This window comes from Artemia franciscana, unplaced genomic scaffold (genome assembly GCF_032884065.1).
Source record: "Artemia franciscana unplaced genomic scaffold, ASM3288406v1 Scaffold_1417, whole genome shotgun sequence".
In the NCBI taxonomy this organism is placed as follows: Eukaryota; Metazoa; Arthropoda; class Branchiopoda; order Anostraca; family Artemiidae; genus Artemia; species Artemia franciscana.
The window spans coordinates 2600-74688 of record NW_027062821.1 but is presented as its reverse complement, the minus strand read 5'-3'; the positions used below and the strand labels follow the sequence as shown (position 1 = coordinate 74688).

Here is a 72089-nt window from a genome sequence, read left to right as displayed (position 1 = left end):
GTACCCTACTACTGAAGTTGTCAACCCCTTGAAACTTTCAAACTGGTAAATCTCATGATGGAATTTTTGTACCAAAAAATGGATGAAATTTACTTGGATCAGCTCATCAAGAGCTATTGATTGTCGTCAAAAAAAAGTTCTATCTGTCTTAGTTCAAAAGTTGATTTTTTTTGCCGTAGGCTAACTTTCTAACGTCACCACTTATAAAGGAGCAAAGGATAAGCTCCAATTTCCTTAGCAATGACAGAACTTTCAAAGCTTAAGAGGTACAGTTGATAACATTTTTCTACCTCAATCCCAAGTCCGAAAAAAAAAATGATAAACCCACCCAAAATCATGGCAGTACTTTCGAACGCGTGGGGAAATGCCGCTGTTTTGCTTCTGTAAATTATTCTATTTATCACTCAAAGAAGATATATTGGCTCTGGGTCCGGGTAACTGCCGCATATATTTAACACTTATAGATTTTAATCCATCTTCAATTTGAAAGTGGTGCCTGCCTGCTTGCTTGCTAGAAGGGAGCTTTCCACTCGAAAGCAGAAACATGGTTTGATGAAGCGAAAGCTTGGCTGCACAACTTCAGGAACTCCTCTCTGACATAGGCTACAAAACTCCACTTCACTTTGCACCCCATAGGCTCTGGCTTGCGGACAAGCAAAAACCATCCTTTTTGGCCCCAGACAAGAGTTTTGCGAAGCTTTCCATAATGTAATGCCATATTCATCAATCCGGCCTGAGGTCCACACTTTCCGTAAAAACCGCTCAGGTTAGACCCTTACCAGTTACCAGGAATAAGCCGACATAAGCGGCATAGGAAAAAAAAGGGACAGAAACCAAAGTGTTGCTCTCGCAACGCAATTATTTGAAAAATTGTACAACTCTCACAATTTCAAAGAGGTTTGTAGCCCCTCCCCTCTGAAGTTGGTCCTTTTGGAATAAGCGAAACTACACCTTCATTTTTACTGATATAATTTTTTTTGGCGCTTTTGATATTGTCAACGGATTTTTATTTTATATTTGATATTGCCAGACTTTAATTACTAAGAAAATCATGAATTCGAAACTTAATCAAATTTAAAAGAGAATTATGATATTAATGTTCATTTTGGGTCTACAAAAAAAGATGCACAATCTTGTTTTGAATTTAGGGCAAAGAAAGAGAGTCGTATCTCTGCTTTTGTCTTTTTTTTTTTTTGAATGCATGTTAAAACCATAATGTAAAGCTACAGGGTCTATACTTTTCTCCAGTTTTGTCACTTTGTTTTTCTCCTGTTAAAAATCACCTCAGAGAAATTTTTTCAATTTCTAAACCATTTGTTTAAAGTGGTGGTACTAGCTTAAAAAGCTAACCTCCCTTTTTAATTGCCCTTTCATATTTCTATTTTATTGGTTCTTTTGAAAATGAGCAGATAATGGTCCCTGATAACTGTTAAAGTTGGAAAACATTATGCTGAGTCCAAACTGCTCAATGGTAATAAAAGAGTAAATATTTTTCTGTTTATAATTTTTCCCGTCTTGAGAGACGTTCAAACTCTAAGCCCATGATTCTCAATGTGAGGCACTTACCCTACTAGGGAAGCACGATAGTATTTTGGTGGGCTATGGGCGGGACATGTACCTTTCGACTGACTATACAAATGAATATATGTATGACGTGTACCTAAATTTCAGATCCTTAATTCTGATCAAATAAAATAAACTAGTTTTTTTAGTGTTGCTCTCGCAACACAATTAAGACCAATAATTCGCTATATCCAAGAACCCTAATTTAGACCTTTCAAATTCTTACAAAAACACAAGATTTTGCTCTTTTTTTTCCAAAAAGGCTGGTCACTGGTGTTTGTTTATGTGTTTGCCTTTTTTTCCCCTTGAGTGATTGTATTGCGGAAAATCAAGGCGGAATGGCCAATTCAAAACGAAATTCTTCGCCGAAATTGGCACGAAAGGCTAAAAATCATGGAAAAAATGATAATATATTGTTTAAATAAGCATATAAATAAAAAAAAATAAAAATACGACATACTTCCCTTCAGAACTTCAATTGTTGCAGACATGAAAAGCTCAGGTAGTAAGTAGGCCGTTCTATGTAGCAGACTTGTGCCATTTTATCTGACCAAACGAAAATTTTGGCTTAACTGGGACTATAGAATGTTGGTGTTAGAGTATCAGACGAAGGCAAATTCTTGTGGAAATTAAAAGTTAAAGTGTCATTTTTCAGTAACAAAATAGATCGACCAGGAACATGGGTCTCACATATTCTTCTACAGTAATGTATTGTTGTGCATCAAACAGTTCGTGGTAACGAACTGTAGTAAGGAGCGACCCGGCTCAATAGAAACCAAAACTCTAAAAAATTAAATTTCGCTACCAATAGCTACATCAAAAGAATTGAATTTTAATGCTGATTTTAAATATATAAGTTTTATCAAGTTTAGTCTTAGGCATCAAAAGTTACAAGCCTGAGAAAATTTTTTTTATTTTAGAAAATAGGGGAAAACACCCCTTAAAAGTCATAGAATCTTAACGAAAATTATACCATCATATTCAGCGTATCAGAGAACCCTACTGTAGAAGTTTCAAGCTCCTATCTACAAAAATGTGGAATTTTGTATTTTTTGAGAGAAGGCAGATAACGGATGCGTGTTTATTTGTTATTTTTTTTGTTTTTTTTTTGTTTTTTTTTTGATTTTTTTCTTTTCCCCAGGGGTGATCGTATCGACCCAGTTGTCCTAGAATGTTGCGAGAGGGGTCATTCTAACGGAAATGAAAAGTTCTAGTGCCCTTTTCAAGTGACCAAAAAAATTGGAGGGCACCTAGGCCCTCTCCTACGCTAATTATTTTCCAAAAGTCAACGGATCAAAATTCTGAGATAGCCATTTTATTCAGCGTAGTCGAAAACCTTATAACTATGTCTCTGGAGATGACTTACTCTTCTACAGTCCCAGTGGGAGGGCCTACAAGTTACAAACTTTGACCAGTGCTTATATATATAGTAATGGTTATTGAGAAGTGTACAGGCGTTTTCGGGAGGATTTTTTGGTTGAGGGAGGGGTTGAGAAGAGGGGTATATACTGGGGGAACTTTCCATTGAGGAATTTGTATTGGGGGAAGAAAATTTCCATGAAGGGAGCGCAGGATTTACTAGCATTATTAAAAAAAAAAAAACAATGAAAAAATAAATATGAAAAAGTTTTTTCAGCTGGAAGTAAGGAGCAGCATTAAAACTTAAAACGAACAGAAATTATTACCCATATGAGGGGTTCATCTCCTCCTAATACCTCGCTCTTTACGCTAAAGTATTTTTACTAATGTCAACTATTTATTCTGCGGCTTTTGTGATTTAGGGGTCATTCTTAATAAATTGGGACAAAATTTTAGATTTGGTGTAAAGAGAGAGGTACTGACGAGGGGGCGAACCCTCTCATATGTGTAATAAAAACATGAGAATAAAAAATTCTTTACGTAAGCTAATTTATAAGTTACGTATGTCTTTTACTGCTAAGAGATTCGTAAAAAATTAAAAGTTCTAGTTGCCTTTTTAATTAACCGAAAAATTGGAGGGCAACTAGGCTTCCTCCCCGCTCTTTTTTTGTCAAAATCATTCGATCAAAATTATGAGAAAGCCATTTAGCCAAAAAAAATAAATAAATATGCAAATTCCTCTACGGAGAGCCAAAATCAAAATATGTATTGATTCAAAAACGTTCAGAAATTAAATAAAAAAAACAAGTTTTTTCAACTTAAAGTAAGGAGCGACATTAAAACTTAAAACGAACAGAAATTACTTCGTATACATAAGGGGCTGCATCCTCATTAACGCCCCACTCTTTACGCTAATGTTTTTTTACTGTTTTAAAAAGAAGAGTTGAGAGAAAGAGTCAAACTTTAGCGTAAAGAGCGGGGCGTTAATGAGGAAGCAGCCCCTTTCGTATACGAAGTAATTTCTGTTCGTTTTAAGTTTTAATGTCGCTCCTTACTTTCAGTTGAAAAAACTTGTTTTTTTTATTTAATTAGCTATCAGAGGAGAGGTAAGTGGATCTCTCCTTGGGTGGAGGTTAGCCTAATGCCTAGATATTTTGATTTTAGACCGATATGCGAACTGTAAAGGAGAGGTCTTTCTGATGGTTATGAAAAAAGAAGAATTCATCCGCTTCTATGGAGAATATTCACTCTATAGCCTCATTTTACTATGATGAACATATTAGAAATGAAGTTGCAATATAGACGCGATGGTTTGGTTGGTTCCAACCTATTGCAAAGCATTGCAAGGAAAATGTAAATGATTTTATTTGCAGCCTATTAATAAAAAACACAAGTCTCATTAACTAAAAGTAAGGAGCAATATTAAAACTAAAAAGAGCAGAAATTATAACGCATTAAGGGGAGCTGCCCCCTCCTCAATACCTTGCTCCTTACGCTAAAGGTTTGTATTACTATTATATAAGCTTTTTATTGTTTCAATTAAACGACCCTTATGTTTCAGGAGTTTTTTTTTATGGAATTGGGACCCAAAGGCAAACTTTTGCTAAAAGAGTAGGGTTTAAGGCGGGGGCGAAACCCCCTTGATACGTGGTAATCTCTGTTCGGCTTACATTTTAAAGTTAATCCCTACTTTCAGTTGATAAAGTTTGTTTTTTATTTAATTTTTGAGTGTTTTTAAAATATTGCCTGGCAATCCAGCTCCCTCTGCATGGAAAGATCCTCTAGACAGTTTTATCCCGGTGAAAATTTACTTATGGAGTGTTTTGTGCACCCGGGTGACTGACCGTATCTCTAACAGTAAGCTGTACAAAAAATCTGATTCAATCCCATTTTCTAAGGCTATAATGAGAGAAAGGTTTGGATGGTTTGGGCATGTTCTGCGGATGAAGGATGACAGAATGACAAACCTCGTCTTTTAAAGCAGTTTTAGCTAGAAACATCTGAGCATGACTTGAGTTCTTACCTTGCAAACATACTAAATTTCAAATCTGCCTGGAAGTTGTCTCACTTTAAGGCCCAGCAGGACTAGAATCAATTCTAGGCAAAGTAACTTAAATAGATGAGAAGACACTAGATTTGTCCATGTCAACAAAATAGGATATACGCAATTTCACACTGTCGGCTTGGGAGACCAAAGATATTGCAGAGTCAAGTGGACCTCAAATTTTACCTTGGGGGAGGGGCAAAGATAAACGAAAAGAAACAATACATCCAAGGTATCAAAATGGAATATCTTTAACATTATCAAACGACAGGTGGGGATTGAACTAAAGCTTTCTGGGTACTGTGGGCGGGGGTTGGGGTGTGGAAGAGAATTGGACAAAGGGGTGTATTGTTTTTTTTTTATTAAGAGTGGTAACATGTGAGGGCCAAACAATGTATGTCTTCAATCCACATAGAGGTCTTTGAATTATTAGGACGATTGTTCAAAGTTAAGTAGTAAGGAAAAAACAATAGACAGTAGTCACCCAGGCTATCATATTAGCTGACCCTTAAAAATTTCTGCAACAAATAAGAGGATCGAGTTCAAACTTTCAGAGGGTATTTTGGGTCGGTAAGGCAGCTCAATATATATTACTTTGGGAGAGGGATAATTATGGAAATAAAAACTGAAGAATTGGGAGTTATTTTTTTGCCTAAAACGATCAGATTCCAGTTATATGGGCCTCTCTTCCCTAAAAGAATCGATCCCTTTAAATTGATTTAATCAGGATAATAAGCTGATTCTTTTCATATATCTCTTGATATCAAATTTTCTGCTTTTTAAACTTTTGGTTATTATTGAGCCACGACACTCCTTGGGCTACTTGTAAAATTTTAGGTTCGGAGTTTAAATTATATTTAAACTTTTAACTATCTCGACACTTATTTAAATATTAATTTTTTCAATTATATCGACAGTTATATTTAAATGAAACTCTTTTTCACCTTAATTTAGTGCTCAGCTAAAAAGTCATCGTACTCAACTAAAAAGTCCTTCATTTTTTTCCATCACATAATGGACACATAATGGATGGCTGTTTTCATGATAGCTGGAGGTTGTCCAAACATTGGGAAACCAAGGACATAGATATTTCAAACTTATCAACCTCGCCCGCCTTCCTGTTTTTAAATAAGCCCATTGGTTCACAGACAGTTCACAGGGGAGAGAGACACAAATACTATTTGCAAAAAAATATATCTGACTTAAAAGGAAAGTTTAACATGTAACTCCTCTATTTTCTTCTTGGCGTATTCCATCTCTTCAAGCAATTGCTTATATTTGACCCTAATTTCCATTACATCACTCCAACAATCACCATAAACTTCCTCGGGGCTCTGAATTGAATCGACTTGAATTAAAAGGCTTTGAATTAATATGGAATAGTTGTAGGCATTCAGTCATGACTAATTGTAGAGAAATCCATGTAATCAATGGCTAGAAATCCCGATGAAAATTTACCCCGAACAATTACTCTTAGCCACTTCGTGCGTAAAATTGAGACGAAAAAGAGAAAGCAAGACATATAAAAAGAGTGTTGCATAATAACTCTGGCAAATTCCTGCAGTATATAATTTCCCCCAACAAGTTCACTCCCTGTAACTTCACTCCCCACAGAAAATTCCCCCGTGGAAAAACCCAAAGAAGAAAATCCCCCCCAGCCGAAAATGTATGCATGCATCCCAATAGCAGTTACTGTGCGTAAACAGTGGGCATATTTTATAAGTTAAAGACCATTCCTCTGGGGCTGTGGGTGGGGGGTCATCTTATACCCAAACGCATAATTATTGGGCCCTTCAACTATGATAAACAAAAGGGCTATCTCGAAAGTTTCGTCGGACAAGTTTGGGAGAAAAGTGTCGGGAATAATTGCCCTCCAATTTTTTCGTCACTTAAAAAGGGCACTAGAACGTTTGATTTCCGTTCGAATAAGCCTTCTTCTAATATTCTATGACCAATGACTTGATTCGATCACCCCTGAAAAAAAAATAATTGGAGGAATTTTTCATGGGGAAGAGAATTTTCATGAAGGGAGTCCCAGATTTAACGGTATTATTAAAAAAAAATCAGAAATTAAAATATAAAAAAAACAAGTTTTTTCAACTGACAGTAAGAAAAAACGTTAAAACGTTAAAACAAACATAATTTGCTACTTATATGAAGGTGTTTGCCCCCTCATCAATAATTCACTCTTTATGCCAAAGTATTGTTAGTAATTTCAAAAGAGCTATTTATTCTATTTAAACGGCTTTTGGGCTTCAGGCGCATTCTTTAAGAATTGGAACAAAATTCAAACTTTACCCTAAAGAGCGAGGTATTGACGAGGGGTTAAACTCCCCTCGTATGATGCATGTGAGGGAAACTACCCTAACATATACGATTCTACTTTTTAAAATAATAAAACTTTAGAAAAAAGAGCGGGGTGCCGCGGATGAGACAAAAAAGGCTATGAAAACTTTTTGTTTCATTTAATGTCTGAAGGTATTGAATTAACGTAGGTTTCGATTTTGGCTCACTGTGCATGAATGATTAAAACGAAATTTGCATATTAATTTATTTATTTTAAACTAATTATAGCCTTATAATAACCTAAGTTTATTTATTTTTTTGACAAGATTGATTTTTGTATCCTGCTCTTGTGTTCATATATGATAATGTGTATGCAAATGATAAGTTTGCAGCGATCAAAATTTTTTTCAGTCTGTCTGTCGGTCAGTCTGTCCCGGTTTTGCTACTTTAGGCATTTTCCGGTAAGCTAGGACGATGAAATTTAGCAAATGTATCAGGTTAAATCGGAAAAATCACAGAAAAATGAGGTATTTTTAACTTACAAACGGGTTATCAGATCTTAATGAAATTTGATGTTTGGAAAGATATCATTTCTCAAAACTCTTATTTAAAATCCCAACCGGATCTGGTGACATTAGGGGGGAGTTGGGGGGACCTAAAATCTTCAAAAACACTTAGAGTGGAGGGATCGGGATGAAACTCGGTGGGACAAATAAGCACATGTCCTAGATACGTGATTGACATAACCGGAACAGATCTGCTCTCTTTGGGGTAGTTCGGGGGGAAGGTTAATTCGGAAAAATAAAAAAATGAGGTATTTTAAACTTACGAATGGGTGATCGGATCTCAATGAAATTTGATATTTAGAAGTATATTGTGTCTCAAAGATCTTATTTATATCTTGACCGGATCTGGTGACATTGGGGAGGGAACCTAAAATCTTGGAAATGGCTTAGAGTTGAGGCATTGGGATGAAACTTGGTAGGGAAAATAAGCAGAAGTCCTAGATACGTAACTGACATAATTGGAACGGATCCGCTCTATTTTGGGGAGTTGGAGGGAGGGGTATGGGTAATTCTGAAAAATTAGAAAAAATGATGTATTTTTAACTTACGAAGAAATGATCGGATCTTCATGAAACTTCATATTTAGAAGAACCGCGTAACTTTAATCTGCTATGTTTGGTCCCCGACCGGATCCAGCATCATTGGAAGGGGGGTAGTTGGGAGGAAGGGGAAGATCTTAGAAAATACTTAAAGGGGAGAGATCAGGATGAAACTGGGTGGGAAGAATAAAAACAAGTCCAAGATACGTGACTGTCATAACCGGACCAGATCCGCTCTCTTTGGTGGAGTTAGGAAGAGGAGGGATAATTCGGAAAAACTAGAAAAAATGAGGCCTTTGTAACAAACGAACGGGTGATCAGATCTTAACGAAATTTGATATTTAGAAGGATCTTGTGCCTTAGAGCTCTTATTTGAAATTCTGACCAGATCTTGTGAGATTGAGGGGAGTTGGAGGGAGAACCAGAATTCTTGGAAAATGTTATCTTTATCTTAAGAATGGGTGATTGGATCTTAATGAAACTTCATATATAGAAGGATATTATGTCTCAGATGCTCCATTTTCGACTCAAATTGGATCCAGGGATATAGGGGGTTGGAGGGGGTAAACAGAAATCTTGGAAAACGCTTAGAGTGGAAAGTTCGGGATGAAACTTGATGGGACGAATAAGCACAAGTTCTAGATATGTGATTGACATCCCTCTACTCTAAGCGTTTACCAAGATTTTAGGTCCCCCCAACTTGCCCCAATGTCACCGGATCCAGTTGGAATTTAGAATAAGAGCTCTGAGACACGATATCCTTCAAAACATCAAATTTTATTAAGAATTTGCACTAATGAAAAGTTAATTCAATGTTTGTTGAACAATAAGTTGACTGAAATTGCAAGGGGAATAAGCGTCCAAAGCCTAAAAAGGCCTGTCTGCCTCGAGTGTTAGGCAAGTGAACCCATTTATAAGGTAAGACAGTTTGGCTAACAAAAAATGCATGAAATATTGGTTGACAAATATTTATTTGCCTGTCTGTGTTTGTGTCTTGCGTTTGACTGTCTAGGCTTGTCACAAGCTCAGGGAGTTTTTCCAACAAAATGCCCAGATAGTCAGTAAAATGGTATTAACCCAGAATAGGTGGCTGAGGGAAAAAAATATATTTAATTAACCAATATATATATATATATATATATATATATATATATAACGTTAGACCCGATATTTTTTTTATTTCAGGGCTAATTAAAATGTAATTTGAAAAATAAGGAACAGAAATACCAGAGGAGGGTCTTTTCACCGGCTCTTTTACAAGAGGCCTTCTCAGATTTAATTTGGAAATGTCCTCTTCAATTTCTACATCTTCAAACTCAGAAACAGAATATATATCTTCATCATCCCACTGTAATTAATGAAAATTTTAACCATAGTAACTTATTGAATAAGTGGGATGCTACCACTAACTACCAAGACTGGTAAATATGAGTACAACACTTGAACATATATTAGGAACTCGCCTAAAACTCTGTTGCCTTATTGGGCAAAACATTGTTAGCCATTGATTGCTGACCAGCCATAAAAGATAGCCACTATTATGGCATTTTCCATCTTCTTGAGAAATATCTCAAGACAAATCTGACATCTTCTCTTTTCATAAGCTTCCTTCAGCCTAAATAGGTTATAATCAATGGCAGTATGTAGAAAACAAAGTCATTTTTAATTACCAGCTAGTAGGACAAAACTCAGCTTGAACAGACAATGAACTCATGAACTAAACTCAAAACACCAAAAATGAAAAAATGAAAGTCTCTTTTCCTGGAACACGAGGTGATGAACAATGAGGAGAAGGGTTAATTGAATGACCTAACTTTAACCACAGCAACAATTCACTGGTCATTAATAAACCATTATGGCCTTGTGAACTTATCGAAGCCGAGCCAATATATTTTCAATCAGCTTTTAAACCATTAAAAAAACAATACTTTCAAAAATTCAAGGAAAGCCAAGTTGTATAAGAGAGAAAAGGACTTCAAAAAGGAAATGAATTAATGTAAATACAAAAACGGAAATTTACCTGGTAACAAAATGGATAACATACTGTGTCTCAAAGATAATAATTATAATCTTTTTAAAAGTAATAATTCGGCGAGGGAAAAAACTGTTTTGATAAATTGATAATCTAGGTAGATAAGAAATAGAACAAGGTTTTGACCTTAAACACAAATCTAAACACGAAAGAAAAACAGTGAACCAAATAGAAGATTCAAAGGACATGATACATTTTAGTAAGAAACTGTAAGGCATCGTAAATTCAACCAGAAATAGCATCTCGTATCAGTTTACTTATTCCAAAGTTCTCACCATCACATCAGAGAAATGCCACTAAACCTTATGGGCTTCGGTGCTTTCTAGTGGGACACCTACCACATGAAGGTAAATATTCTATCCCTAAAGTAAACAGTAAACCTTGCGGATTAAATACGAATTAGTTTTAATATCAGAATTTACATAAAGCATCCATACAAAAGTAAATCAAATATGTCATCAGTAACTACAAACCAGTGAATGAAATATATATATATATATATATATATATATATATATATATATATATATATATATATATATATATATATATATATATATATATATATATATATAAACTGGGTCTATGTTTCAGATGCGAGTTGTAACGGAGAATATATTTATTCAGTCTTAGCAGCCTTATGTTTACTGGTATATTAGCAAATTTATGGAAGGTGAAAAAAAACAAGAGCTAAGAACTCATATGGCACTTGTGACGAGGCAAGAAGAGATACGATCCAAGAGCTCATATGGTAAGATCTATAACAAAATTCTAAGAATCAATAGATTGTTTTATAAGGAAAATCAGAGGCTTAATGCCGGTCAGGATTTAAAATAACAGCTCTGAGTCACGATGTCCTTCTAAATATCAAATTTCATTAATTTCCGATCACCCACTCGTAAGTTATAAATACCTAATTTTTTCTAATTTTTCCTCTCCCTTTAGCCCCCCAGATGGTCGAGTCTGGGAAAACGACTTTATCGAATCAATTTGTACAGCTCCCTGACACACCTACCAATTTTCATCGTCCAAGCACGTCCAGAAAAACCAAACTCGCCAAATCACTGAACCCCTCCTCCCAACTCCCCCAAAGAGAGCAAATCCAGTACGGTTACGTCAATCACGTATCCAGGACATTTAATTATTATATCCAGCAAGCTTCATCCCGATTCCTCCACTCCAAGTGTTTTCCAAGATTCCTCCCCCTCCAACTCCCCCCAATGCCAAAAGATCTGGTCGGGATTTGAAAAAAGAGGTCTGAGACATGAATTCCTTCTAAATATCAAATTTCATTAAGATCCGACCACCTATTCGTAAGATAAAAATACCCCAATTTTCACGTTTTCCAAGAATTCCGGTTTCCCCCTCCAACTCCCCTCAATGTCATAGAATCTGGTCGGAATTTAAGATTAGAGCTTTAAAGCACAAGATCCTTCTAAATATCAAATTTCATTAAGATCTGGTCACCCTTTCGTAAGTTGCAAATACCTTAATTTTCAAAATTACCCCCCCCCCTCCCTAACTCCACCAAAGAGATCAGATCCAGTCCGGTTATGTCAGTTACATATCTTACACAGGTTTTTCTTCTTCCCATCCAGTTTCATCCTGATCTCTCCGCCTTAAGTATTTTCTTAGATTTTTGGTCCCCCTAACTGCTACCCCCCCCCAATGACGCTGGATCCGAGTAAGATTTAAAATAAGAGATCTGACTTATGAGATCCTTCTAAATATGAAATTTTATGAAGATCCGATCACTCCTTCGTAAGTTAAAAATACGTCATTTTTTCTAATTTTTCATAATTAACCCCCCCCCCCAATAGAGAGGATCCCTTCCAATTATGTAAATCACGTATCCAAGACTTCTGCTTATTTTCCCCGCCAATTTTCATCCTTATCCCTCCAATCTAAGCGTTTTCCTTGATTTTAGGTTCCCCCACCCCAAACTCCCCCCAATGTAACCATATCCAGTCGGGATTTAAAATAAGAGCTTTGATGCATGCTATCCTTCTAAATATCAAATTTCATTGAGATCTGATTACCCATTCGTAAGTTAAAAGTACCTCATTTTTTCATTTTTTTCAGGATTAGCCCCCCCCCAACCACCCCAAAGAGAGTGGATCCATTCCAGTTATGTCAATCATGTATTTAGGACTTATGCTTCTTTTTTTCACCAAGTTTTGTCCCGATCCCTCCGCTCTAAGGGTTTTCCAAGATTTTAAGTTTCTCCCTCCCACCTCCCCCCAATGTCACCAGATCTAGTTGGGATTTGAAATATAAATTCTGAGACATGATATCCTTCCAAACATCAAATTTCATTAAGATCTGATCAACCGTTCGTAAGCTAAAAATACTTCAATTTTTCTATTTTTTTCGAATTAACGGCCCCCCCACCCCCCTCCCCCAGATGATCAAATCGGGAAAACGACTATTTCTAATTTAATTCTGTCCGGTCCTTGATAAGTCTTTCAAAAGCGGGATTGAATCGCACTTTTCGTACATTTGAAATACAGGCAATCAGTAGGGTACCCAAAACAATCCGTCGACAGTTTCTGTAGAAAACATCCAGCAATTCTTAGGAGCAATTCTTGAGAACGATACTTTATTACTGTCATTACTTTAGCTTCCAATATTCTAATCTTCTTTCGCAGATTCACCTTCACATTCTCCAAAACTTTTTTCAATTATGAAAAAAAAACACCCTGAGCGTTGGTTATTTTACTGTTAACATCTTCATTGCACCCACCATCTTTACTAATAATACTACCTAGGTAAGTGAAGCTGTCCACTTAATTGATATTTTTGTTACCTAACGTCTCCTTTTTTCTTCACTTATGCCTAGGCATAGCGACGTAGTCTTCTTAACATTAACTTTCAAACCTATTCTAGTACCGTGAACTAGCTAAACCTCTATATGTTCATTCATTTTGCTCACTGTTTCATCTCGGATGCAGATGCTTAAATCACCAGCATAATCTAAGTCCAGGAAATTTATGACCAGCAATACTTGAACTTGAACCATTGTCTTTACGGACATAAGATTTCAAATATAGCGTGGTAACTACTCGGCTTGGACGATTAAAAAAAAAGAAGAAAAAAAAAGAATATGTTTTATTTACGCTAATTTTTTTTTCCATTATTAAAGGCTTCTGGATACGAAGCTGAAATGTTAAAACTATTATTACTTGACTATGATAAAGTTGTATATTTTTTAAACTTTTACCCGATTTAACATATTTTCACTTCAGTCATATCTTAAGCCTTGTTTCTTTCAAAAAACATAGTACACCGGACGCAAAAATTAGAAGTGAAACTTTTGCACGATGGGAATGCAAATTACATGCCGATTGAGCGGCTTTCTGACACCATGAACGTCCGTGCAAAAAGATTGATAAAATTGGCGAAAACAATCACATAATAAAGGTTAATAGTGAAAAAGACAATGTTATTGCTTAATTCAACCAGACTCACAAAAGGGAGAGAACCTGCTTCTTTGTTAATAGCGCCACAAATATACTAATGAAAAATGGCTTACCGTTACATGTTTGTTTATTTAGCATCAAAGGGAAAAGAGAAGAATCCGTGAAAGAGAAGACATAAGAGAGACAGAAAAAGAAAAAGAAACACCTTTAAGGAAACATTTTAAGGACATTTTAAAATTGTTTAAGCGTTTAACAGGACATTGTTTATTTGAAATGGGAGGGGGGCTTCTTATAAGGTCTTTGAAATAAATACTTACTGTAACTATTAGTGTTGGTCCTGAGCTACTTGCAAGAGGTCGGTTTGCTGGACACTCAATATCATAAAAGTCACTACACAAGTCAACCACTGATAAGGCCCATGTCCTGACTGTTTGAACTGAACAATACTTAGGGTTGTCTCTGTTCTCATGAAACTAAAAAAAATTACATTATATATATATACTATCTTATTTATATATATGAACAACTCCCTGCAGCAACAAGCCACCTGAGGCCAACAGTGCTATGATTGCTCCTCCTCCATCACAAACTTTTCAAAGCCTCCCTCTTCACACTTTCCCACGAAGTTACAATTTTCCTAAAATATTTCCTTACAACATCCAAGAACGAGATTGTATAAAATTTTTCGTACACCATACTAATTGTGAAATTGTCAGTTAGTCGGGTACCTAAAACAATCTACAAATCAGACAAGGTATATCTAAATTTTACAAGGTAGTCTACTTCAATCTTCAGAATACAATTTTTCTTCGAACGGTTAATAATACTTTGGATTCAATTCAGAGCAGCCCCTTTTCCTTTTTTGGTCTTCGTCAATCAAAATTAGAGACATTCTGTAGCTATCGTACAAAAAAAAGTTTTTGAATAATCTACTAAGTTTGAAAATAGACGAAACAGGTCTGACGCTTAATAGTGGGGTGAAAACCCTTTTCTAAATCAGAAAATAATTTAATTTTAGGACCCTATTTTTTTCAATTTTCCAGGGCTGGAAATCCGTATGCAACTTCTCTGGAAAACATTTAGCAAATAGTCCTCCGTTTATCAGAGTGCCCACGCTTCAGAAGCATAGTTGACCACAGCAATCGCTTAAGCTTCCAATAATCTAATCTTGGCCCGCAGATTCCCAAGCTTTTTCAACAGTGAAAAACACCCTTGGCCTTTGCTACTCTACTTTTAATATTTTCACTGCACCAATAATATTATCTTGGTAAGTAAAGTTGTCCACTTGATCGATTTTCTCGTTACCCAACATCACCTCTTCACCTTCACTTATTCCTAGTCTTAACGACATTAAATAAAAAAAACAAGTTTTTTCAACTGAAAGTAAGGAGTGACATCAAAACTTAAAACGCACAGAAATTACTTCGTATATGAAAGAGGCTGCTTCCTCATCAACGCCCCGCTCTTTACGCTAAAGTGTTTTACTGTTTTAGAAAGAAGAATTGAGAGAAAGAGTCAAACTTTAGCGTAAAGAGCGGGGCGTTGATGAGGAAGCAGCCTCTTTCATATACGAAGTAATTTCTGTGCGTTTTAAGTTTTGATGTCACTCCTTACTTTCAGTTGAAAAAACTTATTTTTTTTATTTAATTTCTGAACGTTTTCGAATCAATGCATGTTTTGATTTTGGCTCTCCGCAGAGGAATAATCAAAACGAAATTTGCATTTTTTTTTTTTTTTTTTTTTGGCTCAATGGCTTTCTCATAACTTTGATCGAATGATTTTGAGAAAAAAAGAGCGGGGGACGAAGCCTAGTTGCCCCCCGATTTTTTGGTTAATTAAAAAGGCAACTAGAACTTTTAATTTTTTACGAATCTTTTTATTGGTAAAAGATTTACGTAACTTATAAATTAGCTTACGCAAAGAACTTTTGTATTCTCATGTTTTTATTACATATATGAGGGGATTCGCCCCATCGTCAGTACCTCGCTCTTTACACTAAAGCTTAAATTTTATCCCAATTCATTAAGAATGACCCCCTGAATCACAAAAGCCGTAGAATAAGTAGTAGAAATTACCGAAAATACTTTAGCGTAAAGAGCGAGGTATTAGAAGGAGGTGAGCCCCTCATATGGGTAATAATTTCTGTTTGTTTTAAGTTTTATTGCCGTTCCTTACTTCCAGCTGAAAAAGCTTTTTCACTTTTATTTTTTAATTGTTTTTTTTTTAAATAATGCTAGTAAATCCTGCTCTCCCTTCATGGAAATTTTCTTCTCCCTTTACAAATTCTCGAAGGAAAGTTCCCCCAGCATATCCCCCTCTTCTCAACCCCTCCCCCAAACCAAAAAAAATCCTCCTGAAAACGCCTGTATACTTCCCAATAACCATTACTATATGTAAGCACAGGTCAAAGTTTGTAACTTGTTGCCCCTCCCACGGGGACTGTGGGGGAGTAAGTCGTCCCCAAAGACATAGTTATAAGGTTTTTAGACTACGCTGAATAAAATGGCTATCTCAGAATTTTGATCCGTTGACTTTGGGAAAATAATTAGCGTGGGAGGGGGCCTAGGTGCCCTCCAATTTTTTTGGTCACTTAAAAAGGGCACTAGAACTTTTCATTTCCGTTAGAATGAGCCCTCTTGCAACATTCTAGGACAACTGGGTCGATACGATCACCCCTGGGAAAAAAAACAAAAAAACAAATAAACACGCATCCGTGATCTGCCTTCTGGCAAAAAATGCAAAATTCCACATTTTTGTAGATAGGAGCTCGAAACTTCTACAGTAGGGTTCTCTGATACGCTGAATCTGATGGTGTGATTTTCGTTAAGATTCTATGACTTTTAGGGGGCGTTTCCCCCTATTTTCGAAAATAACGCAAATTTTCTCAGGCTCGTAACTTTTGATGGGTAAGACTAAACTTGATGAAGCTTATATATTTAAAACCAGCATTAAAATGCGATTCTTTTGATGTAGCTATAATATCATACATTTTAAAATGATTATTTATTTTGCAAGTCCAAATAACATAGCAGTGAGACAGTTAATTAATAGAAAAACTGCTCAATTGCAAGCAGTAGCATCTTTTCATTTAAAATTCAGTTAATTTAGGTTCATTATTAGTCCTCCACTGAATAGGTACATGGCACGTGCAAAAAGATCACGGCTTCATCTCCTTGCTGACAAATAGCCATCCCGAATATTACAGCTTGTTACTATGTTGCAAATTTTTCCCCTGTCATTATTAGTATCTCCCCAGACATTTCGAATCAAATTTTGCAAGTGCAGCCAAAGAATTTGGGGAACTCTTGAGCCTGGAAACTGGTACTAGTGACGAAAAGAAAAATCACACAACGTCATCTAGAGCTTGGAGATTTTCTCTTACCCTAAACTCGTGTGTACTTGTCAAGTTAGGTATTTAAAATGCAGGGACGAGTCTTAGAAAGCACCATTATATTACAAGTAGTCCTAAATACATCTTCTACCCACTTGAAGATGCCACATATTGCCCCAGTAATGTAATTCTTCGTTACATCAATGCTGTCATACGAATTAGCTCCTATATAATAAGGGTAATGTCTTCAGTTTACAATTAATTAATTAGATGCAATTTATTTATAATATGCTTGAACAAACCCCTCCCTCCTCTTCCTCACCAGTCTTCGACTGATTAGATACGATAAAGATACAAAAGATTGCAGCTTTCTCTCCTTGCGATAGGATAATGTTCCTAACCTACAACTAGCCATTGCTTAAATGCTAAGATGATTCAAATGCATCCATGTTGGGGTACTTACTACCACTAGGGACCGTCATCAGGAACTAGTTAAATAAATCTGAAAGAATATACGAATTAATAGCCATTGTTAGATTTTTTTTATTTGTTGCGAATTTTTGGTGTCGGTATTTACAGCCTTGAGAATTGGAAAAATCAGCATGACGAATCAAGATAAAAAGGAATAATAATGAAAAACGGAAAAATAAATAGGTTTGAGAGAATGAAAAGGAAAACAAAGGTTTTGTTTATAAGAAAAAATGATTAATTACAGCTTGTTAAGTAGTTTATTACTATAATGCAACCATTTCTCCTGCGATCTCGTAAATATGAAGGGGTTTAGAATGTTTGTTTTTCTTTTTTTGATACTTATCACCAGTTAATCTAATTGCTGATGGAAATACAATATTGCTAACAAAGATTTTTTTCGAGTCGCAAGAGTCAAAAAGAGTTATTTATTTCAAGGAAAACGATTGATACTTTTAATACAGCCACGAGAATTCTACAAATTTAGATGGGTTATTTTAGAGCGCCTCCAGGAACATTTTCTTTGGGGGGGGGGGGGGGTAAGAGTATTTATAATTTTTTTAAACTGCCTCTGCCTCTTTATTACGTTTGTAAACTGCCTCCTTGTTCTTAACATCGCCTCTTGACCTTTTGGAACAGATGTGTGATTTGTTTTCTTTTTTGTCGTAACTTGTTGAGCTGATATTCCTCGACCTAATATGGCTGTTAACTTTCTGGCTGACGGAGTCCAGCCTAATATATTTACGAACGAACCAGGATTAAATAAGTATAAAAATAGGTATAAAATTCGCCAGCAGTATATAAGTGTGTATAATTTCATGTACTATCCATTTTTTAGAGTTTTGGTTACTGTTGAGCCGGGTCGCTCCTTACTATAGTTCGTTACCACGAACTGTTTGATAGGCTTCTTAACATTAATTTTTAAACCCTTTCTTGCACCCTCAACTTGCAAAACCTTTAAAAATTTATTTATTTGGATTTTTTTCCCCTAGGATGCTTAGATCATCAACACAACCGAAGTCTAGGAAAGTCTTGCTTCCCCAGAGCACACTTCAATCTCCCTTTGAGAACTGTTTTTAATTCCCAAAAAGTCATCCCTTAACTTTAAGGTAAGTTTACACAGTTGTATTTAAATTGTTCAACATTTTTTGTTTTTGCATTTCCAAATGCCAAAAATAGCAGCATATCAGCTTTCGCTGGATCACGAATCCCATATCCCTGGTATTCAGGGAAATCTTATATACCTGTTTCTAAGCCCAGGTACTAGGGTTTGAGTCTCAACAAAAGTAATATACTTCAATCAAAAAGAGCATTTGATTTCCTAATCAATTAGTTTCAATCAAATGCACAAATACACATGAACATACGTAAAAATTAAAAATTAAAACCTTAGACTGATGTTTATTCACAGAAAATTCCCTCAGCACTCAAAATTCAAGCCAAATTACAGTGAATTTAAAAAGAGAGAATGAGGAGAAAAGGGAAAGAGAGGGGGAAAAGACAGGAAGAGAGAGAGGAGGAACAGGGAGAGGAAAGATAGAAAGGGAGAGGTATAGGGATGGATCTGGAAGGGAAGAGTATTGGTATTTCTCAATAAATTGGCTGCAAATTAGAGAAGAATAACTCTGTGGACTTCTAATATGTTTTTCTACAGTGGAAAGAGAAAACAAAAAAAGAAAAGAAAAACGGTGTCAACTAGTATTGATTTTTTCGGCCTTTTTTTCTCAATATAAAGGCATTGTTTTGTCTTAATTTTGACCTGCAAAGACGAAACGGAACAAGAATCATTCAGCCAAAAACGTGTTCATGGTCTTTGGCCAAGAGCATATCTGGGAGAGGTTTTGCAAAAAAAAACGCATCAAAATATTATTTGGGGCTCTGCATTTGCTCATTATCTCTTCAGAAGAAGTATGAATAATACGCCTAAATACCAATGCGCCTAAATACCAATTCGCCTGGGCTAACAGAGCTGCGTAAACCTCTTTCATCCCAATCTATTCCAGAGCTTTACACTTTGATACTTCCCACGAAGTTCAAGAATCCTTTCTTATATTCTCTTCTCATTCCATTCATGGACGACCTGCTTTTCGTTTGCACCAAATGGATAGCCACAATGCATGATTTTTGGCAATCTATCATCCCCCATTTAAAAACGTGGTCAAGCCATCGTAACTTTTTTTATCACAGCCCTAAAGATTGGGTTGTACTATATTTTTTGTAGAGCCATTCCTATAATATACATTCAGTCAAACGTGTACCTAAAACTGTCTTTAGACAACTCTTTTTGAAATCATCAAACATATCTTCCTCTTATCCAACTTGACAACTGCGTCAAACGTAGCCTTTCAGTATTCAAATCATAGTTCAAAGACTTTTCAAAGACGAATGTTTTTTTTTTTAACAGCGAAAAACACCATGCTCCTTGACTATACTACCTTTTACATTTTAATTAATGTAAAATCTTAACTAATACTGTCACCCAGGTAAGCAATTCTATCCACTTAATCGCTTCCTAACATCACCTCTTCATTCTCATTTATACCAAGTCCAGCCAACTTAGTCTTCTAAACAATAACTTTCAAACTTATTCCCACACTTTAAACTCTCAGAACCTCAGAAAATCTTTCATTTCACTAACAAATCACTCTAAAATACTCAAATTATCTGCATAACCTAATACTGAGAGTTTTAACTTCTCATTTGATACTATACTCTTCCATAGTCTTTAATGTGTTCCTTAGAAAAAAAAATTCTTTTTTTGACAACCAAACAAGACAACCAAACAAAAGCCACAACACAATTGAAAAATTCTTAAATCTATGGAGAATGTGAAACAAAATAAAGAAATAATAAGAAGGAGAAGTCGAAAGAATACAGTTCCCGAGCTGAAAAGGACAACCAAACAAAAGCCACAACACAATTCAAAAATTCGTAAATCTAAAAGGAGTAAAATTGAAATGTAAATGAAACTTAAAATCGAAACGAAAAATAAGACATTGAATTCGGACCTTTTCTAAAAGAAAAAAGAACTCTAATGAATTGTATCCTAATTCGGAAACACAAAAAAAGATAAGAAGTATTTGGTTTTACCTGTCTAAGAATAAATACGGCCAAATCATAGCTCTCCCAATAGAAAGCATGGAATAAATGTGGCAATACTTCTGAAGGAAAGCTTCCCAGACCATCTGGGTAGTAAAGGGTATAATCAAGTCTCTTCACTCCCCGCGATCTTCTTGTCAAAAAAACTAACAATTTGGAGATCAAACTTGCCATTATGAGATATATCCCCATTCTTTTCACCCAATTGGTCCGCGTGACTTTGAAGAGATTCCAGTAAATGATAAGGCTTTCCATCTCCAAGCAGAAATTTTTGGTATCACGGCAAAACAAAGGGGGTGGTGCTTGTAAAACGTGCAGATATAATTGGCTCGACTCTAAAAGCCAAAGGGTCAGTGGTAGGAAGCAAATTAAAAACTTGAGAGGAAGTTGGCTTTGATGTATCATTTGGCTTGCTACCACAAAGCTTCCTCGATGCAAAAACAAATCTTAAGGGAGAGCTTAGAAGAAACAGGTTATTCACCATAAATTCAAGTCTTTCTTCTGTTTTTAAGCCAGATATAGCATCATAAGCCAGAATAGAGCCCATACAATCAGCCACAATTTCAACACTACCATCGAAATTAACTGAAGTTTGTCTAAGCTCCCTGTATACATTAGTTGCAGCGATCGCAGTGTTTTGGAAAAACTCAATATCATTATGACGGTGTTTGAAGAGCCAAAACTGGCAAAGCTCCAACCGGTATTTTCTGTTGTACAGATCCAGGATCTCCAGGAACAGTAGATAGTGATGAAATAACTGCCAGGTCTGATGCAGCAGGCTGTGGACAAGGAATTCAGCTAAGCGTCATCATGCTGAAGAATAATGTTGCCTCGCGACAGTGTCAAGAGAAGCACGAAAAGTTGCAAAATCTGATTGACGAGAAGGGGCGTCTACATATCCATCCAGGACTGTACCTGTAAGATTTAAATAAAAAAAACTAGTTTTTTTAACTGTAAGTAAGGAGCGACATTAAATCTTAAAACGAACAGAAATTACTCCGTAAATGAAATGGGTTGTCCCCTCCTCAACGCCTCGCTCTTTACGCTAAAGTTTGACTCTTTGTCACAATTCTACTTTTTAAAACAATTAAAAGCTTTAGCGTAAAGAGCGAGGCGTTGAGGAGGGGACAACCCATTTCATTTACGGAGTAATTTCTGTTCATTTCAAGTTATAATGTCGCTCCTTACTTACAGTGAAAAAAACTAGTTTTTTTCATTTAATTTCTGAACGTTTTTGAATTAATGCATGTTTGATTTTGGCTCTCCACACATAATTTATTAAAATAAAATTTGCATATTATTTCCTTTTTTGGCTAAATGGCTTTCACTTAGTTTTGATCAGACGATTTTGAGAAATAAGGGGTGGGGAAGGAGGCCTAGTTGCCCTCCAATTTTTCGGTTACATAAAAAGGCAACTATAACTTTAAATTTTTAACGAACGTATGTATTAGTAAAAAATATATGTAACTTAAGAATTAACTTACGTAATAAACTTCTATATTCTTATATTTTTATTATGTATATAAGGGGGTTAGTACCCTCGTTAATGTCTCGCTCTTTACACTAAATCGTAAGTTTTGTCTCAATTCTTTAAGAATGACCACCTGAATCAAAAAGGCCGTAGAGTAGATGTTAAAATTACTAAAAATACTTTAGCATCGAAAGCGAGGTATTTATATCCTCCTAAATACCTCTCTCTTTATGCTAAAGTATTTTTATTACCCTTCATACGCGTAATAATCTCTGTTCGTTTTAAGTTTCAATGCTACTCCTTACATTCAATTGAAAAAAAATGTTCATGTTTTTTTTCATTGTTTTTTTTCTAGTAGTTTTAGAAAATCCTGCGCCCTTTTGATTGAATGTGTCTTCCTCCATGACATATTATTCCAAGTAAAGATCCTCCCACATAGCCCCCTCCCCTCGGCCCCATCCCCAAAACCCAAAAAAAATCCCCCTGAAAACGTGTGTACACTTCCTAATAACCATTATTATATGTAAACACTGGTCAAAGTTTGTAACTTGCAACCCCTCCCCCAGGGACTGTGGGGGAGTAAGTCATTCCCAAAGACATAATTATTATGATTTTTTACTATGCGGAACAAAATGGCTGTCTCAAAATTTTGATCCGTTGTCTTTGGAGAAAAAATGAGCGTGGGAGGGGGCCAAGGTGCCCTCCAATTTTTTTGGTCATTTAAAAAGGGCACTAAAACTTTTCATTTCCGTTAGAATGGGCCCTATTGCGACATTCTAGGACCACTTGGTCGATATGATGACCCGTGAAAAAAAAAAAAAAATAAATAAATAAACACGCACCCGTGATTTGTCTTCTGGCAAAAAAAATGCGAAATTCCACATTTTTGTAGATAGGAGCTTGAAATTTTTTCTACGGGGTTCTATGATACGCCGAATGCGATGGTGTGAGTTAAGATTCTATGACTTTTATGGGGTGTTTCCCCCTATTTTCAAAATAAGGCAAATTTTCTCAGGCTTGTTATTTTTGATGACAAAGACTAAATTTGATGAAACTTATATATATAAAATTAGCATGAACATCTAATTCCTTTGATCTATATTTAAGCATCAAAATTCCGTTTTTAGAGTTTCGTTTACTATTGAGCCGGGTCGCTCCTTATTTTAATTAAATAAAAAAAAACTAATTTTTTAGCTGAAAGTAAGGAGCGACATTAGAACTAAAAACGAAAAAAAATTACTCCGTATATGAAATGGGTTGTTCCCTCTGCAATCCCTCTCTCTTTACGCGAAAGCTTTTAATTGTTTTAAAAAACAGAATTGTGGCAGAGTCAAACTTTAGCGTAAATAGCGAGGGATTGCGGAGGGGACAACTCATTTCATATACGGAGTAATTTTTGTTCGTTTTAAGTTTTAATGTCGCTCCTTACTTTCAGCTAAAAAAATTAGTTTTTTTATTCAATTTCTGAACGTTTTTGAATTAATGCATGTTTGGTTTTGGCTCTCCTCATATAAATTATTAAAATGAAATTTGTATATTAATTCTTTTTTTGGCTAAATGGCTTTCTCTTAGTTTCGATCAGACGATTTTTTTATAAAGGGTGGAGAAGGAGGTCTAGTTGCCCTCCAATTTTTCGGTTACTTAAGAATGCAACTAGAACTTTTAATTTTTAAGGAATGTTTTTATTAGTAAAAAATATACGTAACTTAAGAATTAACTTACGTAACAAACTTTCATAATCTTATATTTTTATTATGTATACGAGGGGGTTTGTACCCTCGTTAATACCCCGCTCTTTACACTAAATCGTAAGTTTTGTCCCAATTCTTTAAGAATGACCCCTGAATCAGAAAGGGCGTAGAATAAATAGTTTAAATTACTAAAAATACTTTAGCATAAAGAGCGAGGTATTTATCTCCTCCTAAATACCTCGCTCTTTATGCTAAAGTATTTTTAGAACCCCTCATTTGCGTAATAATCTCTGTTCGTTTTAAGTTTCAATGCTACCCCTTCCTTTCATTTGAAAAAACTTTTCATATTTATTTTTCATTGTTTTCTTATAGTAATGCTAGAAAATCCTGCGCCCTTTTCATTGAATTTGTCTTCCACCATGACAGATTCCTCCAAGGAAAGATCCTCCAACATAGCCCCCTCCCCTCAACCCCACCCCCAAACAAAATAAAATCCCCCTGAAGACGTCTGTACACTTCCCAATAACCAATACTATATGTAAACACTGGTTAAAGTTTGTAACTTGCAGCCCCTCCCCAAGGGATTTTGGGGGAATAAGTCATCTCCAAATACATAGTTATTATGGTTTTCGACTATGCTGAACAAAATGGCAATCTCAAAATTTTGATTCGTTGATTTTTGGAAAAAATGAGCGTGGGAGGGCGCCTAGATGCCTTCCAGTTTTTTTGGTCACTCAAAAAGCGCACTAGAACTTTTAATTCCCGTTAGAATGAGCCCTCTTGCGACATTCTAGGACCGCTTGGTCGATACGATGACTCCTGGGAAAAAGAAAAAAGAAAGAAAAAAAAACCAATAAACACGCACCCGTGATTTTGTCTTCTGGCAAAAAATACGAAATTCCACATTTTTGTAGATAGGAGCTTGAAACCTCTACAGTAGGGTTCTCTGATACGCTGAATCTGAAGGTGTCATTTTTATTAAGATTCTATAACTTTTAGGGGGTGTTTCCCCCTATTTTCTTAAATAAGGCAAATTTTCTCAGGCTCATAACTTTTGATGGGTAAGACTAAACTTCATTAAACTTATATATTTAAAATCAGTATTAAAATGCAATTTTTTTCATGTAGCTATTGATATCAAAATTCAATTTTTTCGAGTTTTGGTCACTATTGAGCCGGGTCGCTCCTTACTACAGTTCGTTACCACGAACTGTTTGATTACATTGACAAGTTATTACGCCATGTAAAAAAATGAAAGAAAAAAAGCTATTATTAAACAAAATAAAGGAGAAAAATAAAACGACAAAAATATATATAATAAAAATTTAAAAACTATACGGAAAAAATACTCAATGATTCGCTCTGTATCAAACATCTGAAAGACTCAAAGCAAAACTGTTAAAATTAATACGCACATTATATAATTTTACACAAAGTGCATCTTTACATAACCCGTATGAATATTTACTATATCTTTAAAACAAAAATCGGCACATTAATAGCTATTTATAAATAATGTTGCTAAGAATTAATGCGATCAATGCCATAAAAAAACAAGTAAAATCTTTAAACATAATATAATCATTAAATCCTCGTATAATCATACATATAATAACTAATAACATACAAAAATAATAAAATTTAATAAAAAACATTATTAGAAATTAATTTACCTACATATAATCTTAGCCTACGTCTTTGTGAACATTTATAAAAGATATAATATCGTGAAGTAGAAAATGCTGTTGAGGGACAATCTTTTCTATCGCATTATCGGAATTAGTAAATTTGTGTTACGAGTGGCCAACTAGTAATCACTAGTGGCCAGTAAAAAACAGAAAGACAAAGAAAGAAGAAGCGATGAGCTAGTGATTAGGAAAAAACAGAAAGACAAAGAAAGAAGAAGATGACTAGTGAAAATAAAGAAAGAAAGAAGAAAAAGAACGAAGCGATCACTAATGATCAGGAAAAAAAAGAAAGACGAAGAAAAAAGAAAAGATGAAGAGACAGAGGAAGCCTTTCTCTCTTGTCAAAGAAGGGTCTTCAGGGTCACGTAGGAAAAATAATGGCACAAGCATCTGTTCAGAAAAGAAAGCTAATTGTTTCTAGAACCAAAGTGTTTCTGCTCAGAATTTTGACTAGTAGTTTTTTCATTTTTTTTTTTAGAATCTTTGTGAATGAAAGAAATATAAAAAGTTCAAAAAGATTTATGGGACCATAATAAGTCTTTGTGTCCAGACTTTGTTTGACAAAAGTGTATCCTTTTTGCGAACACAGAAGATACACGGCCAGGTCCTTTCCCATGCTAGATCCGTTCAAAAGTCTAATATATTACACTCTGTTTATGGCAATTATAACAAATACACTTTCTTTAATTTGGAGGTCTCAAGCACAATAGGAACGGATTAAGCATATAAATCTTAATAAGCAATCGACTTTTTTTTGTGGGGGGTCGTCTCCTGTGCTTAGTGTTTTTTTTATTATTATCTCCTTAAGCGTGAATTTTTTTTGTACAGAGATAACAAATGAATCATTATTATTACTATTAAGTCAGTAAAATAAGTGAAAGTACTATTTGGCTGTCGAGAGTCAAAATATACTGCCCTTATTTCCAGGGCTTTAGATTGAAATGGGTAGTTTAAACAATATATAAGTAGTATAGTAGTATTTAAACAGGTCCAAATACTTCAAAAGCAGTTTCTACAGAAAAAAAGATTTAAATTTGTGGTCTTAAAATGCCCCTAAAAAGAGGTGTACTAAAAAAAACTTCTAAACAAAATATACAGTATATACTGTGAGATATTAAAATTGCACGCTAATTAGTACCAACAACAATTATAGAACCTGTTCAAGAATAAGAACTGATATTAGGCCCCTTCCTTTCCCTCGGAAAAAAATATTTTGGTTAAGAGTCTATAATATCTAAAAGAAATCATGCAGATTTGATTGTGAATAATATTTTGGAATTTCTGGAGAGATTTGGTATGAGCTTCGTCGGATCGCCTTCAAAAAAAATTATTTATATTCCAAACACTAGTAGTTGCATGAAGTTCATTACTATTACTATTAGAACTAGCAACTCGTCACGCCAAATAGGCACATGAAGCCAACAAGCGCCCGCCCCTGAAGCGCAAGGCTGACTTTTTTTTTTTTTTGATACATTTATGATCCCACAAGAGCCACAACTCATCGAGGGAGAAGGCCTTACCTAAAAAGTCAAAAGCTATGTGATTAATCGACTTATTTTATTTATAAGTTATTTTGTAATACACATAATATTTATAAATGTTTAAAGCATGAATTACTAATAAAAATGTTTCATTTCATTGTTTGGTAGTAATCCTTATTTTTTAGGAAAACTACGTCTGATTATAGAAGGTTCAAGAGCCAATTGAGCGCTTTGACATATTTATCATTAAAAAATTATAAGAAAAATTGAAATAGGGGTGGGTCAGATTAGCATCTGAAAGGCTCAATTATTAAAAAAAATTCCACACAGGAAGGAAAACTGTTCATTTCTTCCCTTTTTTCCTCGTTGGTATGACCTCGCTAAGAGGATAATTAGTGCTCCTCTTCAATTCCACTTTACTCATTATTATTAGGTTAATTTTGCTAGATTAAAATTCTAGGAAAACTAAATAGACAGAAGTCAATATAATGTGCTATGACCAACTATGAGTTAATTGAGCAAGCAGTGGTCAAGAATCAATTTAATGCCCCCCTCCCTAGCCTACCAAAATAAATCCGATACTCTGTTTGAAGTTTCTTTTTTCATGACTTTCTTGTGACAATTTTGTTTGATCATTTTTTTTATGACATTAAAAGCCGTTAAAACTCTTGTTCATTTAATCCGATCCAAAAACAATCTGTATGCCCTTAATTTTTCAACTAAAACATATGTTTCAAAGAAGGCCATGTCCAGGGAGGGGGGTATGGGGGTAACAGGTTGGAACTTTGCTCCCTTCCTTTAAATTTTTGCCCGACTCATGAAAATGTAACGAAAATACATGTAAAAGTTTGATACATTTTCTTTTGTTTCCTCCCTCCTGACCTCACCCGAACAAAAATCCTGGATATGCCCTTGGTTGCAACTTTGATGAGGAAACTTTGAATTTAAACAAAATGAAAAGTTAAATAAACTAAAGAAATTCATCTGAAAAGTTTTCGTTTAGAAGATAATACATGCAAAGTATGGATTAATCAATAAATTAATGCTCTTTTGACATATGGTCATTATAGTAAAATTAAAGGGTTTCTCAGAAAAAGAAAAAAATATTCAAGGGCTTCAAATTCCATTTCCATGAAATGATTCTGAGAGCATGTTGAATAACAACACATTGGATTTGAGGGAGTTGCTATTTTTCGTGGCAAAAGTTGAAATTCAAAGTTAAAGTTAAAAAAAATAATACATTTGTCCAAAATGGACAAATGACATTGGACAAATTTGATAGTCAAACCACAGATTCTCATTAGCTCTCGATAGTGACCTGTCCCCTGAGAGAATTCGCTAATGGACTCTTTGTCTTTGAGATGATCAGCTGATAAGACAGGAAGGCTGAGATTCAGAAAATGATTTTAAGGCACAGCACGGCCTTGAGTGTTGTACTTAATTTGTATTCAGTACGTACAATACTTTTTCATTTAAAATTTTAACATTTTATCCTAGTATAGTTTAGTACAAGCTATCCATTTCTTATTTAGTCCTAGCTATTTTTAATCGACATTTATATTAGTAACCTATCTACCGGGCTGTCTTTTTTATATAAATGCAAATAAGGCTACTTCATTCATACGATGATTACTTATTCCAAACAATGATTTTATTGATCAGAGTTAGTTCTGTGTCTGTTAAAATTTTGCTTTTTATGATTAAATATGGCTATTCCTTTTGATTCTTTTACGCATAAATCATCTTAGGTTACTTATTGAGCGTCGTCGCAAACAAGAGGAGGTCAATAAGCTAATTGCTGAAAGCGAAGAAGAAAGAAAAGGAAGAAGAGAGAAAAGGAAGCAGATTTCCAACAAACACGCTAGGCATGGTGACGAAGAGCTATATGCAACTGTGTTGGACCAAAGTCCAGTAAAATGTCAGATGAATTTGCCAATTGAAGAAGCCATTTTCTTATACTATAACAAAAATAGTTTTTCACGCTTCATTGGCTGATTAGCTTTCTAGAATGCCTGGAAAGCACCAAAAAAAAGAGGCTTGAGGCTCACTCAGGGTGCTTGTTCGAATACCCCCAAATAATTTATTTGAATAAAGATTACTGACGTCATTAAAAACTACTTTTGTGAGAATGATTTTTAAACGACTTCCGAAAAAAAAACAGTTTTGTTCGTTGATGGTGATACTGGAACAGCTAAATTCTTTGTGAAAAAAGCTCTATTGCGTTTATATGTAATTTTTTTAGGTTTTGTACATAAAAATTACGTACTTTTTGTATGTTTTCTACACACAAATTACCTATTTAAATTACGTACTTACTGTACGTAAAAACTACGTAGTTTTTGAACGTACAAAGTTTTCGTCTATGTAGTTACATAAATTACGAACGTTTGTGCATAATTATGTTTAGTTTGGGTTTAAAAAGACTGTTTGTTTTATTATAATCGCTTTATTTGTTTATTTTCGTTAATTTTAGCTCTTATTACCAAGCTAATTAGTAAGCACATTTAACTAATCTAACATCTGTGTAACGCAACATGTAGCTAAAGCCTAAATGCAAGTGTAATTCTCAGGGATCATTTACAATATATACTGTCATGTGGTTTCCGATAGTCAGAGGGTATCAAACGTGTAGAGAAGCGGCTATTGCACACAGTTTAAGGGGATTTCATATTTTAAACGATCACACTATACTGTCCATTATAAACTTTTACAGTTTTCTGCCAAAACTATTTATATAAGATTTAGTGGTCTGGCCATAACTTGCAGAACCATAGCTTGCCTTAACTATTTGCCATACCTTCCATACTATTTAGAACACATTTGGCGGCCATTCCATAACTTGCAGAGCCATAGCTTGCCGGAACTATTTGTTATACCTTCCATACTATTTAGAACGGATTTGGCGATCTTGCCATAACTTGCAGAGCCATAACTTGCCAGAACTATTTGCCATGCCTTCCATACTATTTAGAACAGACTTTTCCAAAGAAAAGAAAAGAGCTCTATTAGTCCAAGAAGAAACAAAAATGAAGTTAAACAATTGTCCAAGCATAAGACTACCTCAAATTATCATAAAAACGAATAAAAATTACAATAAATAGACGAGTCATACTTTAAACGAGCAAAAATTAACTTCAGTAAGGCTGAAAACCCCCATACCTTCTCAATCACAATTTTCACTTTATTAAAAATTGTAACAGCAGAAGTAGCAATAGTAGTATCCCCAAAAAATTTAACTTAACACCCCGAGTTGTTCTTGATGGAATGCTGAGGTGTCTTATTGGTAACCATAAACACAATACTCTTTGATTAATTTTAAAGCAACATTTAGTTAATAAAAACGTTTAAACTTTACAAATAAGATAATAACTTATATAATAACTTATATAATACGTTCTTTCGAGTTACGGCTTATTCCACGTAACGTAAAGGGGAACTGACTTCCGTGGCAGGGTAGCATGAAAAAGAGGAAAATTACTAAATAACAATCAATCAGTTTGTGGTAACAAACTGTAGTAAGGAGCAGCCCGGCTCAATAGTAACCAATTCTCTAAAAAACGGAATTTTGATACCAATAGTTATATCAAATTTATAAGGATTTAATTCGCTAAATAAAAAAAAATGGTTTACCGCAGTATTTCTCAAAACATGAGGCCTCGAAGAAGTGAAACCGTATGAGGAATGCAGTTCATTCATTATTCTTCTGAAGAGATAATGAGCAAATGCAGAACCCCCCATAAAATTTTGATGCGTTTTTTTTGCTTTGCAAAACCTCTCCCAGATTTGCTCTTGGCCAAGGACCATGAACACGTTTTTGGCTGAGTGATTCTTGTTCTGTTTCGTCTTTGCAGGTCAAAATTAAGACAAAACAATGCCTTTATATTGAGAAAAAAGGCCAAAATAATCAATACTAATTGAACACGTTTTTCTTTTCTTTTTTTGCTTCCTCTTTCCGCTGTAGGAAAACATATTAGAAGTCCACAGAGTTACTCTTCTCTAATTTGCCATGACTATTTGCCATGCCTTCCATACTATTTAGAACAGATTTGGTGGTCTTGCAATAACTTGCCGAGCCAGAGCTTGCTGGAACTAATTGCCATACCTTCCATACTATTTAGAACAGATTTGGTGGCCTTGCCATAACTTGCAGAGCCATAGCTTGCCATGACTATTTGCCATGCCTTCCATACTATTTAGAACAGATTTGGTGGTCTTTCAATAACTTGCAGAGCCAGAGTTTGCTGGAACTATTTGCCATACCTTCCATACTATTTAGAACAGATTTGGCGGTCTTGCAATAGCTTGCAGAGCCAGAGCTTGCTGGAACTATTTACCATACCTTCCATACTATTTAGAACAGATTTGGTGGTCTTGGAGCTTTCTGGAACTATTTGCCATACCTTCCATACTATTTAGAACAGATTTGGTGGTCTTGCAATAACTGGCAGAGCCATAGCTTGCCGGTACTATTTGCCATACCTTCCATACTATTCAGAACAGATTTGGCGGTCTTGCAATAACTTGCAGAGCCAGAGCTTGCTGGAACTCTTTGCCATACCTTCCATACTATTTAGAACAGATTTGGCGGTTTTGCAATAACTTGCAGAGCTAGAGCTTGCTGGAACTATTTGCCATACCTTCCATACTATTTAGAACACATTTGAAGGCCATGCCATAACTTGCAGAGCCATAGTTTGCCGGAACTATTTACCATGCCTTCCATACTATTTAGAACAGATATGGCGGTCTTGCAATAACTTTCAGATTCAGAGGTTGCTTGAACTATTTGCCATACCTTCCAGACTATTTAGAACAGATTTGACGGTCTTGCAATAACTTGCAGAGCCAGAGCTCGCTGGAACTATATGCCATACCTTCCATACTATTTAGAACAGATTTGGCGGTCTTGCAATAACTTGCAGAGCCAGAGCTGGCTGGAACTATTTGCCATACCTTCCATACTATTTAGAACATATTTGGTGGTCTTGCAATAACTTGCAGAGCCATAGCTTACCGGAACTATTTGCCATACCTTCCATACTTTTTAGAACAGATTTTCCAGTCTTGCAATAACTTGCAGAGCCAGAACTTGCCGTAACTATTTGCCATACCTTCCATACTATTTAGAACAGATTTGGCGTTCTTGCAATAACTTGCAGAGCCATAGCTTGCTATAACTATTTGGCATACCTTCCATACTATTTAGAACAGATTTAGCGGTCTTGCCAGAACTTGCAGAGCCATAGCTTGCCATGACTATTTGCCATACCTTCCATACTATTTAGGACAGATTTGGCGGCCTTGCCATAACTAGCAGAGCCATAGCTTGCCATGACTATTTCCCATACCTTCCAGACTATTTAGAACAGATTTGGCGGTCTTGCAATAACTTGCAGAGCCAGAGCTCGCTGGAACTATTTGCCATACCTTCCATACTATTTAGAACAGATTTGGTGGTCTTGCAATAACTTGCAGAGCCAGAGCTGGCTGGAACTATTTGCCATACCTTTCATACTATTTAGAACATATTTGGTGGCCTTGCAATAACTTGCAGAGCCATAGCTTGCCGGAACTATTTGCCATACCTTCCATACTATTTAGAACAGATTTTCCAGTCTTGCAATAACTTGCAGAGCCAGAACTTGCCGTAACTATTTGCAATACCTTCCATACTATTTAGAACAGATTTGGCGTTCTTGCCATAACTTGCAGAGCCATAGCTTGCTATAACTATTTGGCATACCTTCCATACTATTTAGAACAGATTTGGTGGTCTTGCCAGAACTTGCAGAGCCATAGCTTGCCATGACTATCTGCCATACCTTCCATACTATTTAGAACAGATTTGGCGGCCTTGCCATAACTTGCAGAGCCATAGCTTGCCATGACTATTTTCCATACTTTCCATACTATTTAGAACAGATTTGGTGGTCTTGCCATAACTTGCGGAGCCAGAGCTTGCCGGAACTATTTACTATACCTTCCATACTATTTAGAACAGATTTGGCGGCCTTGCCATAACTTGCAGAGCCATAGCTTGCCATAACTATTTGCCATACCTTCCATACTATTTATAACAGATTTGGCGGCCTTGCCATAACTTGCAGAGCCAATACTAGCCGGAACTATTTGCCATACTTGCAATTCTATTTAGAACAAATTTGGTGGCCTTGACATGACTTGCAGAGCCAAAACTTGCTATAATTTGCCGATAAGAGATTCGAATGAGCGACATGAAGCTACAATCCCAACCTTTGGATAGTAAACCATGAACCTTTTGATAGTAGCCGAAACCTACTATCCCACAAATCTTGGAAAAAGCATTTAACTTTTCTCGTTTTGTCCCGAAAATAGAGATTTTCAAATATGACGAAACTTGCATCATTAGAAAGTATGGTTTTTATTTGATTTGATGGAGCAGAATTTTTTATTTAAAATTCAAGAAAGGGCAGTCCTTAAACCTATTCCAATATACCTGCTAGGAAAATCTTAAAAATCAACTCAAAGTATGTGTCATCTGAGCAATTTGAAAGCTTTGGGAGTTCCCTGTTGTAATAACTGCCTTGATTGAACACTTTGCCGATACTGAATAAAAATTATTTACGCCGTATATACTTTGAATAGACAGCCCCTTGCTTAACATTTGATAGAGTTTTCGTTTTTTTTTTTTTAACCAGTCTCTCCTTAACTTTTCAAACTGTTTCGACAAACTTAAGATTCCCTATCTATTTTACTGAAATTGTCTTGGGAATTCCCTCTGGTGCTGCAAAAAAACGATAATGGGCCCTTTGTCTTTCAGAAGATCCGCCGACGCTGAGACCTGCAAATTGATTTTTTAAGATATAGAATCTCCTTAAAGAGATTACACACAAGAGATTTCAACTTTCATTACGCTAAAAGGTGACAAAATTTACTTCGGTATGTCCCTGTTTTATCTCATGGCTCGGGATGAAAATGAAATTGTCTAAGAGCTTTTATTTGGGTGGGAGGAAGAGTAAAGACACTTTGAATTTTGTGCTTGAGGGAAGCAGGCAAGCGTTTGTTCTCTTGCCCTCACACAAAAGAGTTCACAGATAGAGCTCTCAAGGTTGTTTCTTCAGCGTATACAAGCTACAGTCTCTGCTAGGACCTAATGCTAACAGATTTTCGAAGAGTACTAAAAAAATTATTCTAATTCAAAGGAATATCCCTGTTTATTTTCATACCAGTATTTGCTCAACTTTTCCCTCAGAGGTCCCCGAATAAATTTGGGAAAATGTTCCATCTGTTACTTCCATGTATTTAAATTTCTACAAAAAACAGAACATACTAAGAGAACCAGTTGTACCCAAAATAGTGTTTTTATTCAGCGGCTCTATTAAGTTCAACATCATAAAGTTTTTCAGCTAATATATGCTATTGTACAGGGGTGGTAATCCTTTTTGAATTCAAAGGATAATTGAGATGACTTTCTTTTGAGCTTGTCAACTATAATGTACATTTGTACACTAGTGGGGAGGGGGGGGCAGACTTATCTCCCCTGAGCATTATTTATGTGTGATGAGCCAAAATCAAAACATGCATTAATTAAAAATGTTCAGAAATTAAATTAAAAAAAACGATTTTTCTTAACTGCAAGCAAGGAGCGACATTAAAACTTAAAACAAACAGAAATTATTCCTTGTATGAAAGGGCGTATCCCCTCCTCAGCACCTCGCTCTTTACACTGAAGGTTTTTTATTGTTTAAAAAAAAGAGTCAAACTTTTGTGGAATGATCGAGGCGTTGAGGAGAGGACAACCTCCTTCATATAAGGAAAAATTTCTGTTCGTTTTAAGTTTTAATATCGCCCCTTACTTGCAGTTAATTTTTTTTTATTTAATTAAGTAACAAAAGAGACAATACAACTGAAAATTATTTAACTAGGGACAGGCTTTTCTAAGACATAAAAAAGGAAAAAAAGAAAGAAGAAGAGAAGTATGGACAGACAAGATAATTACATTGGCCAAACTTAATTCTTGAAATGTTTGCCAAACTTAAGAACTGACAATCATTCGGTCTAGAAACTCTTCTGTCTCTCACGTTATTCTTAGTTATAAAAGTTTACGGTATGAAGGGTTTCGCTTTTTTAGACCGATAAAAGAGAATATCTGTCATCCCAAAGATCAGCAAAAGTGTTTATATGACGCTAGGTAGTGATAAAATCCCTTAAGCACATATATCCACTTACATAGGTAGCATTAATTGTGAAGATGGTTATGCAGTGACACTGCAAGAAATAGAATAGCCAAGAATCAGTTTATTTTTTTTTTTGCTGAAAAAAAAGCATACAATAAAAAAAAGATAAGTGTGAGAACTCAAAAAGAAGATTGGAAGCCACGGTAATGACAACGAAAAGTTAACATGGTTATGCCTTACGTTACGGATGAAGAATAATAGATGACCAAATAATGTTCTCTTTGGACATCAAACTGAGTCCAAGCAAAAACTAGGTTATCCTTGAACACGATTAAAAAAGAGCATACGAAAAGGTTATGTGAAAAATAAAATTTTATGGAAACGAGTAGGGATTTAGGCTTTTACAAGATCAGACTGGAGAAAGAGCGTGGGCAGGTGTGTTCGCCTCAGGTGGCTTGGTGATGCAGTGAGTAAGTAGTAGTATTGTTTCAATACTGCAATTCCAGATAAAAAAAATCAATATAGAATTTTTGAACAGAAGTATTTTCAAGCTTCAAACTTCTTATTATGGAAGTCTTTGAAACGGACCATGAAGGGTAATTATGGAAGATTCCTGATTTGGATTCCATTAATTTTAACCAATGGAAACTTAAAATGGTGACCCTATGTTTTTCTTTAAGAAATCAGAAAATTTCCTCTTTATCAATGAGAATAAATTTATTGATATGTTTACGAATAAAATCAAAGAAGTATAAAAAACATAGTTATTTCTGAATAAAAGTCCATGGAAAAATCCACCAAGGGATATAGTGTTCTGGGTCTTTATTTCCACTCAACGCATAGGAAATGAAGGAAAATTTACTGTTCCCATTGCAGTTAAAAGAGAGGAAACTAGCAATTTGGAATCAAAATAATTATTTTCTTCATTTATAAGGACTTTTAATGTTATATTTCGTAAGTTTCTGAGTAAAATTAAAGCGCCAGAGCCCTTTTGATATCCAAATAAATGAAGTGCTGCGATTAAACATTAGGAAAGTTAGTAAATTTCTAACTTTATTGTTTTGACTGTAACTCGGATGTTTTGCAGGAACTTTTATAGAACCTGGTGTTTTTTCTATATTCTAAATACAATGGCTTATACCCACACTTGAATACAACAAGTTTGGTCGCCTATTAATATTAAGGCTGTCCCCTGGATGTCAGAAAATTTTGAAACAAATCATAAATCACAACCTTTATGCGTTCAAAAATCACTGCTGGAGATGGTAATAAAACAAAAATTAAGCTACAGCTGAAGATAGAACCAAAGCGTTGAAACTTAATAGACTCGAAAACTCAGCTTCTACGGTATCTAAAGAATTGCTAGCACGGAAGACATAGGATGGATTTTCTTCTTTATTGAAGCTGGGTATTTTTAAAGTAGACATTGATATACTTTTTGCATCAAATGTCAACTTTGCACCTAACATCTCATTTCCAGAAAAACAAAAAGCTAAGAGCTCATATGGCACTTGTGACGAGGTCAGAAGAGCCAAGAGCGAAGAATTCATATGGCATGAGCTCTAGCAAAATTTTAAGAATCAGTAGATTACTTTAAAGGGAAAATCAGAGGCTTAGTGCCAGTCGGGATTAAAAATAAGATCTCTGAGTCACGAGGTCCTTCTAAATGTCAGAATCCATCAAGATCCAATCACCCACTCGTAAGTTAAAAATACCTCAATTTTTCTAATTTGCCCTCTCCCTTCTGCCCCCAGATGGTTGAATCAGGGAAAAACCACTTTATCGAGTCAGTTTGTGCAGCTCTCAGACACAACTGCCAATTTTCATCGTCCTAGCACGTCCAGAAGCACCAAGCTCGCCTAAACACTGAATCACACCTCCAAACTCCTCCAAAGAGAGCGGATCCAGTCCGGTTACGTCTATCGCGAATCCACGACATTTATTAGCATTTCCCAAGATTTCTGGTTCTCCCCCAACTCCCCCCAATCTCAACAGATCTGGTCAGGATTTGAAACAGGAGCTCTGAGACTCGAGTTCCTTCTAAACATCATATTTCATTAAGATCCGGTCACCCGTTCTTAAGTTAAAAATACCTCAATTTTTCTAATTTGTCCTCTCCCTTCTGCCCCCAGATGGTTGAATCAGGGAAAACCACTTTATCGAGTCAATTTGTGTAGCTCTCTGACGCAACTACCAATATTTATCGTCCTAGCACGTCCAGAAGCACCAAGCTCGCCTAAACACAGAATCACACCTCCAAACTCCTCCAAAGAGAGCGGATCCGGTCCGGTTACGTCTATCGCGCATCCACGACATTTATTAGCATTTTCCAAGATTTCTGGTTCCCCCCCTCCCAACTCCCTCAAATCTCAACAGATCTGGTCGGGATTTGAAACAGGAGCTCTGAGACTCGAGTTCCTTCTGAACATCATATTTCATTAAGATCCGGTCACCCGTTCTTAAGTTAAAAATACCTCAATTTTTGTAATTTTTCCAAATTAACAACCTGCAGCTCCCCCAAAGAGAACGAATCCGTTCCAATTATGTCAATCACATATCTATAACTTGTGCTTATTCTTCTCATCAAGTTTCATCCATATCTTTCCACTCCAAGTGTTTTCCAAGATTTCCGGTTTCCCCCTCCAACTCCCACTAGATCCAGTCGGGATTTAAAATAAGAGATCTAAGACACAATTTCTCTCCAAACAACAAATTTCATTAAGATCTGATTACTCCTTCGTAAGTTAAAAATACCTCCATTTTTCTAATTTTTCCGATTTAACCGTACCCCACTCCCCCCCCCCCAGATGGTCGAATCGAGGAAACGAAAATTTCTAATTTAATTTGGTCTGGTTCCTGATACGCCTGCCAAATTTCATCGTCCTAGCATACCTGGAAGTTCCTAAAGTAGCAAAACCGGGAGAGTCCGACATAATTTGCGATCGCAATTTGTCACTTGGTTAATACCAAGTGCCATAAAAACTGATCTTTTTATTATTATTTGAATAAATTTAAATTTGTTTTCTTATGTATGTTGTTCTATATTTATTTGATAACCTCGTTTGAGGTTTTTTTTTAACACTTTGTTGAATAAATATAAAATACAGACCTCACCCCACTGCCTCTGGGGCTCATGGACTAATATGCTTCGCTCTATAGATAATGTTACCTGTAAGCAAACCCACTCTACGCATTTTTAGTTTCTTTGAAGAGGGGTTTCTGAAAGCTAAAAAATAGATGCGCTTCTCTAATAATAACAGAGAAACAATATACGATCATCAGAATCTTGCTATATGGAGTAATACACACCTTAGACAACTTGTGACGAAACTAAACATTTACCCTAAGCTGAAAAAAACTAACGAAAGAGGGGGTGTGGTTTCAGATAAACCACACTAATGTTTGGAAAGACCATAAAATAATTTGTTACTTAGGCCTATTGAACATACCAAAAAGTCGAGATATTAGCTGAATGTACGATCTGATCAAACTGGTTTCATAGCACCAAGGGCAAATGACAGGGGACAGAATGCATTGGACTTGTATGATTTGGACCAAATGTTTGCATATTAGGGGGATGGGGGTACGGTTAGGTTTTTAACCCATTTTTGAGATGTATTCTCTCCCCCTCCTTGGCAAATATATACTCCAAATTATATTATTGTATAAACTAAAGTATTATATTTTCATCATGTTTTGGTATATTTCATTATGATTAACCTAACTACACTACTTTATTGGTCTAATGGTGATTCAAAAATGATAACCATTATTTAGAACTATCTTGAAAGCAAAAGTTTATCATATAAACAACTTTGAAGGTATTTCGGAAAGCCGGTTTACAGAGCCATAACCAGAAATTTTGTTCATGGGAGGGGGGTGTCGCACAAACACTTTCAAGTTTCATCTAGATCTCTCCACTCTAAGCGTTTTCCAAGAATCCTAGTTTCCAAGATTTCCATTTTTCCACTCAACCGGCCAATTTCCCTAGATCCGATCCGAATCGTAAATAGATCACATGAGACAAAATCTTTCTATGTATCAAGTTTCGTTAAGATCCAATCACCCATTCGTAAGATAAACACACCTCAATTTTCACGATTTTTCCTCCCTCCAAACCTCCCCCCCCAATGGTTAAATCTGAGAAACGACTGTTATAAAATAAATTTCTATCAGTCCCTGACACGTCTACCGATTTTCCTCATCCTAGTACACCCGAAAGCTCCGAACTCGCCAAACAACCATTTCATTAAGATCCTTTCACCCGTTCTTAAGTTAAAAATACCTCAATTTATCAAATTTTTCAAAATTAACAACCACAGCTCCCCCAAAGAGAACGAATATGTTCTAATTATATCAATCACGTATCTATAACTTGTGCTTATTCTTCCCATCAAGTTTCATGTCGATCTCTCCACTCTAAGCGTTTTCAAAGATTTCTGGTTTCCAAGATTTCTGTTTCCCCCCTTCAACCTTCTATGTCCTCGGATCAAATTAAAATTGAAAATGGAGCAACTGAGACATAAGATTCTTCTATATATCAAGTTTCATCAAGATCCGATCACCCATTCGTAATATACCTCGATTTTCATGTCTTTCAAGAATTCCAGTTTCCCCTCTAACTCCCCCCCAAAGTCACTGGATCTGGTTGGGATTTAAAATTAGAGTTCTAAAGCACAATATTCTTCCAAATATCAAATTTCATTAGGATTTGATCACCTCTTCGTTAGTTATAAATACCTCATTTTTTCTAATTTTTCCGAATTAATCCCCTCCCCAAATCTACCAAAGAGAGCGGATCCGGTCCGGTTATTTAAGTCACGTATCTTGGACTTGTGTTTATTCTTCCCACCAAGTTTCATCCTGATCTCTCCGCTTTAAGCGTTTTCCAAGATTTCCGATTCCCCCCTCCCCCAATGACACTGGTTCCGGTCGCGATTTTAAATAAGATAAATAAGCTGCGAGGTCCTTTTAAATATAAAATTTCATTAAGATATGATCGCTTCATCGTAAGTTAAAAATACCTAATTTTTTCTAATTTTTCAGAATTAACCCTATCTCCCCCCCCAAAAAAAAAACTCTCCTAAAGAGAGCAGATTCGTTCTGGTTACGTCAATCACGTATTTAGGACTTGTGCTTCTTTTTACCACCACGCTTCATCCTGATCTCTCTGCTTTAAGCGTTTTCCAAGATTTCCGATTCCTCCCTCCCCCCAATGTTACTGGATCAGTGTGGATTTAAAATAGGAGATCTAAGCCACGAGTTCCTTCTAAATATAAAATTTCATTAAGATATTATCACTCCTTCGTAAGTTAAAACTACCTCATTTTTTTCTAATTTTCAGAATCAACCCTCCCCTCCCCCCCCCCGAAGAGAACAGATCCATTTAATATAGGTCAATCACGTATCTAGGACTTGTGCTTATTTTCCCCACCAAGTTTCATCCCGATCCCTCCACTCTAAGTGTTTTCTAAGATTTTAGGCTCCCCCAGCCCCTCCCCCCCCAAAGTTACCGGATCTGGTCAGGATTGAAAACAGAGACAGAGCTTTGAGATACAATATCCTTCCAAACTTCAAATCTCATTAAGATCCGATCCCTCCTTCGTAAGTTAAAAATACCTCATTCTTTCTAATTTTTCAGAATTAACCCTCCCCATCCCCTCCAACCCCCCAAACAGAACAGATCCGTTTCAGTTATTTCAGTCACGTATCTAGGACTTCTGCTTATTTTTTCCACCAAGTTTCATTCTGATCGTTTCCAAGCGTTCGTAAGCATTTTCCAAGATTTTAGGCTCTCCCCCATCCAACTCCCTCCAATGTCATTGGGTGTGGTTGGGATTTAAAATAAGAGCTTTAAGAAATAGTATCATTCCAAAAATCAAATTTTATTAAGATCCCATGACCCGTTCGTAAGTTAAAAATACTTCCTTTTTTCTATTTTTTCGAATTAACCGGCCCCCCACTCTCCCCCCCCCCCAGATGGTCAAATCGAGAAAACGATTCTATTTCTAACCTAATCTGGTCTGATTCCTGATACGTCTGCCAAATTTCATCGTCCTAGCTTACCTGGAAGTGCCTAAATTAGCAAAATCGGGACAGACAGACCGACAGATTTGCGATCGCTATATACCACTTGGTTAATACCAAGTGCCATAAAAATGAGCTGCTACACTCGCACATCTTTTATCGACACAAAATATCCTTTTCTCCGCTTCTAGAATCACACGGCCACTCTTTATTTGGATGATGAGACAATTTGACAATAAGTGCAAAACTTCGAGGGCCTTAGGGGACAGAACCCTGAATTGCTGCTTTTGGGAGATCAGGAAACTAAGGCTTATGAACTTGTAGTCTAAACCAGTTTTTCAAAGCAGGCTAGCCCAGAAAAAAATTCCGTATATTATCCATCAACAAATTATCTTTTGAAAAAAACGTTTAATTCTAATATAATATAAATGATACAAATATTAAATCTATATATATAAAATGTAGTGTCCGTCTGTCCGTTACACTATCTTTATCGTTACACTGTCTGTCTGTTACTAAGAATGACGTCAATATATATAAAAAAAACTAGCTAAAAAAAGACTTCAAAGAATTAAAAACTATCTTTTATTAAAATAAAATAAAAAAATAAAAAAAAGATAATAGAAAACTAAAAAAGAAAAAACAAGAAAAACTAGAGAAAAAATTAAAAACTAAAAAACTAAAAATAAAAAAAGAAAGAAAACAACTGAAAAAGAAAAGAAAGAAAAGAAAAGAGGAAACTAAAAAAAAAAGAAAAAAACTAAAAATAAGGACACTAAAAAAATAAAAAATAAAAAAAGAAAAAACTAGAAAGAAAAAACTAAAAAAAGAAAACAAAAAAAGACAAAAAGACAAAAACTAAAGAAAAAAAACAAAAAAAGAGAGACTAAAGGGGAAAAAAAGAAAAAAACTAAAAAAATAAAAAAAAATAGGTAAAAGCTAAAAAGAAAAAAAAACTAAAAAAGAAAACCAAAAAAAGAAAAAAACTAAAAAAAGAAAATATTAAGAAACCTAAATTAGGTAAAAGCTAAAAAAAAACTGGACCAAACACTATTTGCGGTTAGAACACAAGGGACAATGAGAGTCCATATATAGAAGCCTGCCCCGTGTAATCCCGGGGCCCGGTTGCAAAGCTTCCAGGACCCAGCATTGCCTGCGGTTAGAACACAAGGGACATGGAAAATCTATGTATAGAAGCCTGCCACATGCCTTCGCCTGGCGGCGAAGCTGCCTGGACCATATATATATATATATATATATATATATATATATGGTTTTAACTACGTAAAACTTGCGAATATACAACATTCTTTGCTGTCCCATTGTCTTTGCATATAAATAGATTGTCAGGTTTACCGACTCTTGAACATGCAACATATAATGGTCCGTGGGAAAACAATCTGTATTCAGATCTATACCTCATGATTCTAATGATTGCCCTTGAGCTTTGTTGATGGTGATTGCTAATCGACCATTCCCTGTCCCGGTGTCCCGGTCGTCATTTATATCCCCCTGTTTCCCCCGGTGTCCCCGTTGTAGTTGTGTCCCTGTGTCCCGGACTCCCTGTGTCCCGGTGCTTTGTTGATTGCTAATCGAACATTCCTTTTGTCCTGGTCGCTTTCTCTTTGAGTGTCGTCATTTATTTTTTTCTTTTTTAGTTCTTTTAGTTTTTACCTTTTTTACTTTTTTTTAGTTTTTTAGATGAAAATTTTTTTTAGTTTTTTCCTTTTTTTCTTTTTAGTTTTTTATTGGTTTTTACCTTTATTTTAGCTTATTTTTCAGTTTTTTTCCTTTTTTTTAGTTTTTTTATCTTTTATTTTTTTTAGTTTTTTACCTTTTTTTAGTTTTTTTAGTTTTTTTTAGTTTTTTAGCTTTTTTACTTTTTTTTATTAGTTTTTAGTTTTTTTTTGTAGTTTATGCCTTTTTTTAGTTTTTTCAGTTTTTTTTTTAGTTTTTTATTGGTTTTTACCTTTATTTTAGCTTATTTTTCAATTTTTTCCTTTTTTTAGTTTTTTTTAGTTTTTAGTTTTTTTAGTTTTTTACCTTTTTTTAGTTTTTTTAGTTTTTTTAGTTTTTTAGCTTTTTTATTTTTTTTATTAGTTTTTAGTTTTTTTTGTAGTTTTTGCCTTTTTTTAGTTTTTTTAGTTTTTTAGCTTTTTTATTAGTTTTTAGTTTTTTTTGTAGTTTTTGCCTTTTTTTAGTTTTTTAGTTTTTTAGCTTTTTATTTTTTTTATTAGTTTTTAGTTTTTTTTGTAGTTTTTGCCTTTTTTTAGTTTTTTCAGTTTTGACGTCACCTGATCCAGTTTTTTCAGGTGACGTCACCTGATCCATCCACAGATCCACACACAAACAACTTATTTTTATATATATAGATATAAAATATAATATAATGTAAATATAATATAATATAATGTAATAAATATTTATAAAATAATATAATATAATTATTATAAGGCACACTAAACTTTATAAAACTCTACCAAAATTTACACACCAAAGAAACATATTTCTTTCACATCACATTTCTTTTTCTTTCTATTTTATGACTCTAGCTTAGCTAAGAGGTCATTTTCATAAAAAAAAAAAAATTCTTTGTCTTCAATTTCTACTTTGGTTCCACCAGATTCTGGAAGTAGGACCTTATCACCGACTTTAAGCGTCACTGGTATATGTTGACCTTGCTGGAAAAAAAAAAACAACAACTAATAAATACTCGAATCCTACATTTATATAGGCAGTGTCTAAAAAAAAGGGTACAAAATTGATTAATGAATACAAGGGATATTTCAATGGAACTTGACAAAAGCAGAAAGATAGATTCACGACACCTGATTTACTTCATTATTTTTTACATTTGAAAGTAGGGGTACTGAGCTGGGGAAGAGAGGTGAAGACTAAGAAGGGGGAATCAGGTTCTTTTCGCCAATTGTTGTGTAAACTGATTTACTTCAAGTTGCAGTAATGTAAGGTTTATTTGTAGAGCATATTTTAATTTTTTTCACCGGAAAATGGGCTTCATAATATATATATATATATATATATATATATATATATAAGTATATATATATATATATATATATATATATATATATATATATATGTATATATATATATATATATATATATATATATATATATATATATATATATATATATATATATATTTATGTATATATATATATATATATATATATATATATATATATATATATATATATATATATATATATATATATATATATATATATATATATATATATATATATATATATATATATATATGTATATACATATACATATACATAAGTATATGTGTATATGTGCGGTATCAAAACAAGTTTTTATTGCTATCTTAAAACTTGATAAGACATAGAAAAAACATGGGAAGGGGTGTAATTGGGACAATAAGAGAATCGACATTAATGGCACCCTCTAACAGAAATTAAACACTAAGATCGTGTTCATAATTTAGGGAGGAGGTATCCGATTGAAATCAATCAAAGATTTAAAACTAGGATACACGCAATAAGTTGTTGGCATGGTCCTGAGGGGGGGGGGAGGGGACAAAGACGGGGAATGTTTCCTTCTAGTATACGTATTGTCTCCATACATTTATCAAGAGTGAGTGTAAAGCGATGTTCTAATAAAAAGAAAACAGTAAATTTTTCCCTTCTGCCTAGAGGGCTTATTTTCCCTTCTATTAGGTAGAATAAGAAACAAGCAACTTATTTGGAGTAGCTTGAAGGGCCGAAACTTCCAGACTATGCTGGAGAAAGGAAAGAGGGAGGGGATAAAAGACCAGAGCAATATCTTGGCTTCTATTCAGGATGGGGAGCAACTAAAAAAATTTCGAGGATGGGCACTAGAACTTTGAAAAACCAGTGTACGAAGTCGGAGAAGTATTTATATTTTTCTAAGAGAAATAGTTTTCCCCCTGCAACTTTGCGATCAAATTATATGTTTGAGAAACATTTTTGAAAGGATTTAAACCCCGTAGCCCTAGCAACTAGACTCACCCCTTGGTAAGCGAAATTCAAAGGTAGTTTGAGGGTAAAAAGGAAACCCGTTTTGTCTCCAATAAATAAATAAGTTTGAGTTTTCCCCTATAAACTAATTGGGGACTTATGATTTATATCCGATTAAGTAGCAAGATTGATCAAAAGACACCGTATGCTGACGGCTTGTCAAAGGTTGTTTCCCAAGAATGGATTATGTCATTAAATTGAATTTTTTAATTAATGTTTAGGGAGCATGAGGTCGTTGAATTGTGATTTGGGGGGAAAACGTTGAGCTAAATCAAAAGACACTATATTCGAGTGAAATATCTCTGGAACAGAAATCAAAGAGTGAAAGGATCCAGTTTAAATATTTAGGTAGTATTGGAGGAGGGGGGAGGAGTTGAATAGATGAATTGGAGGGACCGATGAGAGCCCGTTAAGAAGACAGCTTTGGGTAGATGAATTCTTAGTGTGAAAATTTAAATCTATTTTTTTCACGCTAATCTATTTTAAAGGTTAAGGCCATGTAAGCACCTCAATTAAAATTTCATTTTCAAGGACGCCTCAATCAGGCAACAGATCTAATTGCATTTGTTCTTGATATAGTATCTTTGCTTTTTTTTCGGAATTCTTTCTAATAAAGGACTTCAAAAATGTATTTATTTGAACAAACAATCGGTGGCAGCAATTTATACAACAATATTCTTAAAGTTCAGTCTTTGGAGCGGGGAGGGGTTACAGTGACGCCAAGTAGAAAAAAGTTAGTGAAGGGGGTGTTTGTCATCCAATTAATTTAGACTCTTTACAAAGGCCCTAGAACTTCCAATTTCCCTTTAGATGAGTGCCTTCTGAAGTTTCTGGCTCAACACTCAATACAGAGTGACCAAACAAAGAAAAATAACTTCTTTTGTCCTAATTACCTTTTACTTTAAATCGCAGCTTGGAAGCAATATAAGGATTTTCCTTTTCATCTTCAACTATTCCAAGTCTTAGTGACTTAGTCCTCTTTATATTTATTTTCAAACCTATTTTAGCAACTTGAACTCGCCAAACCTCTAAAAGTTCATTCATTTTGCTCACACTTTCATCTAGGATGCTTAAATCGTCAGCATAATCTAAGCGTAGGAGAGTTTTCCTCCCCCCTCCCCCATTTCATTCCGAGATCTTCCATTGTCTTTCCTGAGAGATAATATACAACTTTGCTTAACTCCCGATTTAATATTAAATAAAAAAAAAAGTTTTCTTAACTGAAAGTAAGGAGCGACCTTAAAACTTAAAACGAACAGAAATTACTTCGTATATGAAAGGGGCTGCTTTCTCATCGACGCCCCGCTCTTTACGCTAAAGTTTGACTCTTTCTCTCAATTCTTCTTTTTAAAACAGTAAAAAACTTTAGCGTAAAGAGCGGGGCGTTGATGAGGAAGCAGCCCCTTTCATATACGAAGTAATTTCTGTTCGTTTTAAGTTTTAATGTCGCTCCCTACTTTCAGCTAAAATTTTTTTTTTTATTTAATTTCTGAACGTTTTTGAATCAATGCATGTTTTGATTTTGGCTCTCCGCAGAGGAATAATTAAAACAAAATTTGCATTTTTTTTTTTTTTTTTGGCCAAATGGTCTTCTAATAATTTTGATCGAATAATTTTGAGAAAAAAAGAGTGGGGGAGGAAGCCTAGTTGCCCTCCGATTTTCGGTTAATTAAAAAGGCAACTAGAACTTTTAATTTTTTACGAATCTTTTTATTAGTAAAAGATATACGTAACTTATAAATTAGCTTACGTAAAGAACTTTTGTATTCTTATGTTTTTATTACATATATGAGGGGGTTCTCCCCCTCGTCAGTACCTCGCTCTTTACACTAATGCTTAAATTTTGTCCCAATTCATTAGGAATGAACCCTGAATCACCAAAGCCGCAGAATAAATAGTTGAAATTACTAAAAATACTTTAGTGTAAAGAGTGAGGTTTTAGGAGGAGGTGAACCCCTTATATGGGTAATAATTTCTGTTCGTTTTAAGTTTTAATGCTGCTTTTTACTTCCAGCTGAAAAAAAAACTGTTTCATATTTTTTTTCATTGTTTTATTTTTTTAAGTAATGCTAGTAAATCCTGCACTCCCTTCATGGAAATTTTCTTCCCTCATGACAAATTCCTCGATGGAAAGTTCCCCCAGCATATCCCCCTCTTCTCAACCCCTGCCTCCAACCAAAAACTCCTCCTGAAAACGCCTGTACACTTCCCAATAACCAGTACTATATGTAAGCACTAGTCAAAGTTTGTAACTTGTAGCCCCTCCCACGGGGACTGTGGGGGAGTAAGTCGTCCCCACAGACATAGTTATAAGGTTTTTCGACTACACTGAATAGAATGTCAATGTCAGAATTTTGATCCGTTGACTTTCGGAAAATGATTAGCGTCGGAGGGGGCCTAGGTGCCCTCCAATTTTTTTGGTCACTTAAAAAGGGCACTAGAACTTTTCATTTCCGTTAGAATGAGCTCTCTCGCAACATTCTAGGACAAGTGGGTCGATACGATCACCCCTGAGAAAAAAAAAACAAAAAAACAAAACAAAAAAAACAAACAAATAAACACGCATCCGTGATCTGCCTTCTGGCAAAAAATACAAAATTCCACATTTTTGTAGATAGGAGCTTGAAACTTCTTCAGTAGGGTTCTTTGATACGCTGAATCTGATGATGTGATTTTCTCCGGCTCGTAACTTTTGATGGGTAAGACTAAACTTGATATATATGGGTAACTCATATATTTAAAATCAGCATTAAAATGCGATTCTTTTGATGTAGCTCCATTTTTTAGAGTTTTGGTTACTATTGAGCCGGGTCGCTCCTTACTACAGTTCGTTACCACGAACTGTTTAATTCTTCAAAATAGTAAACCAATGTCAACATTTTGTGTATAAAGATAAATCCTTAGTAAGAAGAAAAAGTTTATACGATTAATTTCTTTTATCGTTAAATTAGGTATTTTCGTGTTGTATTCTGGTTCTTTGCGTGCTTGTAATTTTACTGTTGTTTAATATCCTTGCTTGCTTGTTATTTATTTATATTTTTGTGTGTATATGGCCCTTGGACTTCTGAAACACACTGATTTATCTTTCTATCTATACCTAAGAAACGTGTTTAAATGTCTTAATTTAGATTAGCAAGCCAGCTTATATGTAGTTGAGTGACAGTAAGGCTGGATGAAACAGTCGCTTAATCCCGTGGCTGATAAAATCTTTGCCCTTTAATATTGGGAATTTAAGGGGTAAGGCTCCATATTTTGAACCTAACTTCTCTTCTAACATTTTGCCCAAATGAATACTTAAAATTCTTGCGTAATAAGAATTACATCCATAAATTGAATTATCTAAACAAAAAGGATTAAAAAATACAAGAAATTTCATTGGGAGGTGTCCCCCCTGAAATTCATTTCCCCCCTCCTAGATTAAAAATAATTTATTTTGTATTTTCATTTTTTTTTTACTATTTCGGTAATTCCATTGAAAAAAATCAGTAGAGAAATAAAAAAAGTATCCTCCTAGATTTTGAAATTGACATTTCTCATTCCTTCCCTCAAATTCTCGTAAATTGGCATCTTTGATAAAATTTGAACCCAGACCAGACTCAATTAAAATAAAAAATGGATAAAAATCCATTGATTTAAAGCATCATATTCGACCATGCTGTGATCTCTCTGATCTATATTATCATTCCTACACTCCATTTAAGAAGAGCTTTGAAAAGTGATCTGGTAATCATCTCAAAAGCATAAAAATCTTGGATAGGGCTCTTAGGCGTGACGATTCATCAGTATATTTATTGTTATCGAGCTACGACTACCTCCAGCCTACTGTTCTTCGATCTTTCTAAACGACGGTTGCGACAACCTCCGCAAAATTATTGTTGCTCCTACGCCTAGAGGTCGCATCTGACATTTTTACATTTCTTATATCTGTACCTATAAATTATATCGACCACGCCAAAGAAGTGGAGCTAGGTTAATCTTAATCAAATGTGCCTAAATATCGTGAAAATTTAATATTTTAGAAACAAAACTATGGAAACTACAACAGAATATTACAGAAAGCAGTCCACTCAGAACGTAGTATATTAAATACCTAACCAACTCTATATATTAATTGTTTAATTGAAATATACTTGTATATAGTTTATCTCACTGTGACTAAGCTAATTATCTCCAAGTACAGACAGAAAAACCGGTTTGGAACAGATCAAACTTCTTGAATGTGGTCGACATAATTGAAAGTTACCCTTACATGTTTTTTGCTAAGCTATTCTCAAGGGAAAGCTCAGCACTATAACCAGGGGTGAATCTTTAGCATTTTTATTTGGGGTGAGGCAAGAGGGGTCCATTTCAGGATAGTCAAGGGGTATGGGATAAATAATTCCATATTATAGCCTCATAGAACAAGTAATTATGGCACTTGCTATTAACCAAGTGAAATATAGCAATCGCCAATTCTGTCGGTCTGTCTGTCGGTCTGTCGGTCCCGGTTTTGCTACTTTAGGCTTTTTCAGGTAAGCTAGGAGAATGAAATTTGGCAGGCGTATCAGGGACGGAACCAGCTTAAATTAGAATTAGTCGTTTTCCCAATTTGACCATCTGAGGGGGAGTGGGAGGCCGGTTAATTCGGAAAAATAGAAAAAATGAAGTATTTTTAACTTATGAATGGGTAATGGGATCTTAATGAAATTTGATGTTTGGAATGATATTGTGTCTCAGAGCTTTTATTTTAAATCCCGACCGGATCTGATGACATTGGGGGGAGTTGGAGGGGGGAAACCTAAAATCTTGGAAAACACTTAGAGTGGAGGGATCGGGATGAAACTTGATGGGAAAAATAAGCACAAGTCCCAGATACATGATTGACATAATCGGAACGGATCTGCTCTCTTTGGGGTAGTTGGGAAGGGGGGGGGGGGGGGGGGGTAATTCTGATAAATTAGAAAAAATGAGGTATTTTTAACTTACGAACGGGTGATTGGATCTCAATGAAATTTGATGTTTAGAAGGATATCGTGTCTTAGAGCTCTTATTTTAAATCCCGACCAGATCTGGTGACATTGGGGGGGGAGTTGGGAGGGGGAAACCTAAAACTTGGAAAACACTTAGAGTGGAGGGATCGGGATGAAACTTGGTGGGAAAAATAAACACATGTGCTAGATACATGATTGACGTAAACGCAACAGATCCGCTCTCTTTGGGATAGTTGGGGGGGGGGGGGTATTTCTGAAAAATTAGAAAAAATGAGGTATTTTTAACTTACGAACAGGTGATAGGATCTCAATGAAATTTGATATTTAGAAGGATATCGTGGCTCAGAGCTCTTATTTTAAGCCCGACCAGACCTGGTGACATTGGGGGGGGGGGAGTTAGGAGGGGGAAACCTAAAACTTGAAAAACACTTAGAGTGGAGGGATCGGGATGAAACTTGGTGGAAAAAATAATCACGAGTCCTTGATACATGATTGACATAACCGGAACGGATCCGCTCTCTTTGGGGTAATTGGGGGAGGGGTTAATTCTGAAAAATTAGAAAAAATGAGGTATTTTTAACTTACGAACAGGTTATCAGATCTCAATGAAATTTGATATTTAGAAGGATATCGTGTCTCAAAGCTCTTATTTTAAATCCTGACTGGATATGGTGACGTTGGGGGAAGTTTGAGGTGGGAGAACCTAAAATCATGGAAACGCTTAGATTGGAGGGATCGGGATGAAACTTGGTGGGAAAAATAAGCAGAAGTCTTACATATGTGATTTACATAATTGGAACGTTTTTGATCTATTGGGGGGGGGGGGTTAATTCTGAAAAATAAGAAAAAATTACGTATTTCAACTTACGAAGGAGTGATCGGATCTTCATGAAACTTCATATTTAGAAGGACCTCTTAACTCAGATCTCTTATTTTAAATCTCAACCGGATCAAGCGTAATTGGGGGGGGGCGGTTGGGGGGGGGACGGGAAATCTTAGAAAATACTTAAAGCGGTGAGATCAGGATGAAACTGGATGGGAAGAATAAAAACCTGTCTAAGATACGTGACTGACATAACCGGCCCGGATCTGCTCTCTTTGGTGGAATTGGAGGGGGGGTAATTTTGAAAATTGAGGTAATTGTAACTTACGAAAGGGTGACCAGATCTCAATGAAATTTGATATTTAGAAGGATCTTGTGCTCTAAAGTTCTTATTTTAAATTCCGACCAGATCCTGTGACGTTGGGGGGAGTTGGAGGGGGAAACCGGAATTCTTGGAAAACGTGAGAATTGGGGTATTTTTATCTTAGGAATAGATGATCGGATCTTAATGAAATTTGATTTTTAGAAAGAATTCATGTCTTAGAGCTCTTATTTCAAATCCCGACCAGATCGTTTGACGTTGGGGGGAGTTGGAGGGGGAAATCTTGGAAAAACACTTGGAGTGTAGGAATCGGGATAAAGCTCGGTGGATGGAATAAACAAACGTCCTTGATACGTGATTGACAGAATCGTACTGGATTCACTCTCTTTGGGGGAGTTGGGGGGAGGGGTTCAGTGATTTGGCGAGTTTGGTGCTTCTGGATGTGCTAGGACGATGCAAATTGATAGGCGTGTCAGGGAGCTGCACAATTTGACTTGATAAAGTCGTTTTCCCAGTTTCGACCATCTGGGGGGCTAAAGGGAGAGGAAAACTTAGAAAAAATTAGGTATTTATAACTTACGAGTGGGTGATCGGATCTTAATGAATTTTGATATTTAGAAGGACATTGTGACTCAGAGCTCTTATTTTAAATCCTGACCGGCATTAAGCCTCTTATTTTCCTTTTTAAATCAATCTATTAATTCATAGAATTTTGTTAGAGCTCATACCATATGATCGCTTGGCTCTTAGCTATTCTCGCCTCGTTACAAGTGCCATATGAGCTCTTAGCTCTTGTTTTTCTTGCTAGTTACTATATTTTTTTCTAAGCCAAACAATACATTTTACTATTAATACCTCTCCGAAGAAAAACTCCGCATACCTGTGAACATCTCAAGCCTTTTTAATTAGGGTCATGCAAGGGTTTTCGATTTGCATGATTAGATTGTCCTGAGCTGGCCCTTAATTCAACCCGTTTGGTTTTTCCCTGAAATCCTAAAGAACTTTGAAAAATAAATTCAATCATTTTACCTTGACAATAATTAATGTATCAAATGATCCCATATCTTATTTAATGAGTTTTGCAGGTATAATACTAAATTATTAAAATCTGAATCTTAAAAGGATTTTAAATTTGGATGATTGGAGGGCCCTCAATAGGACTCGCACCCTCTTCGATGATTTTGTTTCAGTGAATTTTGAAAAGTCAAATGGATATAATGAAAAGTCATTGATATAAGTGATTGATATAACCGGAATGGATCCACTCTCTTTGGGGGAGTTGAGGGGTGGGAAGGTTAATTCTGAAAAATTAGAAAAAATGAGGTAGTTTTAACTTAAGAGTTATCAGAAATTTATGAAATTTGATGTTTGGGAGGATATTGTTTCTCAGAACTCTTATTTTAAATTCTGACCGGATTTGCTAATATTGGGGGGAGTTGAGGGGGGACTTAAAATCTTGGAAAACGCTTAGAGGGGAAGGATCGGGATAAAACTTGGTGGGAAAAATAAGCACAAGTCTCAGATACCTGATTGGCACAACCAAAATGGATCCGCTCTCTTTGGGGGAGTTGGGGTGGAGGGTTAATTCAATAAAAATTAGAAAAAATGAGGTATTTTTAACTTACGAAGGAATGATTAGATCTCAATTAAATTTTATAATTAGAAGGACCTCGCAACTCAGATCTAATATTTTAAATCCCGACCGGATCTAGTGTCATTGAGGGGGGGGGACCGGAAATCTTGTAAAACGCTAAAAGTGGAGGGATCGGGATGAAACTTGGTGGGAACAATAAACACCACAAGTCCAAGATATGTGACGAAAATAACCGGACTGGATCCGCTCTCTTTGGTGGAGTTGAGGGGGGGAGTATTCGGAAAAATTATAAAAACGAGGTATATGTAACTTACAAACGGGTGATCATATCGTAATGAAATTTGATCTTTAGAAGGATCTAGTGCTTTAGAACTCTAGAAATCCCGACAAGATCCGGTGACATTGGTGGAAGCTGGAGGGGAAAACCAAAACTCTTAGAAAACGTAAAAATTGAGGTATCTGTATTTTAAAACTTAAGACGAACCAAAATTATTACGCATATGAGGGGTTCACTTCCTCCTAATACCTGGCTCTTTATGCTAAAATATTTTTAGTAATTTCAACTATTTATTCGACGGCCTTTATGATTCAGGGGTCATCCTTAAAGAATTGAGACAAATATCGAGATTTAGTGCAAAGAGGGAGGTATTGACAAGGGGGTGAATCCTTCCATATACGTAATAAAAATATACAAATATAGAAGTTCGTTACCTAAGGTAATTCGTAAGTTACTTATATTTATTTCTAATAAAAATGTTCGTAAACAATTAAGTTTTACTTTCCTTTTTAAGTAAACAATAATTGGAGTGTAAAAAAATCGTACAGGAATTATTAAATAGGTACTTGCGTATTATACCGACTGCACCCAAGAAGTGAAGTTAGAAAACAATTCTTACTTCATAGTATGCAAAATGATTGAAGATATCACAGTTTGCATGTAGACCTGTCATGATTTACCCCCATTCCCCCCTAAAGTGTAACTATATAGCCCAAGTTAAATAATTTCAATACTTTCTCCCAGCCATAACTTGTTTTTTCAGCTTTTATTTTGGCACAGTTGATTACAGGTTAACAGATTGCAACATAAGAGACGCATCAGGGTAATAGATAAAAATATATACAAATTGGGCTATACATTTGCACATTAGGGGACTTGGAGATAAAGTAAAGCCAGAGCTGCATACAAAACGTGTTAGCTAAATGTATTCTGCATATTATGAAATATGAATGTTTAACCCAACTTCACTTCTTGGGTGTAATCGGTATAATATGCAAGTACCCTAAAATATTCACAAAACAAAATTTATCCTGAAAAGTCACCCCTCCCCCTGAAACATTCCTTGCGTGGGAAAAGTTTCTCCATGGAAAATCCTTCCATTAGTGGTAAACCGCTTTTTACTTCTTTGAAAAACTCTTTTTCAGAAAATATTTTTTAAGTTAATATTCTTCTCAATCAGCTTAATTAGCTAGAATTTGTTTTTCAACAAATAAGATTTACATATTTTTACCATTTAAGCAGCATCAAAAATGAGAATGATAGACAAATAACGAAACATCTTCTTAGTTGCATAATGAAAAACATATTATAGATATTCAGACATGGACTTCAATTTAAAATTTTCTCATTTGCTTATCTTGTTCCAATGTAACAGATGGATGACCCTTTTTGGGTTATTGGGTTATCTTTGGTTACTACGTTTATTTACCATAATTCAGATAAATTAAAAAAAAAACATCTTTCTTTTTAGCGAAGTTTAGTCACCTTTGTTACAGAGGAACAAGATAAGAAAAACACTTCATATAAATATTTTTCACATAAATATTTACATGTGCGTCTTCCAGACATAATTATAACAAATAAAAATGGAAGACAAAATTTGGACATGGAAAAAAAAAGAAGAATTGGGAGATACTTTTTGGGTCTAAACTATCAGATTCCAGTTCTAAGGGCCTCTCTTCCCTAAAACAATCGATCCCTTTTAATTTATTTAATCAGGATAATAAGCTGATTCTTTTAATATATCTCTTGATATCAAATTTTCTGCTTTTTAAACTTTTGGTTATTATTGAGCCACGACACTCCTTTTGCTACTTGTAAAACTTTAGGTTTGGATTTTAAATTATATTTAAACTTTAAACTATCTCGAAATTTATTTAAATATTAATTTTTTAATTATTTCGACGATTATATTTAAATTAAACTCTTTTCACCTTAATTTAGTGCTCAGCTAAAAAGTCATCGTGCTCAACTAAAAAGTCCTTCATTTTGTTCCATCACAGACACATAATGAATGGCTGTTATCATGATACTTGTAGGTTGTCCAAACACTGGGCAACCAAGGACATAGTCATTTCAAACTTATCCCCCTCCCTCCACCCTACCTGTTTGTACAACCCATAGGTACACAGACAATTCACAGGGGAGAGAGACACAAAAACTATTCGCAAAAAATATATTTTACTTAAAAAGAAAGCTTAACCTGTAACTCCTCTATTTTCTTCTTGGCATATTCCATTTCTTCATGTTATTGCTTATATCTGACCCTCATTTCTTTTAAATCAATCTAACAATCACCATAAGATTCCTCAGGGCTCTGAATTGAATTGACATGAATTAAAAGGCTTTGAATTAATATAGAATAGTTGCGGGCAATAAGTCATGACTAATTGTAGAAAAAGCCATTGAATCAATGGCTAGAAATCCCAGTGAAAATTTACCCCGGACAATTACTCTTAACCACTCCGTGCGTAAAATTCAGACGGAAATGAGAAAGCAAGACATATAAAAAGAGTGTTGCATAATAATTCTGGCAAATTCCTGCAGTATATAATTTCCCCTAACAAGTTCACTCTCTGGTAACTTCACTCCCAACAGAAAATTCCCCCGTGGAAAAACCCAAAGAATAAAATCCCCCCCCCAACTAAAAATGTATGCATGCATCCCAATACTAATTACTATGCGTAAACAGTGGGCAAATTTTATAAGTTAAAGAACTTTCCTCTGGGGCTGTGGGTAGGGAGTCATGTTATACCCAAACGCATAATTATTGGGCCCTTCAACTATTATAAACAAAATGGCTATCTCGAAAGTTTCGTCGGATGAGTTTGGGAAAAAAGTGGCAGGGAAGGTGGCCTAATTGCCCTCCAATTTTTTCAGTCACTTAAAAAGGGTACTAGAACGTTTAATTTCCGTTCGAATAAGCTTTCTTCTAATATTCTAGGTCCATTGACTAGATTCGATCACCCATGGAAAAAAAATAGGGAAATGTGTTATAATGTGAATATAAAACAAAAAAAGTATACTAGGTATTGACATTATGTTAATGCCTTTCCAGTTGTCACAAACAAGTGGATCGTCTTTTTTCTAGAGCTGAATAATGGTTCCTTTCGTCCAGTCACTGGGCACATTCTAATTGCTCCATATCTGAGTTAGCAGCTCAACCCAAACGGCCATGTAGTTGCAGACTGAAGTTTTCAGCTCATATGGTATGAGCTCTGGCAAAATTCAAAGAATCAATAGATTGCTTTAAAAGGAAAATCAGAAGCTTAATGCTGGTCGGGATTTAAAATAAGAGCTCTCAGTCACATGGTCCTTTCAAAAATCCAAATTTATTAAGATCTGATCACTTACTCGTAAGTTAAAAATACCTCAATTTTTCTAATTTTTCATCTCCTTTCAGCCCCCCAGATGGTCTAATTGGGGAAAACGACTTTATCAAGTCAAATTGTGCAGCTCCCTGGCAAACTTACCAATTTTCATCGTCCTAGCACGTCCAGAAGCACAAAACTTGCCAAAGTACCGAACCCCACCCCCTAGCTCCCCCAAAGAGAGTGGATCCAGTCCAGTTACGTCAATCATGCATCTACGACACTTATGAGCGTTTTCCAAGACTTCCGATTCCCCCTCCAACTCCCTTCAATGTCAACAAATCTGGTCAGGATTTGAAATAAGAGCTCTGAGACATGAGTTCCTTCTAAATATCAAATTTCATTAAGATCCGGTCACCCGTTCTTAAGTTAAAATACCTCAGTTTTTCTAATTTTTCCAAATTAACAACCCCAGCTTCCCTAAAGAGAGTGGATCCGTTCCAATTATGTCAATCACGTATTTATAGCTTGTGCTCATTCTTCGCATCGGGTTTCGTCCCGATCTCCCCACTCTAAGTGTTTTCCAAGATTTCCGGTTTCCCCCTCCAGCTCCCCCCAATGTCACCAAATCGGGTTGGAATTTAAAATGATAGTTTAAAAGCACAAGATTCTTCTGAATATCAAATTTCATTATGATATGATCACCCATTCGTAAGTTACAAATACCTCATTATTTTCTAATTTTTCCGAATTACCACCCCCCCCCTAACTCCACCAAAGAGAGCAAATCCGATCTGGCTATTTCTGTCACATATCTTGGACTTTTGCTTATTCTTACAACCAAGTTTTATCCTGATCTCTCCGCTTTAAGTGTTTTCTAAGATTTCTTGTCCCCCCCCCCAATTCCACTGGATCCGGTCGCGATTTAAAATAAGAGATCTGAGTTAAGAGGTCCTTCTAAATATGAAATTCAATTAAGATTTAACCCCCCCCCCTCCAAACTCCCCCAAAGAGGGCGGATCCGTTCCGATTATGTCAATCACGTATCTAGGACTTGTGTTTATTTTCCCCACCAAATTTCATCCCGATCCCTCCACTCTAAGCATATTCCGAGATTTTAGGCTCTCCCCCCAGCTCCCCCCATTGTCACTGGATCCAGTCAGGATTAAAAAAAGAGCTCTTAGACACGCTATCCTTCGAAACATCAAATTTCATTGAGATCCGATCCCTCCTTCGTAAGTTAAAAATATCTCTTTTTTTCTAATTTTTCAGAATTCACCTCCCCCCTCCAACTCCCTCAAAGAAGGACGATCCGTTCTGGTTATGTGAATCACGTATTTAGGACTTGATTATTTTTCCCACCAAGCTATATCCCAATCCCTCCACTCTAAGCGTTTTCAAGATTTTAGGTTCCCCCCTCCCAACTCCCCACAATGTCACCAGATCCGGTCGGAGTTTAATTTAAGGGCTCTGAGACACAATTTCCTTCCAAACATCAAATTTCATTAAGATCTGATCACTCGTTCGTAAGTTAAAAATAGCTCATTTTTTTCTAATTTTCCGATTTAACCGTCCCCACTCCCCCTCCAGATGGCCGAATCTGGGCAACCACAATTTCTAATTTAATCTGGTCTAGTTCCTGATACGCCTGCCAAATTTCATCGTCTTAGCTTACCTGGAAGTGCCTAAAGCAGAAAACCGCGAAAGACAGACAGACCGACCGAATTTTTAATCGCTATGTCACTTGGTAGATACTAAGTACCATTAAAACTGGAATTTTTATATTAACTGATATATCAAAAGAATTAAATTGTTAAGCTGATTCCAAATATATAAGGTTCATAAAGTTTAGTGTTACCCATCAAAGCCTATGAGCCCGAGGAAATTTGTCCGAGTTTTGAAAAAAAAAGAGGGAAACAGCCCCTAAAAGTCACACCATCAGGTTATGCATATCATAGAACCCTTATGTAGAGGTTTTAAGCTCCTATCAGCAAAAATGTGGAATTTATATTTTTGTCGGAAGAAATATCACATATATGCGTTAATTTGTTTTTTAAAACTTAAAATGAACTGAAATTATTAAGTATGTTAAAGGGTTTCCCCATGCTCTACAACTCACTCTTTACACTAAATTTTGAATACTGTTCCAATTCTGTAATAACGACTCCTGGAAAACATGGGTCGTTTAATTAGAACAATAAGAAACTTTTTTAAATGTACCAAAAAGCTTTAGCGTGAAGAGCGAGGTGTTGAAAAGGGGGTAACCCCCTCGTATAGGTAATCATTTATGTTCGATTAAGTTTTAATTTTACTCCTCACTTTGAGTAGAAAAAATCTATTTTCATTCTGCAGGCTGGTTAAGTGAAAACTTTTACAACCATATCATAGAAAATTAGGACAAATCGGATATTTGATTCTAAATAAAATGGGCTAAAAACATATGGCACTAAATAGATTAAGGACGTTTGGCTTTTGTTTGAAGGTGTAGCTGTCTTGGGGAATCAGCAAACTACTAATGATTAAGTTTTCATGGACACAAAGCATTGTCAAATTTAACAAACTTGTTTTGCAGATTTATTTTCAAGGTTTAATGCGGCAACACTGAAAAAAAAGGAATGAATAAATTTTATTTCTGTTTCTAACAATAATAAAATGGAGTAATAATATATAAAGAAGAAAAAAGAGAAAAAACAAATATAATGAAAAACAAAGCAAATTTTACACAGAAAACATAAATTATACTTTTAGAAAATAACACGTGAAAACCATGGTTCGGATCAAGTGAATTTTTAAACTTAATTTGTCTTACAATAACGGGGGTAAGAGGATCTGTAGGTCCATAATTAGTGATTACTTTGGAATTTTAGCCCCAAGCTCGGGGATTAAGAAGGTATTTACAATGCTTATAATAGTAAGAACGGAGAGTTCCGACAGGTTTGGCCACGGGTGATAACGAGATAATATACGAGTTGTCAAAAACACTACGAAGGCGTGCAAGTAAAAACACGGATTTCCGTGTACGTACGGGGGCTTTTTCAGCAAAATGCTGAACCAGATGAGTTAATTTAAGGCTTGACGCAATCAGAACTATCTATAGTACTGCCTATAAATTTAAAAAATTGAAAGAACTAGAGGAAAAACCTTCGAAATTATGGTTTTCTACACTAGGTAGAATGATTGTCCTGCATGCATACTTTCAAGTTTGCCAAACCTTATTGTTCTCCACCTGGAATGATTGCCAAACCTTGAAAATTTGGCAAATAATTTGCTGAGAAAGTACGCAGTAATTTCTTGGCATTGGCACATGTTTAATGTTCTCCACTCTGAATGATAATGTCCAGTTATTTAAATCGTAGTCTGTCAGTGAAGATTGAGTTATACTATCATCCCTGTAAACTGAGCAAAGATTCAGAGACAGTCAATCGTTTTTAGTCCAAAAGGACACTGTTTACACATTCTCTTATTCTTAGATGCTCTAAGGAAACCCATCGGCATTTCGTCCTTAAGCATACAAGTAGTCTATACAAATTAAACGTTTATAGTAGACAGTTATTTTTAAACTTCATGGTCCTCGGCTGATTCATTTTAGACTCCCTTAAGCCTTAATATTCCATGTGCAAGCTTATCTGTTAATTTTATATCTTGATGTGGGTAGATGGGAGGGGAGGTGCACTATATCTCGAAAGTATATTTTTTGTTTAGACACTAGCTAAATGCCTCCATGCTTTTTTTTTCGGTATCACAATGTTGAAAAAATGACTCTAGATGCTTTGGGGAGGGTTCAATAGACAATTGAAAGTTCGTGTAATACTTTCAATGAGAATAGATTATGAAAAAATATATTATGCTATATATATATATATATATATATATATATATATATATATATATATATATATATATATATATATATATATATATATATATATATATATATATATATATATATATATATATATATATATAGGTATATGATAAAATCTATTATAAATATATTATGCTGCCACATAATTCAACACTCACTGTATCTTCAGGTGCTCTGTTTGGCATTTGATTGAAATTCCTAGATAGCTGGTTTTATCCAATAGGTAAAAAAGTTCCGAGTAATTGCCCCGGGGTATCACAGTCAATGCAACTCACTTGGGGTATCAGTCCAGACCGAACCTTTAACCAGTCTCCCAAGCGATGAATCAACGCATCAGAATCCCCTTGTTAGAGATGCTGGTAATCAAATAGAAATGTGCTTTATGAAACCTGACCGCCTCAAACCAGTTTGCTTTATTGGAATTCAAAAGCAAGCTAGAAGAGACTTTAAAACAATATGATATTCCTCCCCAACTGGATATTCTTAACTCCCCTTTCTCTCAGCAAGACGAAGACAAATCAAAAAAATAATTACACTAATCAAGTAGAGATCAAAAATCCAGAAAATAATGTTAGTGGAAGGATCTCTCAAGGTTGAAAATAATAAAGATTCATCAATCATTCATGAGTTGTCTAATCCCTCTGACCTTGTATCACCTCTGGACGATTATATTTCTACTAATCAGTGTTTTGAAGAAAGTGAAGTGAATAGCGTGACGAATAATAAAGTCCATTTGTCTCACATACGTAAATGTGCAAATATGATTTTGACTGGTTTATGCAAAATAGGAGATGACTGTAGTTTTAGATATGATCGTTCCCCAAGCAAGTTTACGTCATTGCATGCTTCAGGCAACATTAGCAAAGTTAATAACGTATATTATAGGACTGCCTCTTCCGCTAATAAACCAAAATACATTCGTGCTTCAACCAAGCTCCAACAAAAAATGTGATATGTAAACATTTTAATCATAATCGCTGTAAATTGCGTACGCAGTGCAAGTTTTTGCATATTTGTCGTAATTTTATTTCAGATAGTTGTAGTCCCGTTAAATGGAGTTTTGACCATGGGAACCTTTGTCCCGTTTTAGCTTGCAGTGACAAATGTTGTAGTTTTGCTTATGCATCACCAGCAGCTGAGGTTAAGTTTCCTCCCTTGGGCCCAGTTCCAGGGTCCCTGTCCAAAGATAAAAATTTTATGAGTCACTCAGCTCCCCCCCGCCGTCCTTTTTTAGTGCACCGCATCCAAGCAAAAATCTCGCATCGAAGTTCATCGGACACAGCTCAACAATTAATTAACCCTTCCCGATTACGAACTCCCATCCCTTACTCTTTGTTACCTCCTCCCCCTTCCCGCATACAGAAACCCTATTTCCTGCCCCTTACAATATGCCACCCTATACCCTCCCTACTTGGCCGTAAACCAGCAATTTCTTGACAGACAGGAATCACCATTCCGACCATGGCAATTACCAGGTAACAGCCGTTTAACAGTCATCTCCATTCCACTACGACTCCCAACCAAGCTAATAATATCCCCGTTGGAAAAGAGTGCTCTCCTTCCCCAGAACAACACTCCTCTTACTCCCTTATCCCAAACAGCACAGCCCCCCTACCGAAGAACCCGCCTCTTTCGCAATTCTCACTGACTTTCTCCTCAAATGTGTAGGATAGGTTATCTGATTTTGGCAGGGACCTTTCCCTGTCTAATTCCCCGAATAATGATCCAGACAGCCCAATGGACCCCTCCCCAGCCCCCACCCTAAAACTTTCTCCAGTCTTACCCTCATTTGTGACACCACTGTTTCTCCCGTTCACTCTTTAAAAACCCCCCAATTATTTTCTTAGAGCCTCGAAAATAAAAATTAAACAGTTTCTTCTTCGTTTGGTTCAAGATACCATTTTCCAAATTTCTTGCTTTGTAATGCTGTGGGATGTAATCATGTGGGAAAGTATTAAACCGAAAGTACTCCTTCGTCCACTGTCTAATATCTCACCATGTAATTTATGTTACTCCCCAGGTCAGCATGCGGGGATTCGACGAAAGTTTGTTGAAAAACTTCAACCCAGTGCCGATTTTGCTCTCTCGAAATTCCCACATGCTGGGATTTTACTTCTTGGTGATGCCAATGAACTGAAACTCGAATACCTGTGCACGGGTCTACACCTAAAGCAAGTAGTAAATATACCCACAACCAAAGGAGGCTCCTCTTTAGATGTCACCTCTACGAACTTGCATAAGTTCTACTGTCAACCAGAAGCCTCACCACCGTTAGGATGGAACTATCATTATATTCTCAGAATGCAAAACTGGATCAAATCAAGGTCGAATACAAAGTCACGAAAACGCTGCATCGCCCACTAAGTGACAAAGGTGTTCTCATTTTCGGCACCTGGATTTCTGAAGAGCGCTTGTCTGAGGTCCTAGCTGTTCCTGATGTCAATTCTAAAGTTCAAATCTTTCAAAGGAAGCTATATGATAATTATGGAAAATCTTTTCCCGAAAAAAAACTATAAAGTGTTCAAATGATAAACTTTACTTAAAGAAACTCTAAAAGCCAAGATTAAAGAAAAAATTCGTTTACTTCGTAATAGTAAAAAAATGAAGCCAGCAATATGCGTAAAACGATAAAAACAACTTCGAAAAGCAGCTACCAGGTACTACAAAAATACTATGAAGGATATTTTCAATTATAACCCCAAGAAGTGGTATGATCTAGTTAAAAAACTTTCTGACAAGCAAATTAGTAATATTAATTTCCAGCTTGATGAGTCTAGTATTAATAATGATCTCAACAAACACCTCGCCAAGATTGTGCAGGCATTACCTCCACTTTCCGCAGATACTCCGGAGTCTATTCCCCATAGTCAGGAAGAAAACTTTCCTTATATATCACCAAAGGATATCGAGAAGAAGATAAATAACCTAGAAAGGACAAGTACATGCTCATCAGATACTCCGATCACATTGTCAAAGTCTTCGCTGACAGGCGATCCTTACCACTGGCAGATATTTTCTGTACGGTCACTGAAAGTGGATGCTACACTAACACCTGAAAGCAGGACTTAGTGACACCGATTCAGAAGAAGGGCGTTGAGGAGCATATCAATAGGGTTCGACAACTTACGCTCACCTCAGTTTTTTCGAAATTATATGAAAGCTTTCTGACTGATTGGCTCAAATCAAAAAATGAAGAACTTATTGACCCGAAGCAATTAGGTAATCAACCTCACCTTTCTACTACTCATTATCTTGTAAGCTTACTGGATACAATATATAAAAATTTGGAAAATCCTGATGTTTGGCTAAATCTACTTCTAATAGACCTCCAAAAAGCTTTTGATCTGATTATCACACGGTGAAGTTCACCAATTATGCATAAAATCCCTTCGGCAAATCCCTTCTTTATTCTTAAACAGACAAATCGTAATAAACAAAATGAATAAAATAGAAGTCCTTTGCATTCCGAGTTCAGAATCGCGATACTCACTTGCGCAATCAGACACAGACGAAGACTAGACATGAAAAAGGATTTAGCTAGAAGTATCAAACAGTTGGTCGTAACTAACTGTAGTAACGAGCGACCCGGCTCAATAGTAACCAAAACTATAAAAACGGAATTTTGGTACCAATAGTAACATTAAAAGAATCGCATTTTAATGCTGATTTTAAATATATAAGTTTCATCAAGTTTAGTCATACCCATCAAAAGTTAAGATTTGAAAATAGGAGAGAAAATTTGCCCTATTTTAGAAAATAGGAGAAACGCCCCTTAAAAGTCATAGAATCTGAACGAAAATCACACCACCAGATTCAGCGTATCAGAGAACCCTACTTTACAAGTTCCAAGCTCCTATCTACAAAATGTAGAATTTTGTATTTTTTGCCAGAAGACAAATCACGGATGTGTGTTTATTTGTTTTTTTTCCCAGGGGTCATCGTATCAACCCAATGGTCCTAGAATTTTACAAGAGGGCTCAATTTAACGGAAATGAAAAGTTCTAGTGCCCTTTTTAAGTGACCAAAAAATTACAGGGCACCTAGGCCCCCTCCCACACTAATGTTTTTCCCAAAGTCGTTGGATTAAAATTCTGAGATCACCATTTTGTTCAAAATAGTCAATAAACCTTATAAATGTGTCTTTGGGGACGACTTACTCCCCCACAGTCCCCGTGGGAGGGGCTGCAAGTTACAAACTTTGACCACTGTTTTCGTATAGTCATGGTTATTGGGAAGTGTACAGACATTTCCAGGGGGATTTTTTGGTTAGGAGGAGGGGTTGATAAGAGGGGTTTATGCGGGGGAAACTTTGCATGGATGAATTAGTCGTTGGGGAAGAAGATTTCCATGAAGGGGGCGCAGCATTTTCTAACATTAAAAAAAAATATATATGAAAAAGTTTTATCAACTGAAATTAAGGAGTAGCATTATAACTTAAAACGAACAGAAAATATTACGCATATAAGGGGTTCACTTCTTCCTAATACCTCACTCTTTACGCTAAAGTATTTTTAGTAATTTCAACTATTTATTCTACGGCCTTTGTGATTCAGGGGACAAAATTTAAGCTTTAGTGTAAAGAGCGAGGTATTGACGAATGGGCGAACCCTCTCATATACGTAATAAAAACATACGGATATAGGAGTTTATTACGTAAGCTAACTCGTAAGTTACGTATATCTTTTACTAATGAAAACGTTCGTAAAAAACTAAAAGTTCTAGTTGCCTTTTTAAGTACCCGAAAATTAAAGGGCAACTGGGCCTCCTCCCCCTCCTCTTTTCTTAAAATCATTCGATCATAACTATGGGAAAGCGTGTTGAGAGAAAGAGTCAAACTTTAGTGCAAAGAGCGAGGCGCTGAAGAGGGAATAGCCCCTTTCATATACGGGGTAATTTCTATCCGTTTTAAGTTTTAATGTCGCTCCTTACTTTCAGTTAATTTTAATTTACATCGGCGATTTATGACAAGGACAACTTCATTCGTTCTGGGATTGAGAAGTTTAAAAAAATCGATGTTCATTTTTATCGGTTTTTGTGCATTGAATATAATTATTTTCAAGCATTGAATATAATTATGTATTGATTTAAACTGCATTTACTCTTAAAGGAATGGGGGCACGTAAGCATATCTTACTGCTTGTAATTGATTTCCTATATTACCAGTATCAGCGAGTCTACACACTCTTTCCTAGTGATCTTAACTCTGACTGGAAGGAGATTACATGTGGAGCCCCTCAAGGCATTAAAATTGACAACTCTACTTTTCCTTGCAGTAATTAATTATGTTATGGATAACATGGATGATCGAGTCGAATACATAGACGATCTATTTGTGCTTCTTCATAATAAGTATACAAATTCATGTTCACAGTAAATACAACCAAAGCTATGCACCAATTGAGCCCTGATCTTTCAACAAAATTCAAGGAAGAATGAAGTACAAATAGTTTGCAGATCAACAAAAGCAAAACAAAAATCGCAAGATTTAATCTGCTGAAACGAGAGCTTGTTTGCCCAGCTCCCTAGTTTCTGCTTGTATCCTCAGCTACATTCCTGGGAGTTAATTTCAGTAGACTTTTTATTAGAGAAGGATCTAAACTTAGAAAAGAAATCTCTAAAACTCCACATTATACCAGTGGCTATGGATTAAGACTTGTTATGGCTCTGAACCTGAAAAGCTGTTTTTAGAGATATTGGTACCATGTTGTAGTTTTTCCTTAATTCCATTGACAAAGTTGAACTACTTATCTCTGAGAATATTTTTTTTAGAAATATTTTTATTTCAAGCTTACATTGGAGTTGGCCTTGGGCCTACCTAGGTTGGTCCTTTTTTCTTTTCAAGTTGAACAGATTAGTACCGTCCCGTATGCTCTATGGAAAAGGCTGCTGGGTATATTTTCTTGACGAATTTTGCTGGATAGCCTATATTTTATTGTTTGGCTACATTAGCCTACTTAAAAAGAATCTGGGACATGATTTAAAATACTTTTTCTACTTATTTGTCTTGGAAATTTGAGAGGTCTTAAGCCGCAAACTCTAAGCAAAGTGTAGTAAGGTAATATAATCAATACAAACGAAAATCTTCGTGAAATCCCTTAATAACAGGTATGGACAAAGTTCCAATGCTATCAGTAGCAGAATTCAACAGAATATGAAAAGCTGCCGACACTTTAGCGGCACAACTTGTGTTTTGACAGCTTTACAAAAATAGCGACGAAGACCACACTGCCTTTCCATAACAAGCAAATACAAAGTAGAAGCAATAGAGAAATTTTTTTCCCAAGACAGTGGAAATCAGTTCTGTGAATATTTCGGCCCTATGTCCAAGGGCCGTCTTCAGCACAATACGAGAACAAGAGAGAAAATATGTATATATAAATAAACTTACATTAAATTGTGAGAATTAAAACTAAATAATATTAATTAAAAACTTTTTTAAAAACAGCCCTAGCATCCTTACTTCAATGAAGTTCAACCAGGACTGACAAAAAGAATGAAGTGAGAAAATAAACTCATTCAAACTAAAGAGAACTAAGTGATTAAATGCAATTTCTCAGAGCTAACATTTCATTTTTATCAGCCTGTCTCAAAGGCCTTTTCGTAGCTGGTTCAGTACTATTATAAATCAGTTTAGTAAAATATTTTGTTAGATCGTTTTTAATTAAATTTGAGTATAAAGAATTTAGTGAGTATTCCCCTAAGTCCCTGTTCAAAGAAATATTATCATTTATTTTAAGATTAATTTCGATTGATTCTCGAACCACCTGTTTTATCCCCAAATCATCACTGATGAGTGAAGATTTTTCAAAAAGTATCGTGTGGGACGGATTATTAAATATATGCCAACCTAAAGCAGAATCAAAGGAGTATGTAATGCTTTGCGTATATAATGCTTTGCGTATGTAATGCTTGTGCTGTGCTTATACTTTGCTTTATTTTATAGGTAGTCTGGGTCAATAAACCTTACTAATACAAATATTGCGACTTAAGATGACAATATCATCCAAATAGGCACGAGCATATGCCTCACAGGGCTCTAAAACCTTATCCATAAGGTTTTACATACCTGTCGGCTTTGCGGGATGCGTTATGGCCTCTGCCTCAGAGGTAATGACTCACCAAAGAGAACGAATCCATTCCAATTATGTCAATCACATATCTATAACTTGTGCTTATTCTTCCCATCAAGTTTCATCCAGATCTTTCCACTCCGAGTGTTTTCCAAGATTTCCGGTTTCCCCCTCCAACTCTCACCAATGTCACCAGATCCAGTTGGGATTTAAAATAATAGATCTGAGACACGATTTCCTTCCAAACAACAAATTTCATTAAGATCTGATTACTCCTTCGTAAGTTAAAAATACCTCCTTTTTTCTAATTTTTCCGATTTAACCGTACCCCACTCCCCCCCCCCAGATGGTCGAATCGGGGAAACGACAATTTCTAATTTAATTTGGTCTGGTTCCTGATATGCCTGCCAAATTTCATCGTCCTAGCATACCTGGAAGTTCCTAAAGTAGCAAAACCGGGACAGACCGACATAATTTGCGATCGCAATTTGTCACTTGGTTAATACCAAGTGCCATAAAAACTGATCTTTTTATTATTATTTGAATAAATTTGAATTTGTTTTTTTATGCATGTTGTTCTATATTTATTTGATAAACCTCGTTTGAGGCTTTTTTTAACACTTTGTTGAATAAATATAAAATACAGATCTCACACCCCTGCCTCTGGGGCTCATGGACTAATATGCTTTGTTCTATAGATAATGTTACCTGTAAGCAAGCCCACTTTACGCATTTTTAGTTTCTTTGAAGGGGGGTTTCTGAAAGCTAAGAAATAGATGCGCTTCTCTAATAATAACAGAGAAACAATATACGATCATCAGAATCTTGCTATATAGAGTAATACGCACCTTAGACAACTTGTGACGAAACTAAACAATTACCCTAAGTTGAAATAAACTAACGAAAGAGGGGGGTGTGGTGTCAGATAAACCACTCTGATGTTTGGAGAGACCATAAAATAATTTGTTACTTAGGCCTATGTAACATACCAAACAGTCGAGATATTAGCTGAATGTACGATCTGACCAAACCGGTTTCATAGCAACAAGGGCAAATGACAGGGGACAGAATGCATTGGACTTGTATGATTTGGGCCAAATGTTTACATATTAGGGGGATGGGGGTACGGTTAGGTTTTTAACCCATTTCTGAGATATATTCTCTCCTCCTCCTTTGCAAATATATACTCCAGATTATATTATTGCATAAACTAAAGTATTATTTTTTCGTCATGTTTTGGTATATTTCATTATGATTAACCTAACTACACTACTTCATTGATCTAATGGTGATTCAAGAATGATAACCATCATTTATAACTATCTTGAAAGCAAAAGTTTATCATATAAAAAACTTTGAAGGTATTTCGGAAAGCCACTTTACAGAGCCATAACCAGAAATTTTGTTCATGGGAGGGGGGTGTCGCACAAACACTTTCAACTTTCATCTAGATCTTTGTCACTGCAAGCTAAAACGGGACAAAGGTTCCCATGGTCAAAACTCCACTTAACGGGACTACAACTACCTGAAATAAAATTACGACAAATATGCAAAAACTTGCACTGCGTACGCAATTTACAGCGATTATGATTAAAAAGTTTACATATCACATTTTTTTTTGTTGGACCTTGGCTGAAGCACGAATGTATTTTGGTTTATTAGCGGAAGAGGCAGTCCTATAATCTACGTTATTAACTTTGCTAATGTTGCCTGAAGCATGCAATGACGTAAACTTGCTTGGAGAACGATCATATCAAAAACTACCGTCATCTCCTATTTTGCATAAACCAGTCAAAATCATATTTGCACATTTACGTATGTGAGACAAAGGGACTTTATTTTTCGTCAGGCTATTCACTTCACTTTCTTCAAAACACTGATTAGTAGAAATATAATTTTCCAGAGGTGATACAAGGTCAGAGGGATTAGACAACTCATGAATGATTGATGAATCTTCATTATTTTCAACCTGAGAGATCCTTCCACTAACATTATTTTCTGGATTTTTGATCTCTACTTGATTACTGTAATCATTTTTTTGATTTGTCTTCGTCTTGCTGAGAGAAAGGGCAGTTAAGAATATCCAGTTGGGGAGGAATATCATATTGTTTTAAAGTCTTTTCTAGCTTGCTTTTGAATTCCAATAAAGCAAACTGGTTTGAGGCGGTCAGGTTTCATAAAGAATATTTCTGTTTGATTCCCAGCATCTCTAACAAGGGGATTCTGATGCGTTGATTCATCGCTTGGGAGACTGGTTAAAGGTTCGGTCTGGACCAGTGTTTCCACTTTCTCATTTTTTAAATCCCTAATAAAGAGCTCAAAAATCCCTAGAAATCCCCATCTTCAGTTCCAAAATCCCTAAAAATCTCCCATTTTCTAATTACTCCCTGAACCGGTAACATATTTTGGCTTCTTAGATTGAAGTCTAGCTATCACTATCATAATAGAATGGCTTGTCATGCCGTTTAAAGTACTTTTTAATCATCAGCTAAATACAAATAGCTTCAAATATACTTCAAATAATATTAAGCAAATAGAAAATAAAATGTAATACTGCAATGTAGATTACAGTACAAGATGTTTAATACTGTTCAATCGCAACTTGTAAAACGCAATCAGATCTTATCTTCCCCTGATATGTCTTCAACATTTTTTGTATGGTGGCCGAAGCTTTCACCGTTCTCATGTGGTGAAGCAACTAATCAGAAATTTTGTTCATGGGAGGGGGGTGTCGCACAAACACTTTCAACTTTCATCTAGATCTCTCCACTCTAAGTGTTTTCCAAGAATCCTAGTTTCCAAGATTTCCATTTTTCCACTCTACCGCCCAATTTCCCTGGATCTGATCCGAATCAAAAATAGATCACATGAGACAAAATCTTTCTATGTATCAAGTTTCGTTAAGATCCAATCACCCATTTGTAAGATAAACATACCTCGATTTTCACGATTTTCCTCCCTCCAAGCCCCCCCCCCCATTGGTCAAATCTGAAAAACGACTGTTATCAAGTAAATTTGTATCAGTCCCTGACACGTCTACCGATTTTCCTCATCCTAGTACACCCAGAAGCTCTGAACTCGTCAAACAACCATTTCATTAAGATCCTTTCATCCGTTCTTAAGTCAAAAATACCTCAATTTATCAAATTTTTCCAAATTAACAACCTCAGCTCCCCCAAAGAGAACGGATCCGTTCCAATTATATCAATCACGTATCTATAACTTGGGCTTATTCTTCCCATCAAGTTTCATGTCGATCTGTCCACTCTAAGCGTTTTCAAAGATTTCCGGTTTCCAAGATTTTTGTTTCCCCCCTCCCGCCCTCTATGTCCTTGGATCAAATTAGAATTGAAAATGGAGCAACTGAGACATAAGATTCTTCTATATATCAAGTTTCATCAAGATCCGATCACCCATTCGTAATATACCTCGATTTTCACGTCTTCCAAGAATTCCGGTTTCCCTTCTCACTCCCCCCCCCCTCCAAAGTCACCGGATCTGGTTGGGATTTAAAATTAGAGTTCAAAAGCACAAGATCCTTCTAAATATCAAATTTCATTAAGATTTGATCACCTCTTCGTAAGTTACAAATACCTCATTTTTTCTAATTTTTCCGAATTAATCCCCTCCCCAAATCTACCAAAGAGAGCGGATCCGGTCCGGTTATTTCAGTCACGTATCTTGGACTTGTGTTTATTCTTCGCACCAAGTTTCATCCTGATCTCTCCGCTTTAAGTGTTTTCCAAGATTTCCGATTCCCCCCTCCCCCCAATGACACTGGATCCAGTCGGGATTTAAAATAAGATAAATAAGCTGCGAGGTCCTTTTAAATATAAAATTTCATTAAGATATGATCGCTCCTTCGTAAGTTAAAAATACCTAATTTTTTCTAATTTTTCAGAATTAACCCTATCTCCCCCCCCCAAACTCTCCCAAAGAGAGCAGATTCGTTCTGGTTACGTCAATCACGTATTTGGGACTTGTGCTTATTTTTACCACCAAGTTTCATCCTGATCTCTCTGCTTTAAGCGTTTTCCAAGATTTCCGATTCCTCCCTCCCCCCAACGACACTGGATCAATGTGGATTTAAAATAGGATATCTAAGCCACGAGTTCCTTCTAAATATAAACTTTCATTAAGATGTGATCACTCCTTCGTAACTTAAAACTACCTTATTTTTTTCTAATTCTTCAGAATTAACCCTACCCCCCCCCCCCGACTCCCCTGAAGAGAACAGATCCATTCAATATATGTCAATCACGTATCTAGGACTTGTGCTTATTTTCCCACCAAGTTTCATCCCGATCCCTCCACTCTAAGTGTTTTCTAAGATTTTAGGCTCCCACTAGCCCCCCCCAAGTTACCAAATCTGGTCAGGATTGAAAACAGAGACAGAGCTTTGAAATATAATATCCTTCCAAACTTCAAATTTCATCAAGATCTGATCCCCCCTTCGTAAGTTAAAAATGCCTCATTATTTCTAATTTTTCAGAATTAACCCTCCCCATCCCCTCCAACCCCCCAAACAGAACAGATCCGTTCCAGTTATGTCAGTCACGTATCTTCTGCTTAGGACTTCTGCTTATTTTTTCCACCAAGTTTCATTCTGGTC

At 35.7% G+C, this 72089-nt stretch overlaps 1 protein-coding gene and 1 long non-coding RNA gene across 2 annotated transcripts in view; both read right to left on the bottom strand.

Annotated features, from left to right (window-relative positions):
- Positions 1-15159, bottom strand: part of LOC136042528 (uncharacterized) — a gene marked incomplete at its 3' end in the record, with an annotated part of 34665 nt that extends 19506 nt beyond the window's left edge. Inside the window, 3 exon segments of the mRNA XM_065727489.1 lie at positions 9585-9705; positions 14126-14281; positions 15040-15159. Coding sequence (XP_065583561.1) covers positions 9585-9705; positions 14126-14281; positions 15040-15159 — 397 coding nt within the window.
- Positions 15160-43810: 28651 nt separating this feature from the next.
- On the bottom strand, positions 43811-66966 carry LOC136042527 (uncharacterized). The gene is made up of 3 exons (XR_010621342.1): positions 66796-66966; positions 56258-56449; positions 43811-43901 (listed from the first exon to the last, which is right to left on the bottom strand). It is a non-coding gene; the product is annotated as an uncharacterized LOC136042527 (long non-coding RNA).
- Between the last annotated feature and the right edge of the window lie 5123 nt (positions 66967-72089).